The 71,146-nt window shown below is 44.8% G+C and overlaps 4 protein-coding genes across 6 annotated transcripts; 3 read left to right on the top strand and 1 right to left on the bottom strand.

Moving 5' to 3' along the window:
* Positions 1–38,550: 38,550 nt before the first annotated feature.
* LOC109756852 (uncharacterized) lies at positions 38,551–41,775 on the top strand. Its single transcript, XM_020315694.4, has 2 exons — positions 38,551–40,832; positions 41,346–41,775. Exon 1 carries the CDS (start codon positions 38,615–38,617, stop codon positions 40,481–40,483), a length of 1,869 nt encoding a protein of 622 aa, XP_020171283.1. The 5' UTR covers positions 38,551–38,614; the 3' UTR covers positions 40,484–40,832; positions 41,346–41,775.
* Positions 41,776–41,999: 224 nt separating this feature from the next.
* Positions 42,000–44,060, top strand: LOC109756855 (peptide methionine sulfoxide reductase A5). Its single transcript, XM_020315699.4, has 4 exons — positions 42,000–42,412; positions 42,825–42,937; positions 43,232–43,376; positions 43,493–44,060. Exons 1-4 carry the CDS (start codon positions 42,146–42,148, stop codon positions 43,688–43,690), a joined length of 723 nt encoding a protein of 240 aa, XP_020171288.1. The 5' UTR covers positions 42,000–42,145; the 3' UTR covers positions 43,691–44,060.
* Positions 44,061–44,917: 857 nt separating this feature from the next.
* Positions 44,918–46,582, top strand: LOC109756854 (uncharacterized). 2 transcript variants are annotated; one of them, XM_020315698.4, is made up of 6 exons: positions 44,918–45,084; positions 45,411–45,491; positions 45,700–45,808; positions 45,989–46,073; positions 46,171–46,242; positions 46,332–46,582. In XM_020315698.4, the coding sequence occupies exons 1-5, from the start codon at positions 45,019–45,021 to the stop codon at positions 46,217–46,219; spliced, it is 390 nt and encodes a 129-aa protein (XP_020171287.1). In that variant the 5' UTR covers positions 44,918–45,018; the 3' UTR covers positions 46,220–46,242; positions 46,332–46,582. The 2 variants fall into 2 exon arrangements, with proteins under 2 accessions (XP_020171287.1, XP_040251344.1); XM_040395410.3 differs by having other exon boundaries at positions 45,700–45,878.
* Positions 46,529–51,141, bottom strand: LOC109756853 (transcription factor GTE1). 2 transcript variants are annotated; one of them, XM_020315695.4, is made up of 9 exons: positions 50,832–51,141; positions 49,982–50,219; positions 49,580–49,747; positions 48,782–48,859; positions 47,813–48,037; positions 47,620–47,715; positions 47,257–47,315; positions 47,008–47,158; positions 46,529–46,915 (listed from the first exon to the last, which is right to left on the bottom strand). In XM_020315695.4, the coding sequence occupies exons 2-9, from the start codon at positions 50,096–50,098 to the stop codon at positions 46,754–46,756; spliced, it is 1,056 nt and encodes a 351-aa protein (XP_020171284.1). In that variant the 5' UTR covers positions 50,099–50,219; positions 50,832–51,141; the 3' UTR covers positions 46,529–46,753. The 2 variants fall into 2 exon arrangements, with proteins under 2 accessions (XP_020171284.1, XP_020171285.1); XM_020315696.4 differs by having other exon boundaries at positions 50,843–51,108.
* Positions 51,142–71,146: the final 20,005 nt, after the last annotated feature.

Genomic DNA, 71,146 nt, shown 5'->3' with positions numbered 1-71,146 from the left:
AAATCCAACGCCCCTTAGCAGGTAGGGGACGAAGCATACTCGCTCTCCCCCAGATGGATTGGGAAAGTCCTCTGCCTGAATCTCACCGTTGAAGGAATCTAGCCCCGCTCGAACAGGAACTAGATCAGTGGGGGGAAGAAATCCCTGCATCTGCAACTTTGTCAATTGACTGTTGGACACTGAACACCTCTCCCACTCGCCTTTCTCTGGGCCAGGACTGGTGGAGGAGCTGGGGGCGCTAGCTATGCTGGAATGGTTTCTCCTAAGCAGTTTCCGGGGATTTCCTCTGCGTGGTGCCGAATGGATCTAGGGTCCAATCTCTTTAATAGGCGCTCTTCCTTGCATGGATGGGGTGTTATCTGCCAAAATACCCTGACCTTCCACCTTCGCTCGACACCTAGAAGGTGAAGTTATTTAACGCACAGAAGCCGAGGGGAGCGACATCGGACCGATGGCCGAATACATCACTTGGAGATCATTAAAGGAGGAACCCGCCTTGCAATGCCGAAGACAATTTGTGTGCCGAACACCTCGCTATTGAAGACTGGTTCGGGGGCTACTGAAGGAGTCCTGGACTAAGGGGTACTCGGGCGTCCGGCCTATTATCCATTGGGCCGGACTGATGGGCTGAGAAGACATGAAGGCCGAAGACCGTACCCGTGTCCGGATTGGACTCTCCTTGGCGTGGAAGGCAAGCTTGGCAACCAAACTATGAAGATTCCTTCTTATGTAACCGACTCTATGTAACCCTAGATCCCCCCCCCCCCCGGTGTCTATATAAACCGGAGGGGTTAGTCCGGAAAGGATATATTCATTACCATAGTCATACATGCTAGGCTTCTAGGGTTTAGCCATTACGATCTCGTGGTAGATCATCTCTTGTAATACTCATATTCATCAAGGTCAATCAAGCAGGAAGTAGGGTATTACCTCCATAGAGAGTGCCCGAACCTGGGTAAAACATCGTGTCCCCCGTCTCCTGTTACCATCGATCCTAGACGCACAGTTCGGGACCCCTACCCGAGATCCGCCGGTTTTGACACCGACATGGGGCACCCTAGAATACACAAGTTGATTGTTCCAAGCCGTGTGCGGTGCCCCCTCCACCATATTCCACCTCGGTCATATCGTTGCAGTGCTTAGGCGAAGCCCTGCGCCGGTAGCTTCATCATCACCGTCATCACACCGTCGTGCTGACGAAGCTCTCCCTCGACACTCTGCTGGATCGTGAGTTCGTGGGACGTCACCGAGCTGAACGTGTGTAGATCGCGGAGGTGTCGTACGTTCGGTACTAGGATTGGTCGATCATGAAGACGTACGACTACATCAACCGCGTTGTCATAACGCTTCCGCTTACGGTCTACGAGGGTACGTGGACAACACTCTCCCCTCTCGTTGCTATGCATCACCATGATCCTGCGTGTGCGTAGTAATTTTTTTGAAATTACTATGTTCCCCAACACTGCGCTCTCTTCTCCCTCGATGACACTCTCTCCCGTTTGTTCTTTTCTCCATTGTTGACAAGCGCAAGCATGGTGTTTAGAAATTAGACCATCTTAATGGAAGGGGAAATAGTAAATATAGCCATTGACGAGCCAATGTATGAAGGGGTTTGGTTCTAGTTTAAATAGTTCTTTTGTTCTTCATGAATGGAACATAGTGGATTGATCGTCCTTTTTATTTTGAATAGGTCATGGGTCATTTAGGCCATCCTTGGTGCTGTCCGAAAGCGATTCGGAAGAGTTTTGGAGGTGGTTGCCTAGTTTCATCATACATTGGAGAGATCAACTCGAAGAGGGGGAAAACGTAAGGTCAACCAACGAGTTAGTTTGATTCCAAACCAACATAAGAGGAAAGATATTGCTTGCTCCAACTGCCAGCGCTCTTCTCCCTCGATGACGCTCTCTCCCTTTTACTCTTTTCTCCATTGTCGACAACAAGCGCAAGCATGGTGTTTGCAAATTAGACCGTCCTAATGGAAGGGGAAATAGTACATATAGCCACTGACCAGCCAATGTATGAAGGGGTTTGGTTCTAGTTTAAATTGTGCTTCGGTTCTTCGTGAATGGGACATAGTGGATTGATCATCTTTTTATATTTTGAATAGGTCATGGGTCATTTAGGCCATCCTTGGTGCTGTCCGAAAGCGATTGGAAGTGTTTTGAAGTTGGTGGCCTAATTTCATACATTGGAGAGATCAACTCGAAGAGGTATAAAAAATCTTCAGGTCGAAACAACGAGTTACCTCGATTCCAAACCAACATAAGAAGAAAGACATTGCTTGCTTCAACTGCCCCCGCTCTTCTCCCTCGATGACGCTCTCTTCCTATTGTTCTTTTCTTCATTGCTAGCAACAAGCGCAAGCATGGTGTTTGAAAATTAGACCGTCTTAATGGAAGGGAAAATAGTACAGATAGCCACTGACCAGCGTGAGGACTCCATCTTCTACACTTGGAGTTAGAGGCAAGATCTAATTGTGCTTGCCATGAATTAGTAGTAAGAAATTTCTCATGTTTAGAGGGAAAAGGCTCCAACTCCATTGCAACAATGAAACCAAACAGTTCACATCATCCAGTTCACAAACAACAATCAATGTGCTGCCTCGGCACTTAAACAAAAAATCCGCGATCAGGATTTTCATCATTCCAGGGGGTCGCAGAGCTGGCAGTGGATGATGTGAGAACCCAACCCATGAAGAACCCTAGCAAGGACGACCCTTTTCCTTTCCTTCCTCCCCAGGCGCGGCGGGCGGGCAACGGCCATCATCATTACCTTGTGGTGTCGGCGGCAGCGGCGGGAGGAGGGAGGCGACGCGATTGTATAGGAAGCCAACACAGGAGGAGTAGAGCCCCGCGAAGAGGAACGGGTGGTGAGGAATTCCTTGGCGATGGCGAGCTCATCGGTGTCGTACTGCCCACACATGAGCTCCATCGGGTTGGCGCCATCGCCGACGGCCATGGGATATGTGGCTGGCGCATGGGGCCACTCCTCCTCACTCTCCGCCTCTGGCGCTCTTTGCATTTCTTTCACCCTTGGAGGAGGTTTTGGGTCGCGCTTCCCACGGGGCGACTCTTGTGGATAGCTTCCAAAGAAAACCTCCAGCGGGGTAGGGTAGGGGTGAGATATCCTCGAGATTCATAGAGTCTTCCCACGGGGCGACTCTTGTGGATAGCTTCCAAAGAAAACCTCCTCGGGGTAGGGTAGCTTCCAAAGAAAACCTCCAACGGGGTGTGTTGGGAATCGTTGCATGGAAAACAAAAAAAATTCTACGCACACGCAATGATCTATCCATGGAGATGCATAGCAACGAGGGGGAGGGTGTTTCTACGTACCCTCGTAGACAGTAAGCGGAAGCGTTTCACAACGCGGTTGATGTAGTCGAACTTTCTTCTTGCTCCACCGACCGAGTACCGAACATACGACACCTCCGAGTTCTGCACACGTTCAGCTCGGTGACTTCCCTCGTCTAGTAAGATGTCGAGGAAGTAGATGAGTTCCGTCAGCATGACGGCGTGGTGACGGTGATGGTGTAGTGATCCTTGCAGGGCTTCGCCTAAGCACCGCGAGAATATGACCGGGGGTGTAAACTGTGGAGGGGGGCGCCGCACACGGCTAACAATTGATGTTATGTGTTCTAGGTGCCCCCTCCCCACATATATATAGGTGGGAGGGGGAGGGGAGGCAGCCAAGGAGGCGCCCAAGTAGGTCGAATCCTACTTGGGGCCTTACTATGGCCGGCGCCCCCCTTTCCTTTTCTACCGGAGGGGGAAGGAAAGAAGAAGGGGAGAAAGGGAAGGGGGAGGCCGAATCCCCCCTTTCCTTTCTCTTCCCCCTTTCCTTCTCCCTTTGATTCGGCCCATACGGGGGGCGCACCAGCCCCTGGTGGCTGGTGTGTTTCCCCTCTTGGCCCATTAGGCCCATATCTTTTGCCGGGGTGCCCGGAACCCCTTCCGGTGACCCGATATGTACTCGATACCCCCGGAACACTTCCGGTGTCCGAATACTATCGTCCTATATATGAATCTTTACCTCTCGACCATTTTGAGACTCCTCGTCATGTCCGTGATCTTATCCGGGACTCCGAACAACATTCGGTCACCAAATGTAAGTGCATCTAGTGCCCCTTAGTGATTTTGGTGTATTGAAGACTTATCGGTTAAGGGACTAATGTGTTTATGAGTGTACACAGGTCTATAAGTCTATGAGGAGTTTGATATTTACAGAGAAAGTCGACCCCTAAAAATGAAGTTCTTCGACTGAAGACTTTGAATTTTTGAAGACTTTCTGAAGACTTTGAAAGTGAAGAAATTGGTGTGACCTTGAAGACTTGGTATTCATTTGAGGAACATGCACTATAAAAAAAGACACATCCGTGACATTTTGGGCCGAACGAATTTTTTTCTGTCATACATATGACACTTCTATGATGATAATTGTGACAAAACCCGGTATCATCATAGATGTGGTGGGCTCCTACTTCTATGACAAAAAATCATGATAGAAAATGGGCTTTTCGTCCTGGGCGGGCCGGAGACGCAGCTGCATGACATTCTTTGGGCCGTCCATGACGGAAAAAACCGTGGTATAAGCGAGGGGGAGGAAAATTTCGGGGAGTTCCCGGTTACTTTGGGAGGTCGGGGGCCGAGCGATGCGCGTTTCTCTCGTACACGTACGCGCGTGTGTGCGAGGCGTTGGCTCTAACTGAACCCAAGCGAGGTGTTGGGCTCTAACTGAACCCGAGCGATTGCACTGCAGGCTACGCGTTACTAAACCCGAGCGATCGATCGATGGCTGTTAACTGAACCCGATCGAGCGATTCCTTCGCTACTGCTGCTAACTGAAGCCGATTGATGCTGCCTCTGGATGAATAGTGAGCGTTGCTAGGGGGTTTGGATGAACAGTTCCCGGTGGGGGTGGATGAACAGGACCCCGTGGTGTTGCCTCTGGATGAACAGGACCCCGATCGATCGAGCCGGTTGGGGCTGGATGAACAGGACCCCGTGGAGGGCAGGATGAACAGGACCACCCCGTGGAGGGCAGAATGAACAGTAGACGGTGGAGGGCTGGATGAACAGTAGCCCGTGGAGGGGTGGTTGAACAGGAGCCCGTGGAGAGGGCTGGTTGAACAGTAGCCGGTGGAGTAGCGCGTGGTGGAGGCTGGATGAACAGGAGCCCGTGGATGAACAGTTGCAGGTGGAGGCTGGAGGAGGTCGACGGTGGATGAACAGTAGCCCGTGGAGGCTGGAGGGGGTCGACGGTGGAGATGAACAGTATCCCGTGGAGTCCCGTTTTGCGGTACGCCACACCCCTCCCGATGAACAGGACCCCCATTTCGACCGTAGGCCTCCAACACAAGTCCGTTTCCTTCGTTTTGCGGTACGCCACACCCCTCCCGATCAACAGGACCCCCGTTTCGACCGTAGGAGGTCCGTTTCCTCCGTTTTGCGGTACGCCAGACCCCTCCCGATGAACAGGATCCCGTTTCAAACGTGGCCGGTCGAACACAAGGCGGTTTCTCCGTTCTGCGGTACGCCAGGCCTCGTTTCCATCGGCTATTCCGTCCAAGCCCTCCCGATGAACACGACGACGCATTCCGTTCCGACCCAGCCGGTTGGCTCCCCATGAACACGACGATGACGCTGTTTCTCCGTTCCGACCCAGCCATGTACACGAGCCCTGGCCATACGTATGCGCGAGTAGGCGTTCGAGACCCTGTCCGTATGTACGTACGTGGCCGTATTTTCTTTCTTGCACACCGGCCGATGTACGTACGTGTACATGCTACGTGCGTGCCTCTACTACGACACGTGCGCGCCTCTACATCGACCAGTATGTACGTACACGTTCGCGACCAGAATGACAATGCTATGTACGCTTCGACCAGGTGGGTCCCGACTGTCAGGCACTTGCTTGCCTGCGAAGATGTAGCTGGTGGGTCCCAGCAGTCAGGGGGGCGAATCGTTTTATTTTTGCCCGGACGCACTTCCTTGCGTGCAAAGATGTAGCCGGTGGGTCCCCGCAGTCAGGGGGAAACGTTTTTTTCACAAAATGCGGTGGCCCGTCCAGTGGGTCCCCGCTGTCAGGTGGAGGAATAATTATTTTGTGCGTAATAAGGAGGCACTTCCTTGCTGTGGCTGTGGACCCAGCTGTTAGCCTCTCCATGTACAGTCCACGTCCGATGGAAGCCGTTCCTTGACCATGTTGACCATGCCACGCCGAGAGCACCAGGGTGGTGGACGACGGCGAGGCCTAGGAAGGGGATGACGCGGAGCCGGGGAAGACGCGGCAGTGGAAGCCCGCGCAGAGAGGCTGCGGTGTGAGGCTGCCGTCGCCGCAGGGCCTGGCCATCGGTGGGAATAGTAGGGGCGGTGAGTTCTCCATGGCAGCACAGCCGGCCACGGGAGGCAGGAGCATGCGGCACGACCGGCGCTGCTTTGGGCGGCTGGAGCAAACAAGACCAGAGGTTGAAGAAGCACTACGGCCGTTGGATGGACATCATACGGTCACTGGAGCTAGAATCGTGCATATAGACTAAGTTGACAAAGACCTCCGTCCCCGTCAACTTAGTAGGCCCACAAGTCAGCCTGCCACTATACTGGGTCCCAGCTAGCAGGGGGAGTATTCATTTTTTTGTGCGTAATAAGGACGCACTTCCTTGCGTGCGAAGATATAGCTGGTGGGTCCGAGCTGTCAGCGGCGGTAACATTTTTTCGCGAAATACAGAGGCCCTTTCGGTGGGTCCCAGATGTCAGGTGGAGGAATCATTATTTTGTGCGTAATAAGGAGGCATTTCCTTGCCTGCGACCATGGACCCAGCTGTCAGCCTCTCCACGTACAATCCACTTCAGATGCATGTCGGTCGTTGACCACGTTGACTAGGCCGCGCCGGGAGCACCAGGGCGGTGGACGACGGCGAGGCCTAGGAAGGGAACGACACGGAGGCAGGGAAGACTCAGCAGTTGTTTCCCACGCGGAGGGGAGTACGACTATACGAGGGTTTACTGGTTCGTCTGCCGTCGCCGGAGAATAACAACAGGTGTGGGTGAGTAGAGGGATGGCTAGGCCAGCGATGGGAGTACGGTGGGGCGGTGAAGCCTGCGCGGCAGCACAGCCAGCCGCGGGGAGGAGGGAGCAGGCAGTCCCGCCGGCGCTTGTTTGAGCGGCTGGAGCAGGAAGAGCAGAGATTGAAGAAGCACGACGGCCGTTGGATGGACATCCAACAGTCACTGCTTGTGGGTCAACCTTTTTTTAGGAAAGCCTCAAATCTGTGGAAAACAACATACAACCCATCTGTCATTATTTCTAATAATTTACAGCCCATTTGCTAATTCTGAAGGTTTTTTTGGAGCCCATATTCTTTTTGTTAGCATTACAGCCCATATTGTGGCCACGGTTAAAAAATTGTACGAAATGTTGCATATTTCGGTGCGGTCCAAACTGTTTTTAATCACGAAATTTCGAGTCACATTCAAACTGATTTTAAAATAAATGTATATCAATATAAAATCGAACAAATTGTCCACGCATAAAATTAATGCAATTTAAAATCTTGAAATGAAAAAAAGAAATTTGAAAGTAATTGCCAGTTTGATGTGTTTTAAAAATGTATAGCCCATTTCTCATTACTGATAGGCCATTTTCTCGTCCAGCCGAATGAAGCTCTCCTCGTCTTGAAATATTTGTAGCCCAATAGGCCTGACAAAGCGACTTACTTGGCAAATCACAAAAAAACTGGGCTAGCCATTTTCAGAAAGAAAAAAACTACTGGGCTGGTCTGTGGTAAACATCAAAGAGAAGGCTGTCTAGACATGCCAGAGTGCCCCGCACAGCCTAGTTGACACCCTGCTTCCGTCTCACAAAAAGTTAGATAAATGCTACAACAAATATGGCGATTCATAAAAATGCCACTGCAATTTCCAAACTTTGAAAAATGCCACTGCAATTTCCAAACTTTGAAAAATGCCACTGCAATTTTTGCAAACTTTGGAAAACGCCACTGCAATTTGCAAACTTTGAAAAACGCCACTCCAGACTTCGAAAAATGCCACTGGGGATGGCATGAAATGGCATTTTTCAAAGTTTGGAAATTGCAATGGCATTTCTTAGAAACACCAGATTTGGAGTGGCATTTATCAAATTAACCCAAAACAAAAATAACTGGGCGAGCTGCTGGGTCCCTGATGTCAGCCGCTCGTTGTGCAACTCTCTCGTTTATTGACTACGTTGACAATGGCATGGGACCCAGATGTCAGAAATCCATTACGAGGAGCCATTTTTTATTGGATTGAAATAAGGAGGCACTTTGCTTGCGTACTGCCATGACCTTGGCGGGTCCCCGCTGTCATCCTCTCCACGTACAATCATCTCCTGGTTGTGTACGCGTCAACTTGGTAGGCCCACAAGTCAGCCTCTAAACCCGTGGAGGACAAATACAACCCATTTAAAAAATAACAGCCCATTCCATATGTTCAAATGGAAAGTTCAACATTCAGAGCAAAGTAACAGGTCTGATCTACATATAGAGTACCGAACTTCCATGTTGACAACCATCATAGCCAAGTTAACTATCTACTTCCACTAATACTCTAGTAGCGTACAAGTACTAACTTACTCTTAGCTAACTAGATGATGTTGGCCGCCATCTGCGGTACACGCTAAACGCCGGCACCGGCATCCTCAGCCTCGCCTCGGACTTGTCAGGTGGGTCCCAGCAGTCAGGGAGCAAACGTTTTTTTTTGCAAAATACGGTGGCCCGTCCAGTGGGTCCCTGCTGTCAGTTGGAGGAATCATTATTTTGCGTGTAATAAGGAGGCACTTACTTGCTGCGGCCTTGGACCCAGCTGAGACTCTCCACGTACAGTATACTTCCGATGGAAGTTGTTCCTTGACCACGTTGACCTCGCCGCGTTCCGTTGCATGCATGCGTCCATGGGCGTGGTGCGTCCCCACTGTCAGCCTCTCACGTACAATCATCTTCCGATGACTCTCGGTTGTTGACCACGTTGACCACACCATGCCGAGCGCACCCAGACTGGAACGACCCGAAGATGGGGAAGACGGGGCAGTGGAGTCGCAGATGGAGAGGAGTGGGAAACTTCACTGGTTCGGGTGCGCGGCAGCACAGCCGCGGTGCCGCCCACGGGAGACAGGAGCAAGAACAGAGGTTGAAGAAGGAGCACGGCTGTTGGATTAACATCCAACGGTCTAGCTGCTAGAATCATTTGTTGATTAAGTTGACAAAGCCATGCGTACACGTCCGCTTAGTAGGCCCACAAGTCAGTCACCAAATCTGACGGGTCCCAGCTGTCAACGGGATGAATATTTTTTTTCGCAAAACAAGGAGGCACTTCCTTCCGTGCGAAGATACAGCCGGTGGGTCCCGGCTGTCAGGTGGAGGAAACATTTTTTTCAGCTTAATAAGGAGGATCTTTCCTTGCGTGCGACCATGGACCTCGTGGGTCCCAGCCGTCAGGCTCTCCATGTACAGTCCTCTTTCGATGACTCTCGTTTGTTGACCACGCCGCACCGAACGCAGTGAGGCGGTGGACGACGGCGAGGCCCCGAACGGGAACGACTCGGAGATGGGAAAACACGGCAGTGGAGTCACAGATTGAGAGGAGGAGAAGGGTTATAACTGGTTCTGTTGCGGCGTGGGGCTGTAGTCTGTGGAGAATAACAGGAGGTGTCGAGGGGTGGAGGGATAGCCTGGCCGACGGTGGGGTAGCGCTTCGCAGTGATGCGTGCTAAGCAGAGCCGCTAGCCGCCAGAGGCCGGACCAGGCGGTCCCGGCGACGCTGGAGGAAGAAGACGAGAGATTGAAGGTGCATGCCGGCCGTTGGATATAAATCCAATGGCTGTGGATGAAACAATCATTTGTTGACCAAGTTGACAATGCCCTGTGTAGGCTTCGACCTATTGGCCCACATGTCAGCCTGCAAAAATGTGGCATATATTTAACCCATGTTTTCTAGAATGTACAGTCCATTTGCTGGGTTGGGTGAACAAACAATTTCGCGTCAATCAGGCCCATTTATATTTTCTAAGAAATCCCAGCCCATTTGCACTTCCTTGAAATACGCGTATTAGGTGGGCTCGTTATATATATAATGTTATGTTAGAAGGAGCAACTAATATCAAAGAATAAACCGGAGAGTCACATTTTTTATATATATAATTAAGAAATTAGAGAGTTATTGCTGAAAATAAAAATGAGCGCGTTATTATTAAATTGGTCCTTAGAATCTTCGCAAGCTTTTGTACGCAATCACCAGGATTTTCCTTGCCTGTGAGTCAAAAACAACCAGGATTTTCCTTGCCAACTTCCGTTAAACATTTACTTTTATAAGTTAATAACACGTGGGATGTTTTTATAATGTATATATAAGTCTCTATAAAATATACGATAATAGTAATAATACAAAATATATATAATGTGGTTAGAAGGGAAAACATAAATTGGACACAGCATTACTTCTATAAGAGACCTGCGTTTTATACCCCACAGTAGGCATACTAACAAGTTCACACACAAATACAACAGAAAAGGTAAACATTCATATCAAACTCAGGTTCACAGGACACGTTCATATTCATAGCCAACATTCACTATCAACAACTCAAAAGATTCATATATACACAAGCTCAGCATATCTATGCATCCAAATGATTGATAGATCACACGACAATATTCATACATAATTCACAAAAGATTCAGATATACACATGTTCAGTATGTTTATGCATCCAAATGATTGAGATCACAGCCAATATGATCCATGGACGAACTTTAATTACCTAGGGTACAGACTGGTAAATGGTGTTCAATCGGAGGTACTTCTTGCTAAAATTAGTTCTTGTACGAGTAAACTTTCGAGTACATAAGAGGCAGCACAGACAATCTGAATTTTGCTTGTAGGTTTATCCTCAAATAGTGGCCTCGTGCCAAGGGAGGTTTGAGCAACTTGGCAACTACTTTCATCCAACTAGTTTACTGGCTCATTTGGTCCTGTATCTCGCCAAAATTCTACATTGCAGACGAGAAAGGAGGCGGTTGAGAAAATGAACCACCCAAATTTTTTGTGCAGTTCAACTGAAATGGAGCATCCTTGGCGTGCAGACTGATTAAGTGCCAGATGAATATACGCGTCAACCAACTTGTCTGGAATCTTTAGACTCCATGCCATATAGTTCGCTACCTTATGTGCTGATAACCAAAAGGCACAAGTTGGGACCAAAGACCGGACTGCGTTTTTCTGGGCTATGCACCAAGCAATATTTTTGGCGTTCACTCTCCTAATACTTGGAGTTTGACAATTGGTTGATGCCGGTTGATACTCGAATGAATATAGGCACTTCTTGTCAACATCGATGTTTGTCTGAGTGAACTTTGGAGTACATAGCAGCAGCATAAGTACCTGTCCATCTGACATTTTGTGCAGTTCTACTGAAATCACCCGATGTAATGATTTGCCTGCGAGTTCAGGATCCAAATTACTCCTTTATGAAATCGGCAAACAGTAGCACAATACCAAATTACCAATACATATGACAGGCACAATAATCAGGATAAAGACCAGTACCAACCCGTGTGAGGTAGCATATCAATTACTATTTCCTTTGACTGAAAGCCGAGATAAGCCAAGCGACTGACAGCAAAGGAAGAAAGCAAGCGGAGATTAGCGACTGACAGGAAAGGACGGAAGCTGTCGAGGCAATGAAGCACCCAAAGTTTTTGTGCAGTTCCACCAAAATCGAGCATCCCTGTTGGCACATATATTGAGAGAGTGAGATTACTGTAATAGTGGGACTAGTTGATGAAACATACACTAACAAATAGAAACACCCGCATTATCGTAATGTGTAAAGTTAGTAACATAGTAGTCGTGCTTAAAGAGAGGTATTAGTTTATTTAATCAGTGCCAATTAGCTCAACTCAACACTCAAAGCATTGCCATTTATCATAGGTTGCAAAACTTTAACGTGCAAAGATAAAGGAGTTTCTCATGACAGTAGCACGATACAAATAGAGATGACAGCAAACTAATATGGATGAAGGCCTTAGGCCTGTACCAACCTGAGAAAAAAAAGCTTATTCATGTACTCCCATAAGAGATGATAAAGCACTCACTGGAATCACACAATAGTATATATTTTTGTGCACTTCAAATGTATGGTTGAAATCACTCTTGTTTACCAGTGCTGAGATTATATCGTAAGATTATCAAGAACTTCCAGCAGAGTTAAAGCACTGGCTGAGATACAGTTCATTGTATTGTCTTGTGTAGTTCCACTAAAATGTATGATTGGCACAACATGATCCCTGTTTGCACAAGTAGGAACAAGGTGAAACCTTCATTAGCTTAGTGAGAAAGGATAGGAAGACATTAGCATATTACTCAAATAGTAGCATCAAATTCATGATGGACAATACGCAAAACATTGCCTCATTGAACCAATGGCAATAAATTGACATGCAAAACAATAGCACTATTATGTCATGACACTAATAATATTCCCTCCCTGCTCCACCACATGATTCACCTCCATAGACAAACATACACACGTACATGATTCAGCATAGGGTCCTACTAAAGATTTGTTTAACTCCAACAGGAAAATTAGGCAGTAATAAATTAGTGGTACTTAAGTACTCCTAATTAATTAAGTGAGACAGCAGAAGTGGAAGGGCTCCCTGGAGGATCGTCTCACATGTAAGGTAGTCCTTGCCGGAGCCCTTGAATGGCCTCGACTGAGGCCTCTGGCTTCAGCAAGATCGCCTTGGCACTGTTTATTCTTCTTCTTCCTCCTCTTCATGCTCTGTTTCTCTTTCTCCTCACCAGTTGGTGAAACCAAGTACATGATTGGCCTTCTAATTCAGAATTGGTTTTGTCAGTGAGGGAGTACAAGTGTACTAGTAAAAAACAGCATTATTTTCTCATGGCAGTCGGAAAATAGAGATGAACACATGCATTAAATATCATTCTTACCTAAAGGAAGGTTATGGCGCCAATATGGATGATGAGGATTGGAACACAGATCTCCCTTTGTGCAGTTCCACCAAAATGAACCAACTGTTCCATTCTGACATTCCAGTTAAACAGCACAAAAGTCACTTCTTTTAAGAAGAGTTTTGTGCAGTGCACCAAAAGGTCACAACAGCAACCAGGTGAATTGGATATCCCTGTTTGCACAAAAAGGCACAGAGGAAACAGTCACAGTCTCAAACAATTACAGGCAAAAACATTTGGCTAAACTTGTCATGGCTTATAACAGTGGCATGGCTTCATTTTTACCAGGGACATTAGATTAAGAACAGCTAAGGCTGCATTCGGTTCACAGGTTTGGTGCAGGATTTTCGTAGGAACACAATTCCTACGGTATTCTTTCCCTTCCAACCGTTCGGAACACGGGAAAGGTGAATAGTGTTTCATAGGAAAGCTGGTTTGGTAGTACTGATTCCATAGGATTAGAAACATCCATGCGCTGCTCGTTTTTTGGGCGGAAGCCCGAGGCAGGCGCTCGCTGCCATGCGTTAGACAGGTTGCTGTGCTATGTTGCCGGAATAAAAAAATCAACCTATGTGTGGTACGTGAGGTGAGGACAAGAGTAGTCACTGTGCAGCTGAATAAACAAATAGCATCTCATACTGCCAAGCATGCTACTCTAAAAAAACAAATCTGTACATTTCGTAGTCCATCCGAACACATTCTCTTGAGAGTTTCCTCCGGTTCGCTGTTCCATAGTTTTATACCTACATTCCTTTCCTATTCCTCTATTTTCATCGAGACCTATGTTTTCTGCCCCTTTATTCCGAACGAAGCCTAAATATTTGGTATAAGGGCATGGGACAGTGGGTGCACCAGCAGTCCAGCACCATGTACGTAAACAGGGGCATAAAGTGGTGATTCATAGTTTGTTGCCCCGAGAAACAAACATCCAAGAAACATATCTGGGATGGTCCCATTTTTGTTCCTCTAGCCACCTACTCCTATGTGTGGATAGCAAATCTAGTCCTGGTCATATCACTGTGTACAGCGTAACCCCTATATTTCCCTTTTCGACCAAGAGACCGGTTGGATGACCAGTCTGTACTACTTTCACCCCCTTTCCTTCCTGTTTGTACCAAGTCCGATGTACATACTAAATTCCCCCACCCCCACTTTATTTCTTGTTTGAACCAAGTACTCCTCCGTCCGGAATTACTTGTCATCAAAATGGATGTGTCTAGAACTAAAATACATCTAGATACATCCATTTCAATGACAAGTATTTTCGGACGGAGGGAGTACAAGATTCGACTCCATGAAGTAGCTTTACCTCTGACAATAGAAGAAGAAAAAAAAATGTAACGTTGGACCATCCGATCGAGAGGGGCTGAGAGGTAGAAAATGATGCACATGCAGCGACGTAGCGAGCTGGGGAAGTAGAGCTAAGGCGGTTTCGAACGAAGATATACCTAAAGGTCGTCGGGATGTGGATAGGTGGGCGGCGGGAGGCCGGATCCGCCCACAGGCAACGACGAAGGGATCGGAGGACCTCCCGCGCCGGCGCTCGGCCAAAGATAACGGTGTGGCCGGCAGTGGGTCTCCTCCCTCGCTGTCGACGACGGCCTAAATGCTGCCCCTCCTCCCCTTCACCGGTGGAGGGGGATACGTCCGGATCTGTAACCAGCGGTGAGGATAGAAAGCCAGTGTTTTTTGAAGGGAGAAAGACAGTGTTACTACCCCTATCTTGTTTAGATCTGGAGAGGATGAGAGTGTGTGAATAGAGCAACCCTAGCAAGCAAGCGCGGAGGCTCCGGCCTATATATACGTAGTGGGGTAGTTCTCCTTTTTCACTCCATCAAAACAATCGTTTAAAATTGTGTACTACTACATGCCAGGTCGCGGTTTTTTTTAGTTGTTGATTGTTTTTTGAGATAGCTACCCGCTTGTTCCAAGTGGTGTTACGGTGTGCCAGGTTGCACTTTGTATCGTTCAAGTCTGGTACTACAAGTCCCTCCATTAAATGAACAACCACCCCCTCGTAAAAATTGTGAACAAGCCCACGGCAAAAATTAGCGGAAACGTGGGTTGCCCCAACATGCATTATTATTTATATTTTCTACTCCCTCCGTTCCTAAATATAAGTCTTTTTTATTAGCCACACCTAAGACAAGAATTTTTTTATTAGAAGTGAACCCCACATGTCATAGACACAAAAATTGTGGCAAGATTCCCTTAGGCAAGCCAAAGTGTGTCTAACAATTTGAGCAACTCAGGTTAGGCAAGTGTGGCAAGTGTGGGAAAAATAATTTGGCAACATAAGACAAACATAGTCACAATCCAAACAGCCCCGTAATTTTTTGTGACATGCATGAAAATTTGGTTAGTTAAATTTATAGTCAAAATTTGGCAAGGTGCATCAAATCAACACATGCAAGTATCAAAAGGAAAGTCACGGCATGCATGCATGCGTTGTACTCCCTCCATTTCCAAATATAAGTCTTTTTAGAGATTGCAACAAGGGACTACATACGAAGCAGAATATGTCTACTCCTACATACGAAGTAGCCCATTTGAAATGTGTAAAAAGACTTATATCAAGTGCAGTGCTTTGATGTGTCGCGTCAACTCGTACAAGACCGAGAAATTCGATTACTACATACAACGCCCTCTCCCTCGCGGACTGAGCTCCGGTGCCTTAACTGCACCTGCCTTTGGCTGCATGACAGGAGGGCCAACCACCTGTTGGGCCCACCTGTCATAGACGCAAAGGCAGGAGCAGTAAGTAGAAGCTTTCGCTACACGCTATCCCTCCTGCACGAGGTGGACCTACATGCAGCAGTGGATTCGATACTGTAGAAGTAGGAGTAACATCATTGTTCGTCTTCTCGAAGAGGCGAAGAGCCAAACGCAACCCGAACGTGGCAGTTGCGAACGCTCGCGTGGTGCGGTTCCTTGGAGTACTAGCCAGGCTCTTGCATGAGACAAAATTGCTATTGTTTAATAATTAAACTCCATTATCCATTGGTTGATACTCATTCTGCATAGGTCCACGCCCTTAGCACCGTTTCCTCCTGGGGTCACCAATGTTTATTTGCTAATTAATAGCATTGCATCCAATGAACTAGCCATTGCAAGTCATTAAAAGCATGCACACCTCTCATCTCTTATTGGTTGATATGTCAAGAAACAAGAAACAAGGTAGAGTTAATGCACCGCGCCTAAGTGTTTTGGGACTATTTGGTTTTCGTAAGATGACTTACACACCTAGACGGAGGGAGTAGTACAGCCCTGTAAACCGGAAAGGAGTATTTGCCTTTCTAGAGATTTCAACAAGTGACTAGACTACACCGTGTGCAGTACTCCCTCCCTTCCGGTTTATAGGGCTCAAATCTCAAATCCCATGAACCAAGGCATTTTGCGATTGGAGGAATGTATCTCGTACTTTACAAAACTACCCTAATTAAACTCATGCATTAATTACGTAGTTCTCTCATTTTCCTCTCCGCCTTGGTCGCGGTGCACAATATTGAGCACTCCTATATGACTAGCCGCTCTATCTACATGCGGGACATTTCAAAGCATCCGGGCCCGCGTGCCATCCACCAAATCACAGCGAGGTGCTACAGTCGAGACTCACCTGTCACCCCGGTGTGGCCGTCATGACCCGTCATATCACAAAACCCATACCTTTACCAGCAGTGGTAAGGTGGCCTCCAAGTTGGACTGGACGAAGCAACCATCATTTCACTGGAACACTCGTTCAAGCCCTTTCTTCCCTTTCTTGAAGAAAACCTCACTCCAGGCTACTCACTTCTGCCATTTTTCTTCTGTACCAACAAAGGAAAGGTGGGCGAATCAGTTATGCTGCTATATTTTCATTCCAAGAATCTTCTTTTTGCGAAGCACCGACCGATTCTCACATCCTATTCTTTTCCCGTTTTCATTGCGATTGTGGTTTCCTTTCGATTGCTTTTTGTTTCTCAGTTCATTGATGGATCCTGGAGCACTAGGCAAAGAGTTGCCGGCGGACAACCCACTGGAGACAGCGATCTCTGGGAAGCGAGCACCGACCAACGAGTTGACCATGTTGGCGGGCCAACCCATGGAGACGAAGAACTCCAAGAAACAAGCACTGGCCAAAGAGTTGTGGACGTTGGCGGACGAACTCCTCAAAGAAAGTTGGAAGAACAGCAAGGGCCCCACCATGCCTACCCCAGGAACTCTGATTGCCACCTATGTGAGGCTCAAGACCGAGTTTGAGGAGATAGTCGCCGTTGAGAAGCAGTAGTCCCCTGGCAAGGTGATGGCCCCCCATCGAGGACGAGGAGATGGCCCCTGGAGGGATGAGCTCCCCCGGTGAGCTGCACAAGGTAAAAAATAATGGCTTATTACCATAGTTGTGGTTTTTGATTATTTTCAATGTGCTTGCTAATATGTTAGGGTTGTGCAGGTGCCGGTGGACGTCCTTGATGATTCCGATGTCGTGGCCCGTCCTGTTGGCATCGCCCCGGAGATCGATTCCGATGCCGCTGTCCATCCTGTGGACATCGCCCCAGAGATCGATTCCGATGTCGCGGTCAGTCCTGTGGACATCGCCCTAGAAATCGATTCCCATGCCGCTGTCCGTGTTGTGGTCATTGCCCGAGAGATCGATGACAAGAAATAGTTGGTCGCGCTAATCCTTCAGTGTAGTTTGCATTGCCCTATGTTTAATTACCAGAACGATGCGTGTTATCAAACCATCTTAGGGCTAGTGCACTACCTTGTGTGGGCGGATCTTGCTACTTTTGTTTGATAGTGAATCATGCGATGAATCATGCGAACCCTCTCCGAGTTATGGAAACAGATGTATCCTTACCAGCTTTTGATGTATATATGGCATGCTTAGATGTAAGTTTGAACTATTTATCGTATCAGCATGGCTTGTTTGATGATTCTTGGTGTTAGTAGGCTAGCTACTGTGCGAGCTATAGTACTTGCAAAAGACTCACCGAAGAGAAACGTTGGGGCTGATGAGCTCGTGGTACGCTTATACTTATCCCTCGTCGATCGACCAATAGCCCTAGCTCCTAAAATTGTAGGCTTAGCGATCGATCAGACAATAGTCGACATACATTCAGGCCTCATTTGGTTCATAGGGTAGGAAAATCGTAGCAAAAGTACAGAGAACATGCAACACAAAATCATAGCAGTGCAGAGACGTACTCCCTCCGTTCCAAAATAGATGACCTAGGCGGGCTAGTTTGGCCTAGTGGCTTTCAGTGATATGACGTGGTACAGTGCCGTCCAGTCTTCGCGTGTGGTAGCACTATTGCATGTACAGTAAGTTTTCTTGAAGAAGCGGAATTCAACGAAGTCATGATGGTTCCTTCGTTCGAACAACTTACACTGGGAAAGGTTGGGCCTGCGATACGACCGGGGTAGACCAGGATAATTTTGTCCATGGCAGGTGGACCAGGATGGTCGACGTCCCACATGTCGGCGAATGAAAATATTCTTTCCGATATAGAGGACGAGCAGCAAGTATTCATTGTTTATTTTTGATGAAAGCTATTGTCTCCACTGTTACGACGGAGGAGTGTGAAACACGGCAGCCCAGTGAACTTGGCATGTGCACCACTCCCTCCTTCCTCATGTAATGCCCAGGTTACAGCTTTTCAACACTTTCTCTCTATCTATTTCCTCTCAAATGTTTTTTAGCTTTCTTTTTTTAAGACACAATTGTTTTTTATGCCTTTTTTAGAATTATTTTTTTATACCTAGGAGCACGTGTAGAGACGGGCTCTTGCAGAGCCCACTCCTTGACTTTGTCAATGCCTCTCTCTCCTCCACATAAGGAGTACTACTTGCTATGCATGCATGCAGCGGGCAGCTGGCGTCTTGAGGGGCCAGGGCGGTGAGAGCGGGCTCTGGAAGCGGTCCGGACTCCAGCATGGCCCACCTCACATTATCACCATATATTTCTTGGAGTCCGTGGGCGATGGGCGGGCGATCTCTTCTCCCTCCCCCGTTTGTCTCTTCTCAGCCGACGCCCGCCGAGCGATTAGATTTCGGCTATCGACGGTTTATTCAATTACGGTCCCACATGTCAGTGAAATTGCAAGACAACGCATGTCCCCTCTGATGAGCGGCGTGCGAGCCGGACTGTCGGGGTTGCGACGCGTACGAGTCGTAAGTGTGCCGCCTTTTCCTTTAGAACTTGCGAAGCGTAACATTTTCGTGCGATCGATCGATAGAAATCCAGAACAAAATGACGAGGGCGGTGCTTTCCCGCTCGTTAGGCGGGCTAGTTCGAGTGATATGACGTGCTACAGTGCCGTCCACTTGCTCCATTTTTATGTAAGCAAGAGTTTACACTCTTACGCGGGAGGAGTGCGAAACACCGCGGATCTGATTTTGATCGAGGGATAACAGTTCCCTGCCAAATAATGGAGGATTGTTAGCGATTATAGCATGATAGTTAGGGCATCTCCAGCGCTGGCCCAGAAATTTACACCGGCATCTGTCCGAGGACACTGATGGATGCCATCCGATGCTGCCCGCATACCTTTCGACAACTATATGAACTAACCGGACGAAATTTGTGCAAACAAAGCAAATTTCAAATTAACCGGATGAAATTCATTACATTTCGAAAACTTTTCCTACAAACTGGACGAAATTCATTACATATTTCGCACAAACCGTACTAAAACCTACTATAAACCTAATCTAAACGATCGCCGGCGCCCGACCACCATGTCCGGCCATGAACCCGAGAAAGCCGGCCATTGCCTTTGCCTCCTCCTCATCCGCCTCGATAACCTCCTCCTCCAGAGCGGTGGTGACCTACCGTGTACTACTCTTCCTCGCTGCCGGCTGCGCCCGCGCACGCGCGCCGGCTTCGTGGTCGTGGCGGCGGAGGGCTCCCGGGGGGGTGCCGGCGATCTCCTTCATTTGCTCCTGCGACAGTACGTCGAAGAGAGCTTTGGAGCGCGCCCGGAGCGGAGCCGCCGATGTCCCTCGTCTGCTCCTGCGACAGTACGTCCAAGAGAGCTTCGGAGCGCCAGGAGGCCATGGTTGAAGTGGTGCCGACAGAAGGAAGGGACCGGAGGAGAATAAGTGTGGGTCTTTGGCTATGGCTGGGAGCTGGGGCTCAAGTTAATATAGCGGGCGAATGGCAATGAGCCGCGGCAGATGCATGGACAACTGGCGCCGGAGTAGGTTCGTCGGGCGTGAATGTGGACGCTGCTTCAGTGACTTAACTGCAGATGCGTTTGGGTTACTGACATGTGGGCCCAACGGGCATCTGGCCCGCATGTCAGTGACACACCAATTGCACCTGCAGTTAAGTCTGGTGAATGCGGCATTGACATTCTGGAGAGACGGTGACTGTTTCAGGCGGGAAGCGCGCGCTAGCGATGGAAGGGGTTTCGGTGTGCAGTGGCACTAAGATCGGTCGCTCACGATAGTACATACTCCGTACCATAATACCATAGTACCCTCTCTAGCTTAGGCTGTTTTATAGATTGTCGTTGTGATGGACGATATACATGAGCAAGGCGGTCCGAGTATGACCGTTGGTGTTGAGCTAGGTGAATACATGCTCGGCGTTAGCATAGGCCTCCATCAAACGTCTAAACAGTAATGTCAGGCACCGCCGGGGCGCGCAGGTGATGGGCTCACCGTTTGCGTTACGCCATGAGCAGGACTTTGATTTAGAGGGCGACGTGCATGCATTAGCATGCTTTGACAGCGTGAGCATGAGGGTCTGACGTGAAGTATTTCATTTTCATTTGGCTGACGAGGGTGCGTTGCAGCGACGAGTCCGTGGTTTGATTCCCCACATACGCATAATTTTGGTTTTTACAGTATTTCTTTCTCCATTGACAGGTAGGCCCGCGTAGATAGATAAAGAACACGAGTTGATGAGGCGCATGCGGACTGTTTGACTGGTCAACCAGACAAATACGGAGCTATACGCTGAGTCAGTGACCGTATAATCACCATATCTCGTATACAATGATCAAAGTGAGCTATCAAGACAAGTTTGATGACCGCCAATGCATTTTACTCGGTAATAAATGACCAGGATTGAAGGGGAATCCAAATTTGCTTCGTCTTCTGTCCTTGAGCTCTTGACAAACCAATGCACTATACGGTTGTTCGGCCACTCCACCCCAGAGCTCTCACCAAGCGTCGTTCATGCCACCGCGCCGCACACTAACCGGTAAGGCAGCAATGGCATCCCGCCGCGCCGAGTTCCTCGCCGCCCACGACCGCACACAAAATGGTAGGGAAGTGATGGCATCCCGCTGTGCCGAGTTCATCGCCGCTCGCGACCTCACAACTATGTGGGAGGAATTTGAAGATGCCAAGGCCGAATGGGCGGTAGAGCAAGAGGCGGCCAAAGCCGCACAGAGGGAGCGGAAAAGTCAGAAAGCACTCAAGAAAAGAGAGGGCCGCCACCGCAAGAAAGAAAAGGATGCACGCGCTGCTGCGGAGAGGTCGGCGGAGATCCAAGCACGGTGGGGTGTCGCCGACAAAGCCGGGAAGGAGAACGACGGCGTCTGGCCAGCATGTGAGAAGTAGTAGTACTAGTAGTTAGTGTGTGTGTCTGTGTCTGAGTACGAGCATGTACCAATACTACTAGTTACTACTGTAGTTTTTAGAGCAAATTACCAGTACATTAGCCTAGACTAAATGGAAAAATTCCTATCCTAAGCATCAAATGGCATCTCTTTCTCTATAGGAATTGACATGCATGTCATCTCACTTCCTATGATTTTCATATTCCTATCCTATGAACGAAAGGAGGCCTCTGTTGGAGTAACTACTGTAGCTAGCAGTACTGCTGGTACAGTAGTTTTCTTCAAGAAGCGGAATTCAACGAAGTCATGATGGTTCCTTCGTCCGAGCAACTTAAAAGTGGGAACTGGGCCTGTGATTTGACGGCTCATTAGTCATTGTTACTGCGGCGCGACGACCTGGGTGACTCTCCCTTGGAGTTCTGCGTGCATGGCAAGTGGACCAGGATGGTCGACGTCCCACATGTTGGCGAACGGAAGTATTCTTTCCGATATCGAGGAGCAAGGAAACCGCGTGGTATAGTATCACTGCTGATTGGTTCGCAAAAAAAATAGTATCACTGCCGATTTATAGTTATTTTTTATTTCTGATGAATGCTAGCGTTTCAACTCTTACGACGAAGGGTGCCAAACACGGCACGTGCTGGATGTCCCACGCGTCAGCGAAAGGAATGGGACATGAACAGCGTGGTAGAGCCCAGCGTAAAAAAACAGCGTGGTAGAGCGTCTCCACTTCTTCCACTTCTGGGTCGGAGACCACATGTAGTAGTACTTAGTGGTATGAACGATACAAAGTGCGACCTGGAGAGAAAGACATGTCTAGTTGGAAGGTCTCGGGGCATACACGTAAACAAATATAAAAGTTAATATGTGCCTCCAACTAATATAGTAGTAGTAGAGTACTTAGGCACGTACTCCATAACATCACCGTGCATTGCATGTACAACATTTAGTGGTAGTACGTAGTAAGAGACAAATGCCGCCCAAGAGTTCCCTTCTCGACCTACTTTTGGGTGTTTGGTAGAGTGTATGGAGGGTGCATGAGTCCACACTAGTTTAGCACAAATACACTAGAAGCATGCATGAAGAGAGCATGCATGAAGAGGGGTGTTGAGTTGAGCATGCATGAAGAGGGAACAACTATGCTGAGACGAGAACACAACCAAACACACCCTATATGCCACACATGTTCATACCATTTGTGCCTTTCTACTTCACTTACTGCGCTACATTACTCAGGTTCGTACGTCCACTCCTGGGTACATGTCCGTCTCGTAGTTCCAGTCCCACGTGTTCTTCGTAGTTCCAGTCCCACGTGTTCTTCATATAGATGGAACGATCCTTGCATGACACGTGCACCTTGATGCTAGATGTCTCGCGTGTTGGCAAAAGGATGAACAAAGCTCACGTAAAAAAATAGAGTGGAAGAACATAGATTCCGGACGACCGAGAAGGAGCAAGGAACCTCGTGGTGGAGTGTCTGCACTCATAATATTTAATATTATTCAGCGATATAAAATTAACCAATCATCTCCACAGTGGACTGGAAGAGTACGAAACACGGCAGCCCAGTGTAGTTACATCATACTAGTACATGGCTAACCCATGCTATCACCATATTTCTTGGCTTCCGTGCGACACCTATCTCTAGTAATCCAGCAGCCTGTATCGCTTCTCCCTCCTCGTCTCTATCAAAGTGCGGCGGGCTGGCGCTTCTGCCGTCTATTGAGGTCGGTTAACTATCACATGTTAGCGACATGCCAAGAGCATTCTAAAAAAAATTCCTTTCACGTTCCGTTTTCAAAAAGAAAAAAAATCCTTTCGCGTACGAATTTGCCTGTATGCTTTGAGCAACTTGCATGTCCTATACTGCTCCTGTTTGATACTCTAACTTAGCTAGAGGTTAGACTAACTCATGACTAACCCTGAACTAACTATAGCCAAAGAGGTGTTTGGGTGACAGGGTTAGATTGACAATAAATGCACTTCATGGAGAGAGAAAAGTGATTTTTCAGTGGTCCCAATGAGAACTATCTCCAGTTAGCACCTCTTGGGTGGGATAGTTTTTTTTGGTGGGTTCGGTGCAACTTGCTCCAATTTAACCCTCATGCTTGGATACTTTAGGGCTATTTGAGCCCCAACTAGCTCAAACTAACTCTAACCCATGGATCCAAACAGGGCCTATGGCCAGTCTCGACGCGGAGTAGTCGCGTGCACCGGGAAGCGGCGGTCTCTCGGCCGTCGCGCCACTTCAAAGCCGGCGCCAGTGAGATGTCGCCTCCGCTCTGGCCGGGCATTGATGCGGCACTGACGCTCCAGGGCGACGCTGACCGTTTCACGCGGGAAGCGTGCGCTGGCAAGGGAGTATAGGTTTTGAACCGTTTCAGGTGTAGTACTGGTAGTTTGCAAAACTACTCAATTATTGCACTCAGTTTCCTAAGAAATTATGGTAAAAAATGTTACTCCACAACCCGCTTCCCTTCTCCTTCCTCTTCCACCGCCCGCGCACGTCCGCGGGAAGCGATCGGTCAACCCTTATATAGGAGTGCTAGCACAAAAAGATGCATGCATGACCACTAAAATTTCCATATTAAAGCGCCGCTCTGGCGGGAGTATGGCGTATGTTGTTACCTTCGGCCGGCCCATGGCTACCGGGTGACGGCGACCAGAGAAGAGGCGGCGGGAGGGGAATGGATGCAGCTACTGTTTGGGTTCGCCTTCTGGCTTAAATAAATGCGCAGCATCACGTGTACCCGCGGGTGCACAAATTGTAACATACGTGTCTGCTTAAGTGGGTGTCACGTAACTGGTGTGTGTGTCAGAGAGATTCTGAGAGACAGAGTGCATGTGTGCGACTCTACTCTTCGGACATGTACTCAACCTTTTGCATCGGGATATAAGTATAATGGTATTTACTTTAGCTAGTGATTTACGTGGCCATGTTAACGTGGTTGTGTCAAAAAAATGTCACTTCCTGCTCGTGATTTGCGTTATATAATTACAAGCAAGATTCTCGTGCATTGCACGGAACATCAATATGCATTTTTTTATAGAACACCTGTTGTGATTGACCCATGCAGGAGTAATCCCATGTGTAAAAACTAATGATATCTCGAGAATTTTATCGGAAAACTGGTATCTCGAGAATGTCATCGAAAAAATGAAAGATGAGAGATAAGGCGAGGAGGAGTGGAGCATGGTGGTGACTGGTGGTTGGAATGGGCGGAGGCATGGGGATGGACGGTGCCGGCAGGCGGCAGCGGCCACCATGCATGCTAGATTGTTCCAGAGACTTATTCCTTTTTTAATTGCTGAGCAATGAGGTTGCGGGAGATAATGATGAGGAGAGAGGTGCGGGTATCTTTTGTAAAATTATCATAGTTTGCTTTCTATCCTCAGATATAGATCATACGGTCTGTATTACAAGATGGCAGGCACACCATCACCGCCAACTCGTTTTTTTATAAGGGTACAGATGATAAGTTTGCTGACTACTAAAGTAAAGTGGAATTTGTCCATGTTATGCAAGTAAATAAAGGTGATTGTTTATCATACGGGTAAGGTTGGATGAAGGGTAGTAGGAACAAATGCTCCGCCTAGAGCATGTGTGTGTGAGATGGTCTTAGTGTGTGTGTGTGTGTGTGGGGTGTGTGTGTGTGTGTGAGAGAGAGAGAGAGAGGAGAGAGAGAGAGATTGAGTCTTAGTTTGTGTGTGAGAGAGAGACAGAGAGAGAGATGGAGTCTTAGTGTGTGTGGGGGGGTGTGCGTGCGTGTGTGTGTGTGTTTGTGTGTGTGTGTGAGAGAGAGAGATGGAGTCTTAGTGTGTGTGGGGGGGTGCGTGCGTGTGTGTGTGTGTGTGTGCGTGTGTGTGTGTGTGTCGCGGGGTCCTCTGTGGCGGATGTAATTTAAGTGTGCATGGCTTCATTATAGAGAGGTGATGTGTATGGCAGAGGCCACCAACGATGGGGTGCGAGAGAGAAAATGCCCGTGGAGAGGGAAGAGAAGGTGTGTGCGCGTGAGAGGAGTCGACATCGAGAGAACGTGTTTGTTCGAGAGACACCGAGGAAGACTACTATATATCGATGGTGCATGTAGGCGGGAATTAAACAAAGGGATGGTCTTATTGGTTTCGGGGATATAGGGGAAGAGTGAGAGGCGGGGGGTAGCTAGAAGGAGATTGTTAAGTGTGAGTGTGTGTTTTACCCATCCAGGCGGAAGTTATGTGCACAAAAGAGGAGAACGATTCGATGTGGCGTTAGGATTGAGGGTAATTAACTACGTATGGAGACATAGAGACCTTGAACGTGCATGTGTGAGAGGTATACATGTATACGTGGGATGTGTGTGTGTGTGTGCGCGCGCATGATCGAGATAAAAGAAAGAAGACATAAGTCATAAGATCAATGACATGGGAGAGACGGATCGGTATGACAATATGCATGCATGTGAGAATGCAGGGAAGAAGGCCCGACAATTGAGCATGTGTTTTTGTCTTTAAGAGATAGTGGCGTGGGCTGGAGCATGCATCTATGGCGAGCAGAGGGAGTGAGGCGCAACGATTGTGCAAAAGAGACCAACCTATAAATGCATATGTATGGAGAGACATATATAGTGTGGGTGATAGGAAGCAAGACTCCGTGCGAGAAAGAAATGTTGACGGAGAAACTACAGATAGATACAGAGATGGAGATGCTAGCTAGAGGGACATCCGCTAGTTTGGGTGTTGGAGATGACCGTCGGGTGGTTCAAAGGGTGAAGTTATATATGTATGTGAGAGGGCACTTGACTGCATGTAGAGAGAAACATATGTAGTGTGCGTGATAGGAATCAAGAGTGAGGGCGAGAAAGAAGGTTGATGGAGAAACAGATAAATAGAAAGATAAAGATGCTAGCTAGTGTGCGCTAGAGATAGGAGTTGAGTGGATCAGAAGGCTGGGTTATGTGTGTGGGTGTGAGAGAGATAGAGAGAGGGTGCATGTGAGTCACATACAAACAGATATCAGAGAGAAATGAGATCCAGAGAGACGGAGTTTTGTGTCTGCGAGAGAGAAAGATATTTCACAACGAGAGTGATAGCTAGAGAGACATACGAGGGAACGCAAGATATCTCTAGGGAGAGAGGGTGTGTGTGAGCGACATACAAGAGAACAATGGAGAAATATGAGACCCTGGGAGACAGAGTTTGTGTTTGTGTGTGAGAAAGAGATATTGAAGAGGAAGAGTCGTAGGTTCTCATATCTAAGGAGCGAAAGACATCTCTGTATGAGGGGTGTGCGAGTGGCACACATGGGAATAGTAGAGAGAAATGAGACCCCGGGAGACAAAGTTTTGTGTTTGTGTGAGAGAAAGAGATTCCACATGGAGAATCATAGTTAGAGACACATAGCAGGGAGCGAGATATACTTAGAGAGAGATAGAGTGATGAAGGTCGAGGGAGAGAGTACCGTCAGTGTGTTACGAAGATAAAAGATCATTGTCGACATACAGGTAGCACGAGAGATACCTGAGAGACGATTAACGCGTATAGGTCCAGAGAGATAGTCCTATATAAGCATGAGTGATAGCTATATGAGACGAATATCTGGATTAAAGGGGATTCAAATATTTAAACTGGAGATCACGACATCGATAATATCATAACGCAAATTGGTGTATCAAACATGCATATTCATTTGAATTTGGGCACACGTGTAATGTTATATAGTTTATCAATATTGGTGATCCATAGATTCTTCAATTACAAACAATGCATGGTTTATATGCAATTAATGTCTAAACGGGATTACACTATATGTTGCGTGTGTGAAACACATTATACATGTTTGAGAAGTAAAAAAACCCGCATGAAACACACATTAATTGGAGACAGTTAGCGAGGAATGCATACATTGGATTTCAACATAAAGTGGTTTCAAATATTTGAAAATCCAAATTGATGGATACAACCTTATGAATCTGAGATCATGCCATTTGTAAACCATATTTATGTATAAATGGTGTTGTGCTTTTGAAAGTATATATAAAAAATGATGTATATAGAATGTAATTCCAATTGAAAATGGATCTCGCCCAAAAAAAAATACAAACGGGATTCGAATTGAGTTGGCACGGTAAACATGCACTCTGCAAAATTTGAACGAAGCGGGGAAAGTCGCAGTAACCGCCCGAAACCAAAATCTGCGAGATGGAAATCACTACTGCCTATCCCTGCCACGCAAAGCCTATCTGCTGGATTTCTATAGGTTTCGATAGGGGTAGGTTTGTAATTTCACCCAAACGTGACGTAACCGCCTCTCACCCGGATTCATACACGGTGGGCGCCAAAACACAGTGTGTCCTCGGCCGAAATTGACTCCCTCCCCAATTCATATTCATACACGGTGGGCGCCAAAAACAAACTCTCGTCGGCAAATATTCGGTGTATGCGAGATTACCGTCCTATCCCCAACCGACTAATGTTGATGTGATGTAGTAGAAATTTGAAACGGGGGCTAAGTTTGTAAATTTCCTCGCATTTGAGACAAGCGCGCCCTGAATACATGGTTCCCCCCTTCCTCTCTACCTCCCTTTTCCCCATTCGTACTCTGTGGGCGCCAAAACACCCTCTCCACCCCACCCTCCTCCGTCCGCCGCCGTCCGCCACCCCATCCACCGCCGTCCTCCTCCACCATGCCGGAGCTGATACCCCGACGCCGCCGTCCATTACAAGAGATCGACCTCTCTCATCCACGGCTTCGGACCGGGATCCTTGCATCCCGTCCTCTCGCTTCATCCCCGCCGTCGTCCACCTTGCCGGCGCCGCTCCTACGACCGTCTCGTCCACCGCGCCCCGCCGCCACCGTCTACCCTCCTAGATCTGCTTCCACACCGCCGACAGCCATCGCTACCGCAACACCGTCAAATTCTCAGCAGATGCGTACACGGTGCCGCACCAGAGGCGGTACTCTTTCGTATCTGCTCAACTTATTTATCGCAGCAAGAAAATAGATCGCCACTGCTTTACTCTGATTTCTTGTCTTGGTTGCGAAGTTGCCTTTGTCCGGTTTGCACCTTCAGATCCGCCATGGCACGCTCAACACTATACTCCCAATGCTTATGGTTTTCCCCTTTTATATTCCACACTAGTTAAATCACAGTAGACTAAATTTCAAAATTGGGTCAGTCGATTTTTCAGAGCTCGCCGGAGTTCGCCGGTGCGAACGAATGGGCTCGGGTGGTTGTGGGGCCTCACCGAACGAAGAAAACTCGACGCGGGTGGGGGTTGGGGCGGGGGTGGGGGTGGGGGTGGCGGAGGAACACAGGCGGCGGGGGCCGGTGGTCCGGCCGGCAGCCCGTGCGGTGTTCTGTATGGGAAGAATCAAAGACGAGGAAGAAGAAGGGTTAGGAGACGTAGGATCTTCATCCAATCGCCTGAAATGGTCGAGAGACAGCTGGGAGTTGCATTCTTAATGCGCTCTGGTTCATCATGTGAGGGCACTGCGCAACCAACATTTTATTATCCAAAATCTGCTTGCTCTTCTTTACCATGTTCCTCTTCCGTTCTTCTTTAATATGTACTCTCTCCGTTCCTAAATACAAGTCTTTGTATAGATTCCACCATGGACTACATATGGAGCAAAATGAGTGAATCTATACTCTAAAATGTATCTGGATACATCTGTATGCGATCCATAGTGGAAATCTCTACCAAGACTTATATTTTGGAACAGAGGGAGTATGATAGTGGTACAGTATGTTCCTTATACTGAAGATGAGCAGGGACTTTTGCAGTGTAGAGGTCTATACGGTCGGTTGTGATGGACACTTTGAGCCTCTTTGATTCGTAGGATCTTGTAAACATAGGAATAGGATTTGTAGTCACCTGCCCACTTGAATCCTATAAGAATAGCAAGGAAATGCGGGAGCTGTGTCGCCTTTGAGAGTAACACTGATATTAACAGTACCGCACCTTCACTTGAAGAGAGCTGGTATCCGAAGCCTTTCTAGCCGTACCGGCAATACTAGCACATATATTCCAGCAAGTTCCACTTTGCTGATTTTACTCCGATGCTTACGGTTTTCCCCGTTATATCTACACTATGATCTGTGTAGCTGCTTTGTGTCGCACTAGCAGCAGTTCACTCTTGAAGCTAAACACTGCAATGACTTACAAAATTGGCACCAAGGCATTGAGTGCCATTCTGGATGCAATGAAACTCATACGCTCCCCACCTGTTGATTCTTGTTCAGAATATGATCCTAATGACTCTTGTTCAAAATTGCCACATATAGAGAGACAACATGGAATTGCATTTCTTTGGGCGCTGTGATTCATCATGAGTGGGCAACCAACATTGTATGCAATGAAGCGGAACCTCAAGAATATGCTTCCTCTTCTGTTCTTTAACATGTTCCTCTTTGTTTATTCTGTATTTAGTACGTACAGTATGTTCCTTGTTAGGAAGGGGCACAGGGACATCTGTAGTCAACAGCTGATAGAGCTGGCCTGTACGTGATCGATAGGCTTTCAATTACTAGCGGCAATACAATACCGTATTTTCAAGCCAGTTCCACTTTCCCGATTTATATATCGTGGTTATGGTGTACCCCTGTTATGTACACTATGATCTGCCTAGTTGTTGTGTGCTCTTGTTATCATGGTTTGGCAATAAACTCTCTATATAGTATATTATGAACCTATCATCTGCTAGCTATCCTTACTTCTGGAGCCTATTTTTTTGTGTACTTGTGCCAGATTATATAAATGCACGCACCATATTACAGCACACATGAGCTCTCTCATCAGAATCCAGTGATAGCACACAAGTGTTTACAGGGGCGCCCCTATATTAGAATATCATCTGCATTACAAAGATAATCTCACAACTATTTATGTTTTCATGGTTCTTAGATATTATATGCAATTACAGTGAATATCAGAATCCGCGCATCAGAAGAATATTGTGGAACACTGCAATGACTTACAAAATTAGCACCAAGGCATTGAGTGCCATTCTGGAAGCAATGAAACTCATACGCTCCCCACCTGTTGATTCTTGTTCAGAATATCATCCTAATGACTATTCTAACCTCGAGGAGTCAAAGGCAGATGGCCTGTCCTGTTCACCCATCAAGGTGCCTGTTCTAATTTGGCAAGGTTTTATTGATTGCGCGTATCTTGCATATGTTGTCTTGCATTTCTTCTACTTTGTTGCACCGCCATCTGCTTAGTTTACTCATCATATAACTCGAGATGCCATGCCCATCCATTATCAATACATATTCCATCTGTCATCATACCATGTTTTTCCACTCAAATGTTGTTCTTGTGCATCAGACATCAAAAAGGAAGAGGGTGATTGCCGAACCTGAAGGAGCACCAGCAAAGTCCTTGAAAAACATGGTGGTGCCGGAGAAATCAGACAGCGCCCCACTTATATTGGTTGTACAACCAGTGACACTAAACATAGGACCGACTCCAGCAGACTGTACCCATACTTCACTGGCCACACCACTAGCCCCACCACACAGGACCTGCACTCCAGCAAAAGGTATACCGATTTCATTTGCCATAGCACCAGCTGTACCACAGAAAAATCCCACTCCAGCAAAAAGTACAGCAAGTCCACCGGCCGAAGACCTATCCCAACTGCAGAGACGGCCAATTCCTGCAGATTAGAACCCCATTCCATTTATTCCCAGTTTAAAAGACAATGCTTTCAATGTTGTTAGGGACTACGTGCATATATTCCCATCATGGGAAGATTATAGTGAAGACAAACACCATTTTCACATCTTCCTGTCCAACTTACGTGTAAGCTCTATTGGAAAAGGCAGTGCCTAGGAGGCGCTTAGGCATGCCTAGGCGCTAGGCAATGGCCAAACGCCTCACCTAGGTCATAAGCAGAAGTCTAGGCAGAGCAAGTAAGAAATTGTCTACCCAAACGAGAAGGCATGCCATATTGCACTGATATGCCAAAAGGGCCATATTCCAATCATAGTAGCTGGTAGTTAACATACTTATATGCCCTAAATTAATAAAATACATATAATAACCACATATACACCCTGATAGTAAAAATTATATAATCGCCTAGGCTGCGCTTAGGGCGCTTAAGCACCGCCTAGGCACTAGGCGAAGGCCAACCGCCTCGCTTACGCCAACCGCTTTTTCCAACCTTGCGTGTAAGTGCTATTATTCATGGTTATTGTTTTCCTGTTTTCTACTGATCGAACACATCAATGATTTACATTACATTGTTGTAACTAGGCGAGGGTCAATCTGGATAGTCATGACGAGCAAAGCTTGCTTGTGCTTTTCAAGGAAGCATTGCAGCAGTATCGGTGTTACCTGAGGAAATCACACTTTGATGGCAAGTCTATAAACGAATTTCCGGTGAAGTCTCCTGTGCTAAATTTAGAAGACATTGAATGGAAAAACCTTGTTATGCACTGGTCTCGTTCCTAGGATGAGGTGCTATCTATGAAATCAAATGACAATTTGAACTTCTACTTTTCCGCATGTGCCTTACGGATCTTTTTTGCAGGAAATCTGCTCGAAGAAGAATTCCGGTTTGAAAAGAACGACAGGATATCGCAAATATGCTGCCCGCTGCTTTGCTCTTGTTAGTACCTGTTGTCCTGTATCACTGTACTTGCATACATACCTTGTTCATTATGTGACAGCAGTATGCATGATAGCTTGCTTATCAATTGTTCGCTCCAAATTATCTGATCTGTATGAATGGTTACATTAGTGTAGAATATATCCAATGCCAATGATTTTTTAGCTCTGCATTGTTCTTGTAAGTACATGCTGTCCTTTATCAGTGTGCTTATATTGACAGGTAGTTGTTCATGTACCATCACTCTGCAACTTATTTTCCTTTGCCCTCCATTTTCTACACATCAGATCTATATTTACTCTTACCATAAGGTTGGTACTAAAGAAGTTTAGCTGTGCATTTCTCTTGGCTGTGCCTTTCGCCTGTATCGCTGCACATACATTTATAGCTACTTGGTTATGTAGCATCACTCTTCATCTTATCTTAAATATTCTCCATTTTTTCGTATATTATCACATCTATATTTACTCTTAACAAAATGTAGAATAAAGGCAATGCTTATGAAGAAGATTCTATGGTAAACTTCTTGAATTGCCCCCCCATTAGCATGGACAAGGGCTTTATAGAGCCTGTCTTCACCAGTAATGTAAGTTTGTCCTTCTCAAGCCTTCAAACTTTGTTGTGTATATTTGGTTATGCATGACTGCAACAGCTGTTTATTTTTGGTGTTTGCATCAAATTGCATGTTTAAAGTTTATTATGTAGTTCATAAACAAAAGTTTGTCCTTCTCAATTTAAGTTTTCAGTTGTACAACCAAGTTCCTTCTTCATACCATGTAAATTAAACTATACAGAGCAAGTGCTCTTCTTTTGCACTGCATGTATGCTTCTGTTCTTCATCCGTAATCCAGTGGTGTGGTGAACCTACCCACTACAACACAATGTCATATTCTGCAATGTCTTAACTATGAACAATGTCATATCATTCTACTATTATTTAAACCGTCTCTTTATTTGCCAATCTGAAATGGGATAAATTGACAGCACACTAACCATTGATACTTATGAGTTCTTGATATGTAATCCAGTGGTGTCGTGAAGCTGCCAACTCCTTCACAATGTCATTTCCTGCCATGTCTTGACCTGAACAATACCATATTGTGTTAATGCAATTTAAACTGTGTCACTTTATTCGTCAGTAAGAAATGTGATGAATTGTCAGCACTAATACTTTTATGTGCAAAACTTGTCATCTGTCTGCTTGTTTATCTTTCAGAGTGAGGAAGATATAAGTGTTGAACAAGCGCAGTCTCATCATCTTGCTCAGGTGCTTGCGCTGCAGCTCGCCAGCAAGGCTAACCTTTCTTGAACTCTATTGAAGTGATGTCGGTTTTGTATATTATTTTGTCGGCATGTTTATTTGCACTGGTGGCGATCTTTGATGCCCAGTGTATGTAATCTGCTGTCTGCTTGTGCTTTATTATCATAGTGGCGAACTTTGATGCCCAGTGGATGTAATATGCCGTAATTTCTTTATTGTATAGTCTAGGTTTTTTCTTATTCACGATGCTGCAGTTATTTTACTGTATATATATCCTGTCTTCGCAGTAAACCGGCCAAACCGTAAAATTACGGTACATAATCGGGCCGTCATGCAATCACGATGTATGATCCGCATCATGGGCCTTGTCAAACTGGCCCACTAGTAGATTCGGGCCTTTAATAGGCCGAGTAACCCCGGCCCTCTTTTCACAAGAAAACTCAATGGGCTTTTAGGAGGCTGAGAAGTAGGTTGGGCCTGAAACGTGCCGAACAGCTCACGGGCCGGCAACAGCCCGAAATGGACCCCGGCCCATGATTGTGCGAATCAAATCACGGTCTTTTAACAGGCCAAAATTGTCTCGGTCCTTGTTTGGCCCAATCAGATATCGGCTGCGAGCAGGCCGGATGCAAACCGGGCCGTAGTTAGGCCCAACTATATGACGGGCTTTTAACAGGCCGAAATTAATATAGGGCCGAAATGTTAAATGGGCCCTTAACAGGCCGAAACTAATATCAGGCCGAATTACTAAATGGGCCTTTAGCAAGTGGGCCCAAAAGCATAGCGTCCAGTTAACGGGCCCAATCTAATATGGGCCATAATTGAGGCCAAAGCCTCTTAAAGGGCCGGACCTGATCTGGGCCGTGATTTGGCCCAGAACGTGGGAGGCTTTTAACGGGCCGGATCTCATATGGGCCATTATTAGGCCCGGAATGTGGCAGGCCATTAATGGACCGGATCAAATATGGGCCGGCATTTGGCCCAAAACATGGCAGCCAGTTAATGGGCCGGCCTACTAGGGTCCTCAAAATCTTGTGGGCCTACAGCTAGGCCGGCCCATTAGTGTCGGCGAAATCTCGTGGGCCTTTAGCTGGGCCGGCCCATTATGATCCGCAAGAATTTTGTGGGCCTTTACCTGGGCCGGCCCATTATGGCACACAAAAATCTTGTGGGCCTTTACCTGGGCCGGCCCATTATGGCCCGCGAAATCTTGTGGGCCTTTAGCTAGGCCAGCCCATTATGGTCCGCAAAATCTCGTGGGCCTTTAGCTGGGCCGGCCCATTATGGTCCGCAAAATCTTTTGATGGGCCGTGCCACGTGTCGATGTATCATAGGCGCCTTCTGTCCAATGAGTGGATGACATCTGTCCCAACGATGAGCCGACACGTGTTTCCTCCAGCCAATGATGATTTTACACGTGGAAAATCCCCATTGGTCGCGGCTGTTAACGGGTTATCGGATCCAAAACCCGACCCGATAGCTTAACGGCGTTCCATTACGGTGGATGCCACGTGTCGGTTACCCTTGACGAAAGCACTTTTGTGACGCGCGATTTATCGTCATGGAAGTGGACACTTCCGTGATGATAATTTTGGTAATGTCATGGAACACTTCTACGACAGCACAGGTATGACTATCTTGATTCTGTCATAAATTTGTCATGGATGTACATGCATGACAAAAAATGTGACCTACTGTGACAAACACGTATTATCACGGAAGTGTATTTATTTTGTAGTGATGAAGCGTGAAGACTTTTATTTTCGTAGTTTCATTTTCTCTTTCTTGAATCATAGGAAACATCTTACTGTTAAAGGGGGTCGAGGAAATACTAAGGAAAAATTTCCAAGTGATGCTCAACTCAAAATCCTTCACCTACCAATCCCTTCGAGTGAAGCCATTGGAAATCTCATACAGTTCAGAAAATTTCCTCAATGACAGAGACGAAGTTCTTCTGGTCTCTAAGGAATTTGTTCTGACTGAGGAGTTAGGAATTCGCGAGTGCGGATTGCCTACACAGTGAGGAACATGATAGCCCTGAGGAATTTGATAGTCAAATTTCCGACCGTTGCTGTGCTACGCGCCAGCTGTCCCAAAATATCTACCCACCTAACGGTCATATCATTGAAGGGCATTTATGTCTTATCATGTCGGGCTGCTCCCTAGGCTATAAATACCCGCCCCCTACAACCACTAGCTGGTTGGCTGCTCCGAGAGAAACTGACACTTGTCATCTGAGAGCATCCCATCCTCCGAGGACTTTGAGCGAAAATCATCAAGTGAGGAAAACCCAAACCCAAACACCTACAAACCAAAAGTGATTGAGCATCACTGAAGAGATTGATCCTGCGTGGATCCGACGCTTGTTACCTTTGAAGACTGTGCTTCTTCCAGACGATTAGGCGTCATGGTCTAAAGCATCCAAGAGGAATTGTGGATCGCCGAGTGACCGAGTTTGTGAAGGTTTGGAAGTCACCTGAAGATTTACCACGAGTGATTGGGTGAGGTCTGTGTGACCTTAGCTCAAGGAGAATACAGTGAGGACTGTGTGTCCTCAGGTTTAGATACCTAGCTGCTCCAACCAGACGTACAACTGAGACAGCAGTTGGAACTGGTCTACCAAATCATTGTCTTCACCAAGCCTACTGGTTCTATTTCCTCAACTCTTCCATTTCCTCATAACTGTGTTGTGCACTTGTTCATATCTGTGTTTGAAGACTTTCTCAATTTCCTCAGTTCAATTTCTTTAGTCTGTTTGTCTTCATCCTGTGCTATCCTGTGATTACGCTTTTTGTACTCTGTGCTCGTCTTCATTTCATCATGATGACCATGCTTGTGTTCTGTTATGTTTACTTTTGAGTACTTATTCCGCTGCGAGTAGTTCTTCGCTAAGGAATTTCCTCACCCGCAAATTCCTCAGTGAAGAATTCATAAAAATTGCCTATTCACCCCCCCTCTAGTCGATATAACGCACTTTCACCAAATCACATAACTCATATAATACAATATCGTCATCGAACGTTAAGCATGCGGACCCTACGGGTTCGAGAACTATGTAGACATGACCGGGACACCTCTCCGGTCAATAACCAATAGCGGAACCTGGATGCTCATATTGGCTCCTACATATTCTACGAAGATCTTTATCAGTCGAACCGTTATGACAACATACGTAATTCCCTTTGTCCATCGGTATGTTACTTGCCCGAGATTCGATCGTCGATATCTACGTACCTAGTTCAATCTCGTTACCGGCAAGTGTCTTTACTCGTTCCGTAATACATCATCCTGTAACTAACTCATTAGTCACTTTGTTTGCAAGGCTTCTTATGATGTGTATTACCGAGAGGGCCCAGAGATACCTCTCCGATACTCGGAGTGACAAATCCCAATCTCGATCTATGCCAACTCAACAAACACCTTCGGAGATACCTGTAGAACATCTTTATAATCACGCAGTTACGATGTGACGTTTGATAGCACACAAGGCATTCCTCCGGTATCCAGGAGTTGCATAATCTCATAATCGAAGGAATATGTATTTGACATGAAGAAAGCAATAGCAATAAAACTGAACGATCAATATGCTAAGCTGACGGATGGGTCCTGTCCATCACATCATTCTCCTAATGATGTGATCCCGTTATCAAATGACAACTCATGTCCATGGTTAGGAAACCTTAGCCATCTTTGATCAACGAGCTAGTCAAGTAGAGGCTCACTAGGGACACAGTGTTTGTCTATGTATTCACACATGTATTTAGGTTTCCGATCAATACAATTCTAGCATGAATAATAAACATTTATCATGAATAAGGAAATATAAAATAACAACTTTATTATTGCCTCTAGGGCATATTTCCTTCAGGGTGATGGTTTAAATTTCCGCTCTATGATTGGTTGGTGATTTGTTAGTTTTGGGTGTGGTTGATTCATGGTGTGCTCCCTTGTGCTAGAGGTGTGAGGATCTCACATGTCTACTAAGTTTTTTTCACTATAGGAGTGCTTTCATATTTTTGGCTTTCACTGGGTTGTGTGTCATTGGCAACATAGCTAGGGTTTTTGTTACTAGTTTAAATGTCTGGTTGCATGGTTCCATGCATTGGAGAGATCGACTCAAAGAGGAAAGGGTTCCGAGGTCGAACTAATGAGTTACTCCTACTTTGATTCCAAACCAACAGAAAAAAGAAAAAATGATTTGCTCCAACTGCCCGTGCTCTTCTCCCTTGATGACGCTCTCTCACTCTTGCTCTTTTCTCCATTATTAGCAACAAGAGCAAGCATAGTGTTTAGAATTTAGACCACTATGGGTCTTAATGCAAGGGGTAACATTATAGATAGCTAATGACTAGCCCGAGGATTCCATTTTCTCTGCTTGGAGGTAGAGGCCAGATCTAATCGTACTTGCCAATAATCAGTAGTAAGAAACTTCTCATGTTTTAGAGGAATAATGGCTCCAACCCTAGCTCCATTGCAATGATGAAACCAAACATCGTCTTACATCATCCAGTTTGCATACAACAACCAATGTGCTACCTCAAATTTGACTACATAGGTTGCAGTGGATTAGATAAAAAAATTATTCAATCAACTTTGTCTACTTTAAGAAACGTGTAATCTGCTTTTATCTACTTATTATTATGTGCTTAACTTTGTAAAGAATAGGTAACAAAAGCCATAACTTTATTTTGGTCTACCTTAACTCTTAGAGCATGATTAATAATACAACAAACTGCTTGGTACGAATTACTAGTTGATACACCGCTGATGGTGCTTATGGCAATTCTTTTGGCGGCTTTTTTTAAGCTGGGTAGGTGACAGTTTATTCCAGCTTATTTTAGAAGCCAGAACTGACCCTTAATACCATTACTAGTTGGCACAAATTTAATAGTTGCTAAATGATGTTTACTATCGATGCTAGCACTTGAAAAAAAAATGCTCAATGAATTTGAGTGATGCGTATTACATCCTACTCCTCCAATCAAACATCAAGACGGGACCATTCCATTCCATCCCATGAGCTCTACAAAACAAGAACATGAAGCCATTCCGTTCTAATGAAATGAAATCATTACATTTCATTCTATTTGATTCCACAAACCAAACACCCCTCGGCTCACACGTGGGCTAGAGGTTCCACGCTGGTTGACCGACGTGGCGGTAAATCGGGGTTCAGGGGTCGCTCCTTCATCTAAGCATGGCAGCTTGGGCCGCGCTGCGCCGCCTCCGCTCACCGCGGCCCCGCCTCGCCTCCACCTTCTCCTGCCACGGCGCCGCCGCCGTCTCCGCCACCGACGCGTTCAACCATGTCCAGGACCCGAACCGCCGCATCGCGGAGCTGGCCGCCGCGGGGCGCGTCCCCGACGCCCGCAGGCTGTTCGACCGGACGCCGGACCGGGACGTGGTGTCCTGGACGGCGATGGTCGCGGCGTACGCGCGCCAGGGCCAGCTGCACGAGGCCAGCGCGCTGTTCCACCGCCCCGACGCGCGCCGGAACGTGGTCACCTGGACGGCCCTCCTCTCCGGCTACGCGCGGGCGCGCCGCGCCGACGAGGCCAGGGCGCTGTTCGACCGGATGCCCGAGAGGAACGTCGTGTCGTGGAACACCATGCTGGAGGCCTACGCCTCCGCCGGCCGCACGGGGGCCGCGTGCGCGCTGTTCGACAGTATGCCCGTGAGGGACGCCGGCTCCTGGAACATCCTTCTGGCCGCGCTGGTGCGGTCTGGGACCATGGACGAGGCACGGAACCTGTTTGAGAGAATGCCCGAGAGGAATGTGATGTCGTGGACGACGATGGTCGCCGGCCTCGCACGGAGCGGAAGCGTGGACGAGGCTCGGGGGCTGTTTGATGGCATGCCGGAGAGGAATGTCGTTTCCTGGAATGCCATGATCTCTGGATACGCCCGGAACCTCAGGATCGACGAAGCTCTTGATTTGTTCATGAATATGCCCGAGAGGGACGTGGCTTCTTGGAACATCATGATCACCGGTTTTATCCAGAACAAAGATTTGAAGAAGGCACAAGAACTCTTTGACGAGATGCCTAAACGGAATGTAGTCAGCTGGACTACTATGATGAATGGTTGCTTGCAAGGTAATGAGAGTGAAATGGCACTACAGGTATTTAACGGTATGCTTGTTGATGGGATCAGACCAAATCAGGTGACATTTTTGGGTGCAGTTGATGCGTGCAGCAATCTTGCCGGACTCAGTGAAGGGCAGCAGGTGCATCAGATGATATGCAAAACACCATTTCAGTTTGATAATTTTATCGAGTCCACACTCATGAATTTATACGCCAAATGCGGCGAAATTAGATTGGCAAGGAAGGTGTTTGATCTCTCAGGGGAGAAGGACGTAATATCTTGGAATGGCATTATTGCAGCATATGCACATCATGGGGCTGGTGTAGAAGCTATAGCTTTGTATGAAAAGATGCAAGAAAATGGGTATAAGCCTAATGATGTTACATACGTGGGACTGCTCTCAGCATGTAGCCACTCTGGTTTGGTCGACGAAGGGCTTAGGATATTTGAATACATGGCAAAGGATCAGTCCATTGCAGTGCGGGATGAGCATTACACTTGCTTGATTGATCTCTGTAGCCGAGCCGGGCGACTTGATGATGCCAAAAGATTAATCAACGGTCTTGAACTTAAGCCTACATCAAGTACTGTATGGAGTGCCCTTCTTGGTGGGTGTAATGCACATGGAAATGAAAGCATTGGTGATTTGGCAGCAAGAAATCTCTTAGAAGCAGAGCCTGATAATGCTGGAACTTACACTCTCTTGTCTAACATTTATGCTTCTGCTGGTAAGTGGAAAGAAGCAGCAAAGATTCGGTCTGAGATGAATGATAGAGGACTAAAGAAACAGCCAGGATGTAGTTGGATTGAGCTGGCAAATAAGGTGCATGTATTTGTAGCACGTGACAAGTCCCACAGTGAGTCTGAGTTGATTTATAGTCTGCTGCAAGATATTCATCACATGATGAGGATGGCTGGCAGTGATCCCAGGGACCACATGCAGCTTATAGATGAGGATCTGGTGGATCTTCAAGTATAATCTGAAATATACGAAAGTAAAGTTCCAGGATTTGGTCAGAGGGAAGCATTTTGTAGCACTCTATCTGACAATTGGCCTACCCTGTAGAGTTTAGACCTATGATGTTAGTGTTAACTATGAGCCCGTGAGTACCTCAGGCTAAGTTGCCCTCATCTTGGGAGCATTATAACTAGCAAACACCTGGGCTCTTGTCTGCTCAGAGTTCTGTAGAATGTCAATATATTCTTGAAGCTGGGTGACAGTCAAGGACCTTGCAGAAGTCTTGACCTTCATCTCTGGTGCTTGAATCTTATTTCTCTGGTTCACTGGCTGCGGCTTTGTCATGTTAGAGGGTGCTTGCTATTCGAGGGTATGTTCTTTATCAGTTTGAAGCCTTCTTCTCTGTATGTGTTAGCTCCTTTGTTTATTGCTTGATGAATTACTAGCAATTTTTCATATGTTTTGTACCTTTTCAGTTATGTAACTTGAGGTAATTCATAGTAAAATATCAGTAGCTGTTATACAAAGAAAGAAAAAAGATCAAACATACCTAGACCTCATATACATTTGCATGCTTTGTAACTCCATGGTAATCAAGTTATAGCATGGAAAAGATTTCTCTAGACTTTCTTGCTTAACTTCAGGTTAAGAGTACAAGTAACTTGAGAATATAGAAGTAGCAGAGAATCTAGAATCGCTGAACCATCATTTGAGCGACCGTGTTGCCCTGCTTCAGGTAGGGCATCATGGTGCTCCAAAAAGTCTATGTTAATTTTATCCATGGACTCAAATTTACTGCAGTGTTCACGCAATTTTGCAAGTAAACTTTTGTCTTGGATTGTGGAAGGTCATGTGTGACTCAACTTGCTAGTATTTGTTACAGTTGCAGGCAAGAAGTTTGGGATCACACTCCCAAGAGGCAATCCTTGTGAACTCTGCCATGTATGTAGAGAGGAATTTCCTTGTGGACTGGAGCAGTGGCTCAGAAGGTGTCTCTTTTGGTGTTGGAATGGGAGGAATCAGGAATGGACAGCGTATACTGTTTAGAACACTCGGACGTTGCTGCAAAACTGTTTGTACACACAGTTGAGCCGATGCATCGTGCATTGTAAACTGTAATAGCCTTTTTTGAGAAGCAAGTCCATTGTAATAGCTGTCGTACTCGTATGAAAGAATCTGGACGAAGTGGTGTGGCCAAGAACAGTTATGCTGATTTGGTTGCACCAGATATGCCTGAGATTCTTGGCACTTACTGTAGATGCAAACTGTCGGGATGGGGTTTTTCTTTCGAGAAAAAAAAATGGTTGGGATGAGTTATAAGCATCTTCAATGGGAAATCAATTAGTTGTTGCCAAGAATGAACTCTCTTTTTTGTTTATTTGAGAATGAACTCTGATTGTTGGGATAACCAGGTTTTTTTTTACATTCCGAGGCCCAAAACCAGGTCTTGAAGCCCACCAACAGGCCCACTTAACACGGGCCGGACAGCCCAGGTGGACGAAGCAACCAACCCCCACACTCCTCGTCGTCCACCCCCGCTCAGAATAGTCCCGTCCGGACCAACCCACCCCACCCCCACCCCCCACCCACCGACGGTAGGTCGCTCGCTCGCGGCGCGCGCGCCCCCCCTCCGATCCCGATCTCCGCCGCGCCCCCACCTTCCCTCCCCTCCACGCCGACGCGATGGCCCGCGCGTCCTCCTCCGCCGCGGCCGCCTTCCTATGGGCGCTCGCGTCCCTCCTGGCCACCGCGGCCTCGGGCGCGCGGCTCACGGTCCGCGCCGGCGGGGGCGCGCCGGCCACCGCGGTGTTCGCGCTGGGCAGCTTCTGGCGCTCCGAGGCGGTCTTCGGGTGCCTCCACGGCGTGCTCCGCACCTCCGTCGGCTACGCCGGCGGCTCCAAGGCCAACCCCGAGTACCGCAACCTCGCCGACCACGCCGAGTGCGTCAAGGTAGTACCAACCGAGCTCCTCCCTTCTGCTAGTCCCTTGATAATGTTCATATTGTCGCTACTATTGGTAGCGCCATATCCTGTTCTCTGTGCTTGGTTATTAAACTAAACCATTTTATGCGCGCAAGTGAAACTATCAGTGATTGAATGAACGAATGTTTTATGGCCAACATGGATTGAATGCTTTGGCCGTACTTAATATGCCTGATTTGCTTGCTGTGGCGTGTGCTTGAAGCGATTGGGCGTGTTTGTTTAGAAGAAATTGGGCATGTTTTGGCCTTGGTGCGCGTGGTCTTGCTGCGTGTCTGCCCATTATTATTAAATGTATAAGTTCTGAAGTGCTAATCAGCGCTTGAGTAATTTCTGAGCTACCATGACCGGCTTTGACTTCTGCTTGCCCTTCACCCGTTCAGGTCGAATATGATCCCCGTCAGATTCAGTACAAGCAGCTTTTGGATGTGTTCTGGGCAAGCCACGATCCACGGGAGGTCTTCGGACAAGGACCGGATGTTGGCAACCAATATAGGTGATTGACTTTTCTTTCTCTAGACTTCTTTTCCGTCAGTAAATCTACTCCTTTGAGGATGTGATGATCATCTGTTTGCATACGCTACATTTTCATGGTGTTTTAGCATATGGCATGTTCGTGACAAAGCCAACATTTTCCCCTTGGTTTCATGCCTTCAAGGAATTTGATCTTGATTAGAATGTCACATGGCTGTGTAACACATTTGCCTCACTATCCTCTGTGTGCATAGCAGTAGTATAGCACGATATGATGGTAGCTGTTGTCAGCAAATACTCATTTGTGTGATCACAGATCCGTCATTTTCACAAATGGAACGCTCGAGGCTAGATTGGCTGCTCTTACCAAAGAAAGAGAACAAGCCAAGGACCGCAGCAGCGTTATTACCACAAAGATCCAACCACTGGGAGCATTTTATCCTGCTGAACCAGAACATCAGGTAGCTATGTCATTCATTATTCTTCCTTGTGAGACCTGCGATGCAAATGGCTTTCTAGAAAAATAAATCCTCTTTATGCATCTTGTTTTCTTATGTGAACTCAATTTTCATGCTAGAAATTTGAGCTGAAGCGCAAGCCTTTCCTGGTGCAACTGATCGGGAACCTGCCAGAAGAGGAGCTCCTGTCATCCACACTGGCTGCGAAGCTGAATGCGTATGCAGCCGAGCTCTGCCCTCCAAAGGCCCAGAAGAAGATAAGCTCCAAGATTGATGAGATTGCCAAGAAAGGTTGGCCCATCCTACACGACATTTAGCTAGCCCATTCTGGTCCCGGTTCTCATCAAACTGTAATCCATCAAGTTGTAATCCAACATAGAAACAAGAGAGTTCTGCATGATTTTGCCGAAAAGTTTCTGTAGGAATGTTTCAGCAGCCTGCTGACAGCAGCGATTCATTGTTCACTTGGTCACGGTGATTCATCACATCGTTTATAGATAGCATCAATCATCTGTCGGTTTGGGGTTTTTCTCCGTCCGTTTGCTGTACCCATGTTTATCTCTTCTGGGCTTGCTGTACTCATGTTTTATCCTGTTCTGGGCTTGCTGGACATGTAGTGAAGTTGTAAGATGTAACTTTTGGTTGATTCAATTGTGAAAAATATATAGAAGCATTCTTATTCACAAATCCAAGTGCTGAGCTGACCCTAGGGCTCAGGATGTTTCCTGTGGGAATTGAATGGAATTCTTGTAAATTAAGAAATGAATATGTACAGATGGAGATAACACTGCTACTCCCTACAAAGTTGCACTAAAGCAGCATCAATCAATATGGATAGGAGGGAGTACTAGTACATCTTTTGCAATGCATAATAATTCTCATTTTTGCCCTTGCTGATTATTCCATTGAGGTTCCTTTTGTTATTAAAAAATTAAATGGCATCCCTGGTTTCATGCTAGCCCCCACTAATAAACGCGAACGGGAACAAAATATTGGTGTATCACCTCGGAAATGGCCAAAGGAGGCCATATCACAACAATGTGTTCTCTCCTTCCCCAAATAAGTGTCGTTGTTTTATTTTAAATTGTGACTTTCAAACTAAAACAACTACACTTATTTTGGGACGGAGGGAGTACATATTTAAAATTTTAAATACCACATTTCTACAATGCAAAATAATAATAATAAAACAATAGTGCATGTAGAAATGCATGTATAACACATTCGTGAACATTTTCATAACAACATATTTTCACACTACAAAAGGAAAAACAAATACATACATGAAAACGAGCCATATTTTTTGGGCCAGGATTTTGTTTACTTTGTGTAGCTCACAAATCATAACGTTTTCGAACAAAAATTTACAGATCCGTCGTGAACATGTATACGCTTTCCTGTTTTTTTTTTTGAAAATAGAGACTTGTAGGAGTATTAATTAAAAGAGGAAATATTTATTTTTGAAACCTTGAAGTATCTTTTTCGAATTTTCAAATAAAAGGGCTCCCTGGAGCCCAGCCCGGCGCTATAACTTGGCACTCCGGGTGTGCTAGGGTTCAGGTCAAAAAAGAAAAAGAAAAACAAAGTGTACTAGGGTTCGTTGCTGGCCACTCATCGATCGTTCCCGGAGCCGGCGGCGACCGCGATGCCCGGGAAGAAGAACGCGGAGCCGGCGCCCGCCGCCGTCCCGCCCCAGCCCGCGCCGATGCCGGTAAGCCGTCGACCTCCCTCCCCGGCCGGCGGCCCGCCCTCCTCGAAACCTCGCCGCTCCCCCCCGTGCGCGTGCCCTATGGTTTTATGCTCGCGGCTCCGTCGCAGCATGGATGCGCAGCCAGCCGATTTCGCTCAAGAGACCTCTGATCCTTCAGCAGAAATTAAGATTTTTTTTTTGTCTGTGCATCGGAGGAATTAAGTAGCACTGGTATCTTTGTACATCTCTGATGATCGTATCTAGGTGAACTGATGAACTCATGAGACGCACGATTGCTGATGAACTGACGAATCTTGGGAGTAATCTTGTGGAAAAATCTTGTGCAGCCTGTGAAGATGTTCAGGTCAAACGACGGCGGCGGGTGGGACGATTACGGAGCCGGCCGTGTCACCATCGACCACCTCGAGGTATGGCATACGCGGATACGCCTGTTCACCAGAGATTTGCAATGTTTCCTTCCAGCACAATATAAGATGTTATTACAACCGATATATGACGACGGAGGGAGTGGCAGAACAGATTACATGATAATAATGCCCCTTCATCGTACGTTGGGGGTTTCACTGATCTAGGTTGTCACTCATGGCCTTCTTCGTTCCTGTATGTTTGTCACAGGGGTCGACATCGGAGAAGGAGATCGTTCTGGCTGTCATAGACGCGGAGAACAAGGAGACGATGCTTTTGCATCTCATCACCCCGGACGACATTTACAGGAGGCGACAAGGTGAAGAAGCCCTTCTCTTGCTTCCCCTGCTTTTCCCCTCTTCTCTCAACATTCAAATCTCCGACAAAAGGTCAGCGCAAAAGAGATGGAAGTTTTAATTGTTTTCAATGGTGACACCTTTATTTTCTTTGTTCCGCTCTGTTGCATGGCACCATGATTATGTCGTTTTCTCTCTTGCAGGGACGTTCATCTCGTGGTTCGATCCCGAGACCGGCTTGTCCATCTCCTTGAGCTTCCTGGACGCGGCGGCGTGCTCCGATGTGTGGTATGTTACCATCGCAATGAAAATGCTAATGCGAATGTGTTGTTTCATTATGCTTTAAGCATGATTGATGATGATGCTAATGTATGGTATCTTGCAGGGACACGATCTGCCAAGTGCAGAGAAAACTGAGGCCTGATGGTTGGTAGTAGGGATGGCAGTGGCGCCGATGGTAGGTGACCATGCAATCAAACCCCTTTGATGTTTCTTTCACCCCAAAGATAAGAATGATCAGCACAGATTTTTCATTGTTTTGTGCAGGTCCTCAAGAACAGTTTACCCTATGAAGTGAAGCTGATGAGTTTGGAAATTTACCCTATGAGGTGAAGCAGAGTACCGCAGTGGCCATCAAGGCTCAAGATCTGAAAACCAATCAATAACCTCTGTTGTTTTCTTCAGGACTTACTGAATTAGGATGCCCTTTTTCGCAGCGCCATGTGCAGAGTACACACCATTAATTTTATGTAATAAACATCACCTCTGTTGCGATTATTATTTTTGAGCTGCATCAACATTGCTCTATATTTAACATAGGTGGCAACAACATGCTACACATTAGACCAGGTCAGGTGTGACTGCTTAGTGCAGATTCATGTCCATATATACACTGGCACACATGTCTTACACACAAGGGAGAAAATTGTCCCATGACGGCTACTTCTACGGAAACATCCTGAACCGGGCTATCTCCTGATCCGTTTTGAGGCGGTCTTGGCTAGAGCATTGTAGATGTCACGCTTCCTCTTCGCGTTTTCGTCCGTCTTGCCAGGGGCCGTGGCTGCGTTGGCCTGTCGCTCCAACGCTTCCCTCACAAAGAACTTCAGCCTCCAGAGGGTTGTCTCGCTCTGCATCCGACCGCGCAGGAAGCACGGTTAACATTTTATAAACAGTGTGGCGCATGGAGTGTGGTTAGGGTTTAGAATAAAGGAGCTTTTACCTGAGCATCCATGTCAAGGTCCACTTCTTCTGCTGTAGTTTGGAAGTCAGGATTGTCTTGTGCGACCAGCTCCAGCGCCTTGCTAAGATCATCCGGGGTCAGGTGGCAAAGACCTGCACCGAGTTTTCTCTTCTCGTCTGTGGTCATTTTCCTACAAGATAAAAAATATTGTAACGTTTTTAGGCTTGGCACCCCTATAAGTCTGTAGCAAACAGCAAAAGACATGAGATAAACGTCTTTAAGACGTACCTGCATCTCTGAACCACCATGTTCCGGAGCATCTCTAGCTGCTTATTAATCTCATTCAGCTGGAACACGAGAAATAAAAGGTACTGAATATCTATAACAAAACAAAACAAGGGAACACGGTAGGGGTTGCAGTGAATATGCAAGGCATATATTTGACAAGGATACAGAATCATGTTCAGGCTGGCCAAGAAAGGATTTCACATCGATACATCAATAGACAAAAAGCTAAATGATAACAGAAACATGTTGATAAAAGTCTGGGGCCATTTTTTTTCTAAACATGAGTCGAAGTCAGTATATATATGTGCTTCAATCAATACCGACACAACAATAAAAAGAATAACAGTCCATGAGAGGGCCGACCTCATCATCAGTATCTTTTGCTAATTTTGCAATAGCATCTTCCGGAGAAGTGTCTGTGGTTGGAACATCATTTGGTTCCACCTGTTGTTTCCTTTCCTAAAACAATAGGATCCAACTTATTGTTGTCAAATGCTAAATAACACATATCCATATCAAAACAAAAACGGTAACATATGAGACTACAGATATCCACCTCATTCTCAACTTTAGGGAGAAGCTGGAGCCATTTCTCCTCAAATTTCTCGAGTAATAACTTGGCCATTATGTGAACATCGTGGTGTTCATCATTGTATGTCATTGCATTGGTAAAAATTAATCTAACATCAGAATATATTTCTCGAACACTTTTATACTTGGTGCCATCCTTCCCTTCCATTTTGTTTTGGATGGTCGAGAAATCCATAGGTTTTGTTATAATCTGCAAAATGTAGAAACCAAAGATATGAGTCACTACAAACAAGCTTCAGGTAAAGAAACCAACGAAGCAACTCCATCTTATTGATATACTAAATATAGAAAAACATATTCGCTACCAACTCAAGGGATACATCAATATGAAGTACACTATAGAAGGTAAATAATAAGTGGCAAAGCCAATTACGGCTGTAAGATAAACAGAAAACCTAATATGCCATGTTTTCCTTCTATAGATTAGGGATGATTGCAATCTTTTCCAAGCAATGGTTTTCAGTTTCATGTACATGGAAGAGGGCAAACAATAGTTACAAAACCAATTAACAGCTAATAAGATACTCAGCCATGTTTTCCATATATATAGACAAGGGAGGATTTAACAGTATTATGTCTTTCCCTTGACATTGAAAATCTTCTCAGAAAGTTCAAAGCAAATACAGGATTATGTTTTTCCCTTGACATTGAAAATCTTCTCAGAAAGTGCAACAGCATGTCAACTGAAAGCAGAATGGAGACTAGAAAAAAAAAATCCTGCAGCGAATCACGAGTAACGTGATATGCAATCAAAGTCAGTTTATGTTTTTTAGATCCTGATGGCTTGCCAACATTAGGTCATGCAAACTATAAACAGTACCATCAGAACTAATTCACATTTAAGTTACCAAAATGTATCCCTTATAGTTAAAATTCTTTTCAGTAGGAACAGAACTCTAGCAAAATCAAGGACAAACTGTACTGGCAGTATTACCTTGTGATAGTCATCAAGTTGTAGGCCTACAACATCTACTGGTTGCAGAAATGGCGCTGACCATTCATGAGACGTGATCTGGAAGAAAATGAATACAGAAAAGAGGATCAAGTGCCAAATTTTGCAAAGATCAACAGAAGTCTTTTCATAGGGCAAAGAAATAACACATTTGAGTTTTTAACTGCAGTAGTTGAATACGAACTTGGAAGGTGCCTAAAGAACGATAAACTTTGTACTGAATATTACACCATAGAAACTAGATTAAAAAAAGGATCTTCCACATATAGTGGTTTATAGCCAAGTAGAAAAAAAATTGTAAGTTCACTTGCAAGGCTTTTTAGTTAGGTTCAGATGACCGCATTCAGCAAAAGCTGCAGATCATATATTTTAGGCTGATTTCATTCACTGCGCCAGAAGACCACATGTGAAAAATGGTCTACCAATGAACACAGCCAAAAAGAACCAGATTGATGTTCATGGAAGCATACATAAATTTGGGAGCTGTTTGAAACTTGTAGCAGAAATCTTGATTCCATTATAAATCTATCTTGCTGGAAAGAATAGGAGCAGTATGTGCAGGCAATCGCTGCAAGCAATGGAAAAAGTCTAGGTTGCCACGTTAGTCAAATGGATCGATCAGGTCGAAAAGCCATCTAATGTTCTAAATTGACTTACGAATTACAAAGCTGGCACAAGTCTGACTTTCTAAAACACGCTCCAGGATGCAAGAATATAGCATGAGTAGCCAGCAAACACAATGAATCATGGGATAAACCACAGCTGAAGAAAGATCATAACCTGGCGAATGATACCGGTAAGCTGGCGCGTGAGGTCGGGCATCCCTTTGCAGTTGCTGTCCCTTGCACCATTCGCCGCATACCTGCTGCTACCACTGGCCCTGCGCCCTCCGCTGCCATGCTTCTTGCCGTCGTAGAACCCTACCACCTCGTTCACCCTCCTCTCCAGCTGCAACACACACCAGTTCAAGTCTGAGACAACTTTGCCCTAATTCTTGGGGGGAAAGAACACAGTATCGCAACAGGAGACCGCTAGACCTGACACCTAATCATGCAATAGCCAAAATCCCCGAAAATGGCGCACTCTTGGGAATGAAGCTGCTCTGGCAGCAGAGCCCTTCTTGGAAATCACTACTGAGGCAAGACAGAAACTACTATCAAGGCTAGGAGGGGGCGGGGTTACCACGTCGGTCTTGGAGGCGAGGTCGTCGACCTGGCGCCGGAACGAGTCCACCTCCGACACCGCGGGGTGCTCCGCGGTGGCGGCCGCTGCCTGTTGCGCGCCGTCCTCCGGCACCATCTATGGTTTGCCTCCGCCGGCTGTGTGTGAGTAGCAAGCGACACTGCGGCTGTAGTCGCGGGGGCTAATTGATAAAATGTCCCATGTTTCCTCTGCCCCGGCCAAACTGCCCAATCTGTATCTGCAATTGATCAAATATCCAAATTTAGCGCTTTGCCAATTGATAAATGCCACGCGTACAACTGACCATGATTCTTTGCTAGATGACATAAATGAGAGGGTGGAAAGACCAGAATATATTCCCTATAAAAAATAACAAAGTAATTTTGCCATTAAAAAAACAGAGTTGCTAAATCTCAGTCTGACTTAGATATAAAACTTGGTTATGTCTCAGTCGATGTTATATTCACCAGATCTTGCGTAGAGATTCGCGCAAAATTTTCTTTTTAGATTTTTCTTTCTTATGTGTTCTGTCACTTGATTGAGACTTGGTTAAATCTCAATCGACTGAGACCTAGCCACACCCTTAAAAGAAATTCAGGCCAAAACTTGAACCAGCCAGAAAAATCTGAAAAAAAAAAAGAAATACCGCACAAAAGCCTCATCCATGTCCTGTGACGGTTTTGCTAAATAATAATAATAAAATCTCCATCGTCCGCGATCCATTCCCCGTGCTAGCGTTCATACCAAATACTAGATCGCAGCACGCAAGAAACCCTAGAATCGTCCAAATCGAGGAACTGGCCAGATGCATGGATAGTCACGCTTGAGAGAAAGGCGAAGAGAAGCTGACCTGAGACGAACCTCTCTCCCTCCGTCGAATGGGGCCGCTGCTGGCGGTCGTCGCCTTCACGGACGGGGGCGAGCTGGGGTCGGGCGGGCGGCGGCGCGGCGAGGAGAAGGCGGGGCCGCGCGGAGGAGAGGGCGGGAAGGGAGAGGCTCGCCACGGCGGAGGACCTGGGGGGGGGGGGGGGGGGGGGGGGGGGGGGGCGCGTAGCTCCGGCGGCGGGGGAGCTGTCGAGCGGGCGGAGGAGGCTGGGCGGCGGCCGGTCGTGCTGGAGGAACAGAACAGATACGGGTCCGGTAAAAAAACAGATAAGGGTGGGCTCTTGGGCGGCGTGGCGGGCTTTCTACTGGACTAACGACGGGCCGGTCGCACTCGAGGTTGGCCGGCCCGATTTCCAGCCCATCGAGGCTAAATATTCTCTCAGAAAAATGTGAGTAAACTATCTGGGAAACGAGCCATTATCAGCGAGATCAAGTTGCAAGCGTCTTTATTTGATTGTAATTTTCCTTTTGAATGTCGTGCTGTCAATGTCAAAGCACATAGTCTAGCCAGGTTTTCTCTTTCGTTAGGCCTGAGACGTCACGTTTGGTTTGGCTAATTCCAAGATCCGAACTCTATCCCACACTCTGTGGTGTTTGATGAATGAAACTTGGTTTTATCTCCCCACCCCCAAAAAAACTAGGAAATGCGCAGCGAGCAAACCGCATATGGACCAGCCCAAGTAGCTAGGGTTTTTTTTCTACACTATTTTTCAGGCTTTTTCCCTTTTTGTTTTATTTCTTCACTAGTGTTCCTTTCTTTCTTTCTCTTTTCATTTTTCTTGTTTATTTTTAATAAATTCAATATTTCTAAAAAAGCAAAAATTGTTTGGAATTTGATTTTTCTTCATTTTTCCCAAAAATGTTCATGCTTTGAAAAACATTTGAAGTTTTCCAAAATTCTTTCACGTTTTTAAAAAAATGTCCACAATTTCGAGTGTTTTATCAAAAATGTGTTTTCAATTTTTTATAGTTTTAAAAAGTATTCATTTTAAAATCAATCATGTTTTGGAATTTAAAAAAGGTTACATTCAGAAAACAAACGCGTTTTGAAATTTCAAAAAAAGTTCAGATGTGATGTTGCACATAGACATAGTTTTTAAAGTTCAACGGGGCCTAGTAGTTAGCAGAGTTCATCCGCTTGAGTGGCTAGCCATGCGCCCTTTGCTCACATGTCACTTTTTAGATTTTGACCAATTTGTGCTAGAGTGCAACACACTGCTGGGTCGGCCCACCAGGACACGCCCCCTTTGTGGCCACCCTCCTATTTGACGCAAGGAGGTCTCCAACTATCTAACTAACAGGTATCCTTCCAGAGGCTCCCACAGAGGTCACTTTTAGGCCCTGAGAGTGCATCAAGTGATGCGCCCAGCTACCCACGTGTCGTGCGCTGGGTACACCCTTAGATTTTTTTTTCTTACACATGTTTATTGTTTTTTCATGAAGCCATGCTTTTCTGTGGGAAACACAGCTTCCCGAGAAGGAAAAAAGCACAATTTTGCTTCCGTGACTGGCAAAGCACAACTATAATTCCCCCCAAAAAGGGAAAGCATAGCATGTTCTTGGATGAGATGCATAGGTAGTGCTTCTCTGAAAAGGGAAAACACATCTATGCTTCTCCGAAAAAAGAGCACGACTGTGCTTCCTAGAGAAAAAAAAAAGAGAAGCATGGCATGTGCTTCTTGAAAACGGAAAAGCATAGCATGTGCTTCCACGAGAAGCAAAACCGTGTTTCCTGAAAAAGAGAAAGCACAACCGTGATTTCGGGTTACGTTTTTTCGGTTTCGATTTTTTCCTTCTTTGGTTTTTGTATTTTTTGTTTTCATCATTTTTTATTTTTTATTTTTCGTGAAGAAAAAGTTCATCGAAACATGGGACCTAGTTTTAAAGATCTCGACCCCAGAAATCCAACAATGAAAATGGTTCATGATTTAAATGCGCGGTTCAAGAGATAAAATAATTAAAAAATGAATCCATGAAGAAGCATAGTTTAAAAAACTGAACCCGAAATCGAACCGGAAAGGTTGCCGGTTCAGGTTTTTACCGGTCGAACCGCCGGTTCACTGGTTCGATAATCGGTTTTTTAAGCAATAAAATAATATATGTTGATTAATATATGTGGTAATATAGTCTGAAACAATGGTCAAATAAAATTATATCCATGTAGGACAACAAAGTAGCATAACCAAGTTGGTTATTGGGCCATGGGCAGGCCCTGTGTACTGCTCACACGACTTTGGATCAAAACCCAATTTTCCAATTTCTATTAAAACATTTTTCCTGTTTTTTCCGGTTCAATGGCCCGGTATTTTCACCAGTTTTCTAGAAAACTGGCCGGTTCGACCGGTTTTCTCCGGTCTGATTGCAGAACGGTCTTATTATCTTAAAAAACTACTGAGGCTACCGGTTTCGATTTTTTTCGGTTCAACTGCCAGTCCGGTCCCCTTTTTTAAACTATGCGAAGAAGGGGAAATTCCATGTTCCAACAAGTGGCACACATGCAGTGCACCACTTGTCAGACAAATGAAGGTGGGGAGTGCCTTTGCAAAAAGGTACCCCTTAATTAGTGATTTCACAAAAAAAAAGGCTAAATAAATCCATTAAAGTTTTCCCTGCAAATTACAATAATCCAAACAAATTATATATTGATTTCTTTTACAATCAAAAGTATATACTGATTAACACTACCACATTGCCGGTTGAGCACGGCATAAACCAGCACATAAAGGCATCTTCAACGCTTAAAGGTACACCCTCAGATGTCCACGCTATCCTTTAAATATCCGCCCTTCCCATTTAAAAAAATATTTCCACTAAATATTTTAAATACATGAATTGTTCATTTTTAGCTAGAAAACTAGGAAATTTACAAAACTTGGGAATTGTCCATCTAATATGGTCTACTTTTTGTGAAAATTGGAGTGGTGCAATTTTGCACCCTGTTTTTTGTACCCGCTTCCCAAGAAACACCCATTCTTGACACTTAGAAAATAGAAAATGATTTTTTTGTACAAAAGGTTGGAAAATCTATTTTGCAACATTATTTGTAATGGTAATATTCACCTATATGTCTAATTTGGGCACATTATAATAAATTATGCAATGAATATGGTCATCACCTTGGTCGTTTGACTTGAAAACCATGAATGTTCATAGACGATAGCCCGTTTTGTGAAGGATATTTTTCTTTCAAAATTTTCATATTGAAAGTTTGTTATTTTCATCCTAACTAGTACACATAAAAGGAGTCCATACGAAAGGATTGCATTTTTTGGACTTGTATCCTTTTTGTTTCATTTTCCCCAAACAAGGTCAAAATGGCCATTCATGGTCAGGGGCTGAGTCTCTCAAACTCTAAGTGGTTCTTTCATATAATTACTACTTGCGTACACTTGAAGTTCAATTTTGAATTTAAATGTGCAAAAGTATCTAGAAATCTAGAAGATCCAGAAAACATGGGAATTTTCTAAAAATATGGTCTACTTTTTGTGAAAATTGGAGTGGTGCCATTTTGCACTATGTTTTCTTTACCCGTTTCACAAAAATATCCATCTTTTACACTCAGAAAAATGCAAAAATTATTTTTGTACAAAATGTTGCAAACTCTATTTGGCATCATTGTTTGTAATGGCGAGATGCACCTAAATGCCAAGTTTAGGCCCATTGTCGTAAATTATACAATAAATATGACCATCGCCTTATTAATTTGAGACCATATTTTGGCATGGCAATAAGTGTAAATAACATGGCCTAAAATGAAAAATTTCTCAGCAATGAAAATTATTCGTCCCGTCGAAATGAAAAACTTTGATTTTGGGATCATCTTTACCCGAGGTCGTATGCAATCTCGACAACCAAAACAGTGTAGTGCATACCCCCTTTTGCCGAGTGTAGTAGTCGGGAAAGCACATTTTGCGCGAGTTCCAATATTTTGCCGAGAGTTTTTTCCACGACACTCGGCAAAACACCTGTGGGGGAGAAGGCGGGGTGGGGCCAGGCCATGCAGAAGAGAGGGCGGGAAGGGACAAGGTCGCAACCTGGGGGTGGGGTGGGGGTGTCAAGGGCTTAGCCCCGGCGGCGGGGGAGCTGTCGAGCGGGCGAGGGAGGCTGGGAGGCGGCCGGTCGTGCTGGAGGAACAGAACCGATGCGTTTCCTGTAAAAACATGTAAGGATGGGCTCTTAGGCGACATGACAAGCTTTCTACTGGACAAAGACAAGTCGGTCATACTAGAGGTTGGTCGGCCCAATTTCCCAGCCCATCGAGGTTAAATTTTCTCTCAAAAATGTGAGCAAACTGTTTGGAAATGAGCCATTATCAGTTAGATCAAGTTGGAACCGTCTTTATTTGATTGTATTTATTTTCTAAAGATGATGCTGTCAACGTCCAAGCACATAGTCTAGAAAGGTTTTCTCTTCCGTTAGGTCTGCGACGTCATGTTTGGTTTGACCAATGCAATGACCCAAATTCTATCCCACACTCTATGGTCTTTGATGAATAAAACTTGGTTTTACCCCAGAAAAATCTGGGAAATGAGCAGCGAGTAACAGATGGACCAGCCCAAGTAGCTAGGATTGGTTTTTCTTACAATATTTTTTAGTTTTTTTTTCCTTTTTTTGTTTTCTTTCTTCAAGTTTTCAAAAATTTATTCATAAATTTGAAAAAAGTTCGTGTTCCAAAAAATATCCATTTTAAAAACCATTGTGTTTTGAAATTTCAAAAAAAAGCTTAGATGTGATGTTGCGCATCTATAATACCCAATAATTCATCCTCACTACCATATTTCTCTTGACATGCAGCCTATCCACATCAGCAATGAACATGCAATCATCGACGTAAGCAAATCTGCCACGTTGGCAATCCTGCCTTTTTCCCTTTTCAAAGAAAGGAATCGTGTAATTTTTTACCACCGTCGCACTGATTGTTGCCTCTTCCTCTTATTGCCTCTTCTCCCGATGATTCCGTTCATCTCCCCTTCGCCAATAAATCTCTATTGTCTTCCCAATTCTTCTCCTCCCCTCTTTTAGCTCTCCATCTTTCCATAATGCATCACTGTCGTCAAAGCCGTCTATGGCCAACAACACCAGAGATCTGCGCGGTAATGCTGTCTCGGAGCCCCATGATTGCCGCCAGCGGGTGCTATGCTAGCCCAACACCATGGATTCAACCCGACCTTCAGGCGAGCCACTCATGCCATTGTCGGAGGTGAGTGGTCTCTTTCCCCTCTATTACTTCGACCTAAACGGTCTTTCTTAGTGTGGAGGATCTGATTTCCAGTCGAAGTAGCTAGGAAGGTCAAGAGCGCTGGTCCCCAGGTTTAGTTTACTATTTACTCGGCGGCGCTGACGGTGCGCGGACACACAACGCATCCTTCTGCATTGACTTAACTTGATCCCCACCTGTTCGCATGATGTGACATACATGCTGCCTGCACTCTCACCTCCTCCTTGCATCCAACATACTTGGTTATTGCAATAGTTGTGAATAAGTGATGGATCATTAGATTAAAAAATGCTGTTCTTTCCCCTCTACAGTTCTCCCTTGAAAGTAAAGGAAGATGATTTTCATAATAGTAGATTAACACCTAAAAACGATCCAACTGTACTTATCCATCACCATCCCCGGAAGTTGCCTTGTAGATTAGCCGATCTTTAAGAGTAAGTGGCGCTTTCTTGCAAGCTGAAATTACATGCTATTGGCTTCTTGATACAGTTAGTGTTAGTGCAATATACGGTAGTACAATTCTCCTACTAGTAAATGTTGTTCATATGCAATCTGTCACACGTATGTCTTGGATCTACTACACTAAATGCCTGCATGCCGGAGAGTTAACTATGGAGCCCTGCTACTTCAAATTTGAAACCTACCCGCTGCCTTTGTTTAATTGTATTGGTCTATATAGTTGCTTTCGGCTTTTAAAGAGCTTATTAATTTTAATTATAGAGTCTGAATGCTAAAACAAAATTGTTTACACATGAAGATTATACACCAAGACGCCAAATTGCATGCTCAAAGAGTTGTTGCGATTAAGGTAATAACTTTTCCAGATAATTGTTTCAATTGTATGTTTTTGTAAAATACAAGCAATTGAACTAGAGCTGATAGTGATCTATTTCCCACCCCGCCTTAACTCAAGAGAACAAAAGGTACTGCTCTAGCAAGGAATCACGCTTGGGGAAAACAGAAGGCATTCTTCAGGGATCCTAAGAATCGGCTCAAGAGAAGCATTACCATGAAAGGTAACTGGACTACATTTCCTTCTACTCACAGAAATAGTTTTCACAATTTCCTCAATTTCTGTGGACTTACAAAGTTTGGCTGTTTCTGTAGCCAGCTGTATGTTAACCGTGTGTTCTTAGTAAGTACATTTATTTACCCTCTTCATTTTGATTTTGAGTGGTAGTATGGGAATGGGTTGTCATCTTACTCCATCGCCTTCTTTTCCCTGGATTCCCACCAAAAATGGAACCTACTATAAATTTGAACATCATTTGGCACCCCAAAGGGTCCGGCCATGGCAGCACGCAGCCTTCCTTGCGTTCTCATGTGATGCATCACAACTGGCAAAGTAGCAAGTACTACTGCTGGCCATGCCAAAGCTACCTAGCTTGCTTTTAGATAACAATCAGCTCCATTTTATGAAGAGGGAGCAACATGTCAGTCGGATGCCAATTGAAGTCGGGCCTCTCTTGCCACAGAAGGGGCAGGAAGATGAAGTCATTCCTGCCATTTATATGTCCAGATCTTCACACCTACACTAATCCCTTGAAGGCATGTCCTTTTAGTGGAAGAAATGCATCTATGCCATGAGGGCCTGATGTGCATGACTCTATATTCACCTTTTTTAGCGATTGGTATGTAGCTTGTCGCCATGTATAAACTGTAAGGTGTATGGATGTCTTACTGTTGGATCTTTTTAATATTTTGGAATTTCTCTTTCGAAGGGATTCTGCTCCTATATTACAAATAACTCAACAAGCATTAGTGCTTTTGTGTTGGGCAATGATTGGGCTCTCTGTTCAGTGTAATATTCAGCTTTAGACTAGGCTGGCCATGTCTTCAGTGAAATTCCCATCAAACTGTATGCTCTATTTTTAATGTTAGTGATGCATTTAATTCCCGCTAAAGGGTGACGCGTTCTAACTACACAAATACGGAGATACCCTGATATACCATTTCTCTCACGATTCTCAAAATACCATCAAAGGTTCAAAAATATATTAATTGTTTACTTATTTTCACTCCATAATCTTCCTAAAAGTACCACCAAAGGTTTTAAAAAGTATATTTTTTCATCATTTAATTATTTTCACTCTACAAGCTTCTTCATGTAAAGTACTAAGAGTTCCCGCAACAACGCGCGGGGTATCATATAGTACTTTTTAAAGTTCAACACGGCCTAGTAGTTACCAGAGTTTCATTAGCTTGAGTGGCTAGCCATGCACGCTTAGCTCGCACATCACTTTTTAGATTTTGACCAATTTGCGCTAGAGTGCAGCACGCTGCTGGTCTGGCCCACCAGGACGTGCCCCCCTTTGTGGCCACCCTCCTATTTGATGCAAGGAGGTCTCCAACTATCTAATGGGTATCTCATCGGGGGATTCCACAGAGGTCACTTTTAGGACCTGAGAGCGCATCAAGTGATGCGTCCAATTGCTGCCATGTGTAGTGCGCTCGGTACACCCTTAGATTTTTTTACACATGTTTTCTTTTTTCTTGGTTTTCCCTAGGTTTTGATGAAAAAAAATATTTTTTATGTTTTTTCATGAGTCGGTGCTTTTCCGCGGGAAACACAGCTTCCCGAGAAGAAAGAAAGCACATTTTTGCTTCCCTGTAAAAAGGGAAAGCACAACTATACTTCCTCAAAAAAGGAAAAGCATGGCATGTTCTTCGGTGAGATGCATAGGTAGTGCTTCTCTGAAAAGGGAAAAACACATCTATGATTTTCCGAAAAAAGAGAAAAACTGTGCTCCCCGAAAAGGAAAGGCACATATGTGCTTCCCAGAAAAAAAGAGAAGCATGGCCTGTGCTTCTTGAAAAGGGAAAAGCACGACCTATGCTTGCACAAGAAGCAAAACCGTGTTTCCCGAAAAGGGGAAAGCACAATTGTTCTTCCCAAAAATGTAAAAAGCACAACCGTGATTTTAGTTTTTTTTTCTTTTTTTGCTTTCTGAATTTTTTGTTTTCATATTTTTTTGATTTTTGATTTTCGTGAAGAAAAAGTTCATCGGAACTTATTAACATGCGACCTAGTTTCAAAGATCTCGGCGCAAGAAATCCAACGATAAAAATGGGTTGTGATTTGAATGCGCGGTTCAAGAGATAAAAGATTAAAAAAAAGAATCTACAAAAAGGGGGGAAATTCCCATGTTGCAACAAGTGGCACACATGCCATGTGCCACCTGTCAGCACCAATGAAAGTGGGGTGTGACCTTTGCAAAAGGTACCTCCTAATTAGTGATTTCACAAAAATAGGCTAAATAAATCCATTTTAAGTTTGCCCTGCAAACTAAAATAATCCAAACAAATTATATATTGATTTCTTTTACAATCAAAAGTATATACTGATTAATACTACCACATTGCCGGTTGAGCACAACGTAAACTGGCACATAAAGGCACCTCCAACGCTTTAACGTACACCCTCAGATGTCTATGCTATCCTTTAAATATCCGCCCTTCTGATTAAATAAATAAATAAATGTATATATATATTATTTTCATTAAATATTTAAAAATACATCAATTGTTAATTTTTAGAGATAAATCTACAGACTTTGGGAATTGTCCATAAAATACGGTCTACTTTTTGTGAAAATTGGAGTGGTGCCATTTTGTACCCTGTTTTTGGTACCTGCTTCACAAAAACACCCATTTTTTACACTTAGAAAATAGAAAATGATTTTTTTGTACAAAAAAGTTGGAAACTCTATTTTGCAACATTATTTGTAATGGCAAGGTTCACCTATATGTCTAATTTGGGCACATTATAATAAACTATGCAATGAATATGGTCATCACCTTGGTCATTTGACTTGAAAGCCATGAATGTTCATAGAGGATAGCCCATTTGTGAAGGATATTTTTCTTTCAAAACTGTCATATTGAAAGTTTGGTATTTTCATCCACACTAGTACACATAAAAGGAGTCCATATGAAAGAATTGCATTTTTTGAACTTGTATCCTTTTTGTTTCATTTTTTCCAAAACGGGGTGAAAGTGGTCGGCATGGCTATTCATGTCAAGGGGTTGAATCCCTCAAACTCTAAGTGGGTTTTCCATGTAATGACTACTTGTGTACCCAAAAGTATTTTTTGCAAATTTCTAGGACAGAGCTATCACACAATTACAGTTCAAATTGAATTAATTTTGCGGAATCATATAAATTCATTTAAATGTGTGAAAGTAGCTAGAAATCTAGAAAATCCACAAAAAATGGGAATTTTCTAAAAAAACATGGTCTATTTTTGTGAAAATTGGAGTGATGCCATTTTGCACTCTATTTTTTTACCAGCTTTACAAAAGTATCAATTTTTTACACTTCAAAAATAGAAAAAAATTGTACGAAATGTTGGAAACTCTATTTGGCAACATTGTTTGTAATGGCAAGATGCACATAAATGCCAAGGTTAGGCCCATAGTCATAAGCTTTGCAATAAATATGACCACCGCCTTATTCATTTGGGACCATATTTTGGCATGGCAAAAAGTGTAAATAATATGGCCTAAAATGAAAAGGTCCTCAACATGAAAATTATTCATCTCGTCGAAATGAAAAACTTTGATTTTTGGATCATCTTCATCCGAGGTTGTATGCAATCTCGACAGCCAAAACACTGAGTGCAGTGCATACCCCCTTTTGCCGAGTGTAGCACTCGGGAAAGCACATCTTTGCCCGAGTTCCACTATTTTGCCGAGAGTTATTTCCAAGACACTCAACAAAGCACCTTTTAGCAACTATAACTTTTTTGCCAGAGTTTTTTTCCACGACAGTCGACAAAGCACCTGTTTACCGTGTTTCAGGATTACACTCGGCAAAGATATGTTTGCCGAGTGCCCGACAAAATGCACTCAGCAAAGACACTGACACTCGGCAAACATGAATTTTCCCGTAGTGATAAAAAATAAGACAAATCTTAATGAGAGAGCTGATTGTGTTAACCACATTTGCATGTCATTATCCTGAAACCCTATGGGATCATGACTGTGTTACTCGACTCTAGTTCTGAGGGGACTTTGAGAATCCTTTTATTTAGTAGGTTTATCATCCCAGTGAATAGGACCTTGGTTTCAGCCACCTAAGCAAACAACATGGATACACTTCCGGTTGTTTTTACTATGAACGACATTTCTATATATATGTGTAACCTATCTTACTATTTGGTGCTCTCCTTCATTTCTCATTTCTCCCTTAATTTGGTTTGGGCAAAGATTTTGTTAATGTGGCTAGAATTCTGATGTACCGATGCATCATGATGACCTTCTAGTGCAGGGAATTAGGAATGTTGTTCCAGAAAGATTAGAATTCGCCAACGACCGCTTCAGTGAAAAGATGAGAGGAAAGAGTTGCGACATACCACAGTAGCTGGTGGACGCGATGCCATGCAGCATGCAGGTGACAATGTAGCAAGGCTTACTGGTTCCTTGCAAGAGCAGGTTAGTTCTGTTTGTTGAGCTCGTCCTTACATTATAGCCACATGCTCCCTTTTAGCTAGCTACATCATTGTCCATGATAATGAGCAGTATGTGCAGAACAGAAGTATATGTATGCGACTATTCTATATGAAATAAATTCCTCTTTGATGCTCTTACTGTACTAGTAGTTGACTGGTGACAAGATATGTGCTTACAAAATAGACTCGACTCATGTTATTTTATTTGTGCGGGCATATCCAATGTGGTGCTGTTAGAGCATTATAAGTCTACTAGAACCCTAGCTTCTTATTTTCTTACGGACATATATCGTTGCAGAAGTACCTAACTAGAATGGTGTGATGATGGCCTTGTTGAGCCTTCTGAAGGAAGACCCAAAATGGGCTTCCACAGCATATGAACATGCACCACAGCATGTGACCCAATATACTTAATTTGTCATATAATATATGATTTGACACTGTAATCAAGGAGAAAAATGTTCTTGTGATATCGCACAATAAGGCGTTGTATACTACAAATTGACCCATTTTCTTTATTATATTCTCGTGGTGCATGTTCATATGAATTATGGTTAAATGCTATAATGAATGAGGATCAAAATGTGAGTGAATAGATCAAACTAAACCTGTTCATGGACTACCCGGCCCAGAGGCCCGAGCCCAAAGCCCGACATCTGGGGTAGGCTTGGACTTCAATTTCTCGCCCGAAGCCCGACCCAAAAGTCCGAAATGGCAACAAATATATATTTTATTGAAAATATAGGTATATTATATCATTTTAGTATCCCAAATATAATTAGTTAAATTGAGAAGCCATTGTTCATGTGCTTTGAGCCGGGCCAAGCCGTGCTCGGGCTTGGAATGTTGACTCCTGGCTTTGTGAAGCCCGACCCAAATCCGGCCCGGCCCGAAGGATGATCTGGTTTAGATCAAACTCATATTGGATAAAAGTGGGAGGTTTTCCCTTCTTCGGCGAATTCAATTGTATAGTTGAATGCGAAAGAATTAGAGGTAGATGCACTATTTTTTTATAAGAAAAAAACGGATATTCATCACCGGATCAGATTGTAAAACATGGCATGAATAGACGAACATGTGTGAATTATTTTAACCAGTCACTACAAGAAACTTCTACAATAACTTGAAACCAATGTTAGTAGATCAAAGGAAAAAGGATGGGCTAGTTGATAAAAAAATGCCATGTGTTTTGGTCGTCCATGCATACCCTATTGGTATGTTGATAAAAAAATGCCATGTGTTTTGGTCGTCCATGCAGACCCTAATTTGTATGCTCTCTGGTGTGCACCCGGAGAGAATACCATTCTCGATCACATTCCATTTGTTGCATCATCACTGCTTTAGGTTTGCCGCGCCGCCATATCCTTCTCCAGAACAATCTGTTCCAGTCAGGTAACCTTCACAACATCCAGGAATGGCGAGACTTATCAATATCTTTAGTGCATCTTAGCAGAAGGCCAAAAGCCGAGATCCTGACAGATTGGTGTTTTATGACTGCTAGTACATTTGGATATAGTGCAAAAACAAGATTCAGTCAGTGGCTATAACAACGCTGTAGAATGTGCGGCAGCAAGTGGCGGAGCTTCATGTAGACCAACAGGGGCCATGGCCCCCCTTAATTTTTGCACCCATCAGCGAATATACTATATTTTAAGCCTAACTAGTGTTTAAACTAGATATTTACCCCTCCTTCCCTTCTAATTTGCTCCCCTTCAAGTAATGGCCCTCTTGGATTATGCTCAAGCTCCGCCACTGGCGGCACCACCACATTCATGAGCCATTTTAACATGCTTCCTCTTACCCCATCTTTTCACATGGGAGTTAAGAAGGTAAGATTTAGTCAAGTCCACTACTTAATGCAGTCAATGACTCAGATTTACTTTATACTCTTACGTCTCATGTGAAAAGGGGAGGTAAGAGGGAGCATGTTAGAGAAAACCTCCGTAGTCATACAATAGCACATGAGGAAATTGAGATGTTAACTGATTTCTATCAACCACACAAGTGGCCATGAGTTTTTTTTACATATATGCATGGTTGTGCTTAAAAAATACAAGTTAGTGCGAAAACAAATGCATAAAATCATTTTGACGCAAAGGCTGAAAATCTATCAGGTAACTGAAGCAAAACACAATGTGATCTTTCGGAGAACCTAGGATCTAATTCGTTCATCATTTGGTCTGAATGCCCATCAAGCAAACACTCCTTATGTTATGAGATGATTAACACACAATGAAAATTATTTGATGACAGAGCACACCAGAACATGAGTATATACTAACCTCTTCATGCTTCCCATTTGCTTGAAATTGTTTGATAGTTGTCCACATCTTTTTGCCTGAATCAATTTTCTCCCGCCACTTAGGGTAAATTTGTATGCAGTCTCAGCGTTGTGCCACTAGAACAGAATCTGACATGGCAGCATGCCTCTCAGTACGAGAGGCGGAATCAATTTCCAAGCTGCACGTATAACCATGACTGTTAGATCTTTCCGTGGTATTCTCTCCTACAGCAGGCAATACCATAGCAGATTCTCCCTCCAGGTCTCCATCCTGGGTTTGGCTACCACCATACAAGATCCCCACATAACCCTCACTGATTGTTCTCTAGCTGTCACTTGAATCTGTTGCTAGCAATACCATAGCAGATTCTCCTTCCAGGTTGCCATCGTGGGTTTGGCTACCACCATACATGATCCCCACATAACCCTCACTGATTGTTCTCTCACTGTCACTTGAATCTGCTGCTATTTCATGATATGGCGCCACTTGTCTCATAGTGATTTTATCAGCAGGTGAGGATGGTGTTTTGCCCATAGCTCCTTTTCGATCTTGCACTAACTACTAATTACAAGCTTAATGAGATTAGGACGCAGAAACAAGATGTGGGGCATATATTCAAGGATGGTAGATTGAAGCAAACCTGATTTCCCAAGTGTAGAATGGCGAGATGATTGGAGTGAATTTTCGTGCTGATGTGGGAAGAAGATGGGAGTGTGTAGACAAACATAAAACTTAGATCTGAAATTGTGTTCTGCCCAGGAATATAAAGGGGAGTGAAACCGTGTTGCATGCTTTGTACAACTAATACACCATGTTTTCACCAGCAGAGTATAGCTAGCATATATCAATTCATTAACTACTTGTTGCTAAAAATAGTTTTGCTAGGATATATCCTTGTGTTCAGAAAATTATCCAAACATACTCCCGTCTGTATACATAGTATAAAACCTGGATCCAGTGGGGATATTATTCGGGGAAATATTAATTACTACCATATAATTGGTGTCAAAATTTATTACTTGGTAAAATAGTTTTTTTGCGAATTTTGCTAAAATAGTTATTTATATAGTTATTTTTTGCGTGAGAAACTTCCAATATATTCATCTTCAATCATGGCAGTACAAAGAACACCAGAGATACGAAAAATTACAACCAGGTCCGTGGACCACCTAGCGATGACTACAAGCACTAAAGCAAGCTGTGCGTCGCCATCACCCCCCGCTCGCTGGAGCCGGGCAAACCTTGTTGTAGTCGATAGTCAGGAAGTTGCCGTGCTAAGGACCCATAGGACCAGCGCACCGAAGCAGCAACCATCATCGATGAAGAAAGTCATAGATCGGAAGGATCAATAGTATAAACACCACAAAGACGAACAAAGACCGTGTCCAAACAGATCCACTGAAGACCAATGCCGACCGAATCCTGCGAAATCCGACAGAGACACACCTCCACACGCCCTTCGATGACGCTAGAGGCACCATCGAGACGGGGATAGAACATGGGAAACATTATTCCTACTGAGAGACATCACAGCCGCAACACAGCTCCAGCAAGACATTGAACGAAACAAGAATGAGAACGGGTTCCCTCCCGCCAGTGAGGGCCTGAGGTCCTACTCACCTCAGTGGCCCAAAGGCCATCGGAGATGGGGCGGACCAGCTACGGAGCCGATGGGAGGAGGAGAAAAGCGTGGGACCTTTTCTTGTGGAGGAGGAAAAAGAAGGCAAAATATAGTTATGTATATAGTTATTGGTCGTTAACACAAAAATGTGGCATATATCAAGTTTGTATTTCACAAAATGTAATACACAGAGTTGGCCCAACCAAGCATGCACACATATGCATAAAACACTTCACTAACAACCAACATATACTGATTTGAAGGAAATATGCCCTAGAGGCAATAATAAAGTTGTTATTTTATATTTTCTTATTCATGATAAATGTTTATTATTCATGCTAGAATTGTATTGATCGAAAACCTTAATACATGTGTGAATACATAGACAAACACTATGTCCCTAGTGAGCCTCTACTTGACTAGCTCGTTGATCAAAGATGGTTAAGGTTTCCTAACCATGGACATGAGTTGTCATTTGATAACGGGATCACATCATTAGGAGAATTATGTGATGGACAAGACCCATCCGTTAGCTTAGCATTATGATCGTTCAGTTTTATTGCCATTGCTTTCTTTATGTCAAATACATATTCTTTCGACTATGAGATTATGCAACTCCCGAATACCAGAGGAATGCCTAGTGTGCTATCAAACATCACAACGTAACTGGGTCATCATAAAGATGCTCTACAGGTATCTCCGAAGGTGTTTGTTGAGTTGGCATAGATCGAGATTAGGATTTGTCACTCCGAATATCGGAGAGGTATCTCTGGGCCCTCTCGGTAATACAAATCATAAGCTTGCAAGCAAACGAGTAAGGAGTTGGTCACGAGGTGATGTATTATGGAACGAGTAAAGAGACTTGCCGGTAACGAGATTGAACTAGGTATGCAGATACCGACGATCGAATCTCGGGCAAGTAACATACCGATAGACAAAAGGAATAATGTATGTTGTCATAACGGTTCGACCGATAAAGATCTTCATAGAGTATGTAGGAGCCAATATATATGAGCATCCAGGTTCCGCTATTGGTTATTGACGGGAGAGGTGTCTCGGTCATGTCGACATAATTCTCGAACCCGTAGGGTCCGCACGCTTAACGTTCGATGACGATATTGTATTATATGAGTTATGTGGTTTGGTGACCGAATGTTGTTCAGAGTCCCAGATGAGATCACGGACATGACGAGGAGTCTCGAAATGGTCGAGAGGTAAAGATTGATATATAGGACAATAGTATTCGGACACCGAAAGTGTTTTGGAATGTATCGGGTATTTATCGGAGTTCCGGGGGGGAGGGTGTTATCGGAACCCCCCGGGGGATATATGGGCCATATGGACCATGAGAGGGGAGCACACCGGCCCACAAGGGGTGGCGCGCCCCCCTATGGCAGGTGACCGAATAGGAGAAGGAGAAGAGGGGGTTCAGCCCCCTTCCTTCTCTTCTTCCCCCTTCCTTTCTTCTCCGGTGGAAAAAGGAAAGGGGGCGCCACTTGGGGAAACCCCAAGTAGGATTCGGATCCTACTTGGGGCGCCCCTGGCCGCCTCCCCTCTCCTCCCACCTATATATATGTGGGGAAGGGGGCGCCTAGAACACACAACATCAATTGTTAGCCGTGTGCGGCGCCCCCCTCCATAGTTTACACCCCGGTCATATTCTCGGGGTGCTTAGGCGAAGCCCTTCGCGGATCACTTGACCATCATCGTCACCACGCCGTCGTGCTGACGGAACTCATCTACTTCCTCGACGTCTTACTGGATCAAGAAAACAAGGGATGTCACCGAGCTGAACGTGTGCAGAACTCGGAGGTGTCGTACGTTCGGTGCTTGATCGGTCGGAGCTAGAAGAAGTTTGACTACATCAACCGCGTTGTCAAACGCTTCTGCTGTCGGTCTACGAGGGTACGTAGACACACTCTCCCCTAGTTGCTATGCATCTTCATGGATAGATCATTGCGTGTGTGTAGATTTTTTTTGGTTTTCCATGCAAGTTTCCCAACATGATTAACTCTAGTACATTGCAGGTTGAGCACGGCATAAACCAGCACATAAAGGCATCTCCAACACTTAAAGGTACACCCTCAGATGTCCACGCTATCCATTAAGTATCCGCCCTTCCCATTTTTTTATTTTCACTAAATATTAAAAAATACACCAATTGTTAGTTTTTAACTAGACATCTACAAAAACTTGGTAATTGTCCATCTAATATGGTCTACTTTTGTGAAAATTGGAGTGGTGCCATTTTCCACCCTATTTTTTGAACCCGCTTCACAAGAAACACCCATTTTTGACACTTCGAAAATAGAAAATGATTTTTTTGTACAAAAAGTTGGAAACTCTATTTTGCAACATTATTTGTAATGGCATGATTCACCTATATGTCTAATTTGGGCATAATATAATAAACTATGCAATGAACATTGTCGTCACCTTGGTCGTTTGACTTGAAAGCCGTGAAGGTTCATACACGATAGCCCGTTTTGTGATGGATATTTTTCTTTCAAAGTTTTCATATTGAAGTTTGTATTTTCATCCTAACTAGTACACATAAAAGGAGTCCATACGAATGGATTGCATTTTTTGAACTTGTATTCTTTTTGTTTCATTTTTCCAAAACGGGGTCTAAATGCCCGGCATGGATAGTCATGGCAAGGGGCTGAATCTCTCAAACTTAAGTGGTCATTTCATAAAATGACTACTTGCATACCTAAAAAAATTTACATTTTTGCTAATTTTTAGGATAGGTCTGTCACACACTTAAAGTTCAAATTTGAATTTAACTGTGCGAAAGTAGCTAGAAATCTAGAAGATCCACAAAATCTGGGAATTTTCTAAAACATGTGGTCTACTTTTTATGAAAATTGGGTGGTGCCATTTTGCACTATGTTTTTTTACCGCTTCACAAAATATCCATTTTTTACACTTAGAAAATGGGAAAATTATTTTTTATACAAAATGTTGGAAACTCTATTTGGCATCATTGTTTGTAATGGCGAGATGCACCAAAATGCCAAGTTTAGGCCCATTGTCAGAACTATGCAATAAATATGACCACCGCCATATTCATTTGAGACCATATTTTGGCATTGCAAAAAGTGTAAATAACATGGCCTAAAATGGAAAAGTTCTGAACATGAAAATTAATCCTCTCGTCAAAATGAAAAACTTTGATTTGGGGATCATCTTCATCCGAGGTCATATGCAATCTGGACAACCAAAACAGTGCAGAGCATACCCCCTTTTGCCGAGTGTAGCAATCGGGAAATCACATTTTGCCAGAGTTCCAATATTTTACCGAGAGTTTTTCCAAGACACTCGGCAAAGCACCGGTGGGGGAGAAGACGGGGTGGGGCGAGGCTGCGCAGAAGAGAGGGAGGGATGGGACAAGCTCGCAACCTGGGGGTGGGGGATCCAGGGCTTAGCCCTGGCAGCGGGGGAGCTGTCGAGCGTGCGAGAGAGGCTTGGCGGCGACCGGTCTTGCTGTAGGAATAGAACATATACGGGTCCTGTAAAAAAAGATAAGGGTGGGCTCTTGGGCAACGTGGCAGGCTTTCTACTGGACAAAGACGAGTCGGTCGCACTCGAGATTGGATGGCCCGATTTCCCAGCCCATCAAGGCTAAATTTTTCTCTCAAAAAATGTGAGCAAACTATGTGGGAAACGAGCCATTATCAACGAGATTAAGTTGCAACCGTCTTTATTTGATAGTATTTTTTCTTGTAAAGGTCATGTTGTCAATGTCGAAGCACATAGTCTAGCCAATCTTTCTCTTTCTTTAGGTCTGGGACGTCACGTTTGGTTGAACCAGTGCCACGACCCCAACTCTATCCCACACTCTATGGTATTTGATGATTAAAACTTGGTTTTACCCCTAAAAAAAATCTGGGAAATGAGCAGCGAGCAAACCGCATATGTACCATCCCAAGTAGCTAGGATTGGTTTTTTTCTTACACTTTTTTTTTAATTTTTTCCTTCTTTTGTTTTCTTTCTTCATCGATTTTCCTTTCTTTCATATTTTTTTCATAAATTCAACATTTCTAAAAAATGTTCAAAAACTGTTCGGAATTTGATTTTGTTTCATTTTTCCCAAAAATTATTCGTGCTTTGAAAAAGTTTGAAGTTTTCCTAAATTCTTTCATGTTTTTTAGAAAATGTCCACAATTCCGAGTGTTTTAAAAAATGTTCAAGTTTTCAAATTTTGTTTGGATTTTAAAAAAATATTTATTAAAAAAATCGTGTTTTGAAATCTAAGAAAGGTTGCATTACAATGATAACCGTGTTTTAAATTTTTTAAAAAAGTTTGTGTTTAAAAAAAGCCTTCGTAGAGTCAAAAAATTGCTCTAGTTTCCAAATTTTATTCACAAATTTGAAAAAAGTTCATGTTACAAAAACCATTCATTTTAAAAACAATCGTGTTTTGAAATTTCAAAAAAAAGCTCATATGTGATGTTGCACATAGTTTTTACTGTTCAAAGCGACCTAGTAGTTGGCAAAGTTTCATCAGCTTGACTGGCTAGCCATGCATGCTTTGCTCAAACGTCATGTTTTAGATTTTGACCAATTTGCGGTAGAGTGCTACAGGCTGCTGGGCCGGCCCACCAGGACGCGCTCCCCTTGTGGCCACACTCCTATTTGACGCAAGGAGGACTCCAACTATCTAATGGGTTTCTCATCGATGGTTCCTGCACATGTTACTTTGAGGCCCTGAGAGCGCATCAATTGATGTGACCAACTTCTGCCACATGTCGTGTGCTGGTACACCCTTAAAATTTTGTTTTTTACACATGTTTTTTGTCTTTTATTTTCCCTAGGTTTTGATGAAAAAATCTTTTTTTTTCTGGTTTTTGATGAAGCCTTCCACGGGAAGCACAGCTTCCCGAGAAGGAAAAAAGCACGATTTTGCTTCCCTGCATACCCCCTTTTGCCGAGTGTAGCACCCGGTAAAGTAGATTTTGCGTGAGTTCCACTATTTTGCCAAAAGTTTTTCCACCACACTCGACAAAGCACTTGGGGGAGAACGTGGGGTGGGGCGAGGCCGCGTGGAAGAGATGTTGGGAAGGGACAGGCTCGCAAGCTTGGGGTGGGGGAGGGTTGAGGGCCTAGTTCCGATGGCGGGGGAGCTGTCGAGCAGGCGAGGGAGGCTGGGTGGCGGCCCGTCGTGCTTAAGGAACCGAACATATATGTGTCCTGTAGAAAAACAGATAAGGGTGGGCTCTTGGGCAACATGATGGGCTTTATACTAGACAAAGACAAGCCGGTCGCACTTGAGGATGGCTGGCCCAATTTCCCAGCCCATCAAGGCTAAATTTTCTCTCAAAAATGTGGGCAAACTATGTGGAAACGAGCCATTAGGAAAAAAGATTTTGAATCTGCCTTTTCCTTCTTTCCCTTAAAAAAATAACTCAAGAAAAATCCAATTATTTACTCTACAAGAATGAAATGCTTGTTATGCCTAATATACTTAGTTTAACCTGTATCTGTTTTAATTCTGTTCTTTATCCTACTAGTGCACTTGCAGCTTTAATAAGAAGTAGTAGATGGGAGTAAGGGCTCGGCTGGTGAGTAGTAGGAGTAAGGGCCCGGCTAGTGAGAACTAGCTTATACTATCTTTCTGGTGTAAGAGCATCTCGCTACTTGCAATTGTAGAACTAATTTTTTCTAATTAATTTCTCGTTTACATTTTGAAAATTCTTTCAATACAAT

This window comes from Aegilops tauschii, chromosome 7 (genome assembly GCF_002575655.3).
Source record: "Aegilops tauschii subsp. strangulata cultivar AL8/78 chromosome 7, Aet v6.0, whole genome shotgun sequence".
NCBI classification, from domain to species: Eukaryota; Viridiplantae; Streptophyta; class Magnoliopsida; order Poales; family Poaceae; genus Aegilops; species Aegilops tauschii.
Note: the sequence above shows the minus strand (reverse complement) of the source record. Positions and strands in the feature narration are given on the sequence as shown.

What these genes read in the sequence shown, in the direction of transcription:
- LOC109756855 (XM_020315699.4), top strand. Translation starts at nt 42,146, where the DNA reads ATGGCCCGCGCGTCCTCCTCCGCCGCGGCCGCCTTCCTATGGGCGCTC. An exon ending in ACCACGCCGAGTGCGTCAAG is followed by an intron (nt 42,413 to 42,824) that starts GTAGTACCAACC and finishes TCACCCGTTCAG; the next exon opens with GTCGAATATGATCCCCGTCA. An exon ending in GATGTTGGCAACCAATATAG is followed by an intron (nt 42,938 to 43,231) that starts GTGATTGACTTT and finishes GTGTGATCACAG; the next exon opens with ATCCGTCATTTTCACAAATG.
- LOC109756853 (XM_020315695.4), bottom strand. Translation starts at nt 50,098, where the DNA reads ATGGTGCCGGAGGACGGCGCGCAACAGGCAGCGGCCGCCACCGCGGAG. An exon ending in TTACCGGTATCATTCGCCAG is followed by an intron (nt 48,860 to 49,579) that starts GTTATGATCTTT and finishes ATTTTCTTCCAG; the next exon opens with ATCACGTCTCATGAATGGTC. An exon ending in TCCCTAAAGTTGAGAATGAG is followed by an intron (nt 47,716 to 47,812) that starts GTGGATATCTGT and finishes CTATTGTTTTAG; the next exon opens with GAAAGGAAACAACAGGTGGA.
- LOC109756854 (XM_040395410.3), top strand. Translation starts at nt 45,019, where the DNA reads ATGCCCGGGAAGAAGAACGCGGAGCCGGCGCCCGCCGCCGTCCCGCCC. An exon ending in CCCAGCCCGCGCCGATGCCG is followed by an intron (nt 45,085 to 45,410) that starts GTAAGCCGTCGA and finishes AATCTTGTGCAG; the next exon opens with CCTGTGAAGATGTTCAGGTC. An exon ending in TCACCATCGACCACCTCGAG is followed by an intron (nt 45,492 to 45,699) that starts GTATGGCATACG and finishes TGTTTGTCACAG; the next exon opens with GGGTCGACATCGGAGAAGGA.
- LOC109756852 (XM_020315694.4), top strand. Translation starts at nt 38,615, where the DNA reads ATGGCAGCTTGGGCCGCGCTGCGCCGCCTCCGCTCACCGCGGCCCCGC.